This window comes from Medicago sativa, chromosome 3 (assembly GCF_051527215.1).
Source record: "Medicago sativa cultivar Bolivia chromosome 3, Bolivia_mono, whole genome shotgun sequence".
NCBI classification, from domain to species: domain Eukaryota; kingdom Viridiplantae; phylum Streptophyta; class Magnoliopsida; order Fabales; family Fabaceae; genus Medicago; species Medicago sativa.
In genome coordinates this window covers 83,132,040-83,192,987 of record NC_140751.1, presented here as the reverse complement: position 1 = coordinate 83,192,987, position 60,948 = coordinate 83,132,040, and the positions used below count along the sequence as shown (strand labels likewise).

The following is a 60,948-nucleotide window of genomic DNA, read 5'->3' as shown; positions in this document are numbered from 1 at the left end:
GTTATTGTGGATAGTAAAATTGTCTCTCGGACACTTCCACTTAGTTTGGTATGGTATAACATAATGCTTGTTAAATCATCATTATTAAATAGAAGGATTGATTAAACATCTTCCTCTGTTTGTTATTATGAAATTGACTATTAACTTGGGGAGTATAAAGCAGCTTGCCTCGGTCACCTCTTGTAGTAGCTAATGGTCCGGTTATAATCCAAGTTAATAGATGTAATGTACTGAGAAACAGAAAGACAATTTTACCATCTAAATAGTCCCTGTTATATGTACGAAATATGAACATTGAAAGGGAAAAATAATGTCTTTTGATGAACTAGAAATTATATGAGAAATTTGTTCAAAACGTTTGAAACAAATACTAGAAAGAATCTGAATTTCAGATTTCTACTGAATAAGACTGAGCTGACTCAGACTTAAAAGAGACTTGTGTACCATGCAGTCTTGTGCGAAAAGACTGCGCCTTTGATGGTATGTTAAAAATTAAATTCTCCTTCTATTTTGTTAGTTGTGTGATTTTAATATTTGACATATCAAAATTGATCACGAACAAGTGTTTAATTTTAAACTTGAGTAACTTGGACTTAATTCCAACGTTATAATTAGACAATTTTATTTATTGCAGTCAAGATATATGAACCAAAAGTTCATATAAATCAGAATTTAGAGAATATGAATCTCTAAACATAATAAATAATGATATGTGTGAATTTGATGACACATAAATTAGAAATGATAAAATGATGTTTTTATCATATTTATTAATGACTGTGAATTTTGGAAAATAAAATTGATATGCTTGAATGTTCAATTTTTATAACGAAAATTGAAATTTATAGAGTACCCAAGTCTAAGAACAAAAATTCTAATTAAGAAATTTTTGAAGAAAAGACAATCCAACTTGTCTTATTTTTGAACTTGGGATTGTCTGACATAAGTTCGGATCTTGAGCCCAAGAGAGATAAACTCACTAGTAGAGCCTATGAATGTGTATTCATTAGGTATGTTATAAATAACGAAGCATATAGGTTTTAGGACCTAAATGTTAAAGTGATCATAGAATTAAAAGATGCTGATTTCTATGAAGTAAGTACCCCTGTAAATTAAAGAATAGTGGGGGCACTAGTGGGGGTAAACTAAATTCCCTTCTAAAAATTAAGAACTAGTGGGGGCACTATATCTGATCATATTTCAGTAATCAGAATTAGTTATGAAAACATCATACGAGATGTTATAGAACCTCAAGGAGGTAAGAAAGCTAAAATTGCAAAAGAGTATGAACTTGGTTTATACATTGGAAGAAGATCCATTAAGCCTTAAAGAAGCTATATCCTCATTGGAAGCTGAATTATGGCAAGAAGCAATAAACGATGAAATGGATTATCTAGAGTCTAACAAAACATGACACTTGGTTGACTTGTCTCATAGTTGCAAAATCAATCGGTTGTATTTGGATTTTGGAAAAAAGGAACTAAAACCTGATGGAACGGTTGATGAATACAAGGCTCTCCTTGTAATCAAAGGTTTTAGACAAAGAGAAAAATATAGACTTCTTCGACATTCATTCACCAGTCACGAAAATCATATCCATAAGAGTACTAGTCCCTTTAGCCGCCGTTCATAACTCGATAGTACTCAAATGGATGTGAAAGTTGCCTCTTTTTATGGTGAACTAGAAGAAGAAATCTATATGGAACAACCTGAAAAATTTTGTGATTCATGGACAAGAAAACAAGGTCTGTAAGTTAGATAATTATTTGTATGGTCTAAAATAAATTCTTAAGGAATGACATGAAAAATTTGACATTCTAATGCTATCGAATGAGTATAAAGTGAATGAAAGTGACAAATAATATTTGCACGATCATATGTCTCTATGAAGACAACTTGCTCATATTTGGTTTAAAGATTCATGTTATGAATTATGTGAAATCATTGTTTATCAATAACATTGATAAGAAAGACCTAGACAAAGTTGAAGTAATTCTTGGTTTCAAGATTACTAGATCAGAAAAAAGAACTTTTTTGATAAATCTCACAAAGTTGTGAAGATCTTAAGAAAATGTTATTATTTGAGTGTAAACTTGCAAGCATATATTATGATCCAAGTGTAAGAACACTTGAGATGAAGTTAAACAAATAGAATATGCGAGCATCATTGGCAGTCCTTAGGTAAGCCACTGAATGTATTAGACCCGACATTGCTAATGTCGTGAAACTCTTGTGCAAGTTTACTAGTAGACGGATGAGAAGCATTGCCATGCTATAGAAAGAGTCATGAGGTGCCTTAAGAAGATTATGACTCTAAGATTACTTCATGAGGAGTAACCTATTGTACTTAAATGGTACAAGATATAAGAACATCTTCAGATGAGTATTAAAGCGACCAAAGAGTGCACATTGAGCATCACTGTAAGAATTGTTTGTTGAAACAAATGATATTGACTCAGTCCACTATGGAATGAATATGATATGAGAACACTAGAGAAAACTAGTGAAGAAGCAAGTTGATAAGATGCTTGCTAGCTAAGAACCCTTAGTGGGTAAAACCGTTTCCAGAAGTGTTAATTTATTGTGATAGTCTGCAGCTATTACAAAATTGAGAATCGTTACCACAATGGTAAGAGGCGATTATTAAGGCACGAACACATAGAGAAATAGAGAGCTAGCTACTCTCAAAAGGAACGGTTAAAGTAGATCATGTACGTACTGATAAAGAATTAGTCAATCCTTTGACGAAAGGAATTACTAAAAAGAAAGTCCTAAACACATCCAATAGGATGGGACTAATGCCCAAAGGTCACAAGTGATGGTAACCCGACCTACATGACTGGAGATCCCAAGAAATAGGTTCAATGGGTAATAACAAGTCACAAGTGATAGAACATGCTATGATAAAAGTAAGAAAGCATGATTCTTGCAGCGATAGAAGGATGAGATAATAGAAACTCTTAATGAGATCTATACTCTATTTGGAGTGGAGTACATAGCTACAAGAGTACTCTTGATAGACTCACCTATACGAATGTGGAACTAAGGGCCGGTTCCTATGGAATTCGGGGCAGAATACCTAGAGCGTTCGTTAAACCGGGATACACGTGCAAGGCCATAAACGCACGGGCTTTTAGAATACACCTTATGAAAAGGTTTGTGTGTGGGTTCTATGTCTGAGATAGAGTTCAATGCTGTAAGCAACTCTTGTTAATCAGAATTTTACTCGCTATGCAGAGGTTCAAGTTGTAGGCGACACCTTTGTTTACTAGCAAATCTTATGGAGACGTTTTTGACGTTATTTCTGAAACCATTTTTTAAATTCAAGTGGGGGATTGTTGGAACATGTGTGGAAATTGAGTAAAAAAAGACTAAACACAAATTCTCATGTGGGGTAGAACTAGTGTTGTGTGAATTGAAAAAAAAAATGGAAGTCCCACATCGGATGGAACACACACATTAGTAGTGTTTATATAGTGGGGGTGTACCTCTAATTAATGGGGGTACATAAGCACTAGAGAAAAATATATATTGATATATATTTTATTATTTGGAAATGATAAATTAAATAATTGATTTAATCATTATTAGAAAGTGCTTTCTTAGTCCCCAAGTTTTGCTAAAATATTTTGGTACATAATATAATATATATTTTTGTACTAAATTTAATATATTTTAGTACTCAATTAAGATATTTTTGTACTAGATCTAATATGTGAATTACTTAATCGCAAAGTAATATGTTACTTGTTCCCAAAGTTTCTCACTTATTAGTTGTGAATTTTCTCTATAAATAGAGAGCTCACACAGTGCATTCCACACACCAAAGAGTTTCATTGAGTTGTCGGGAACTCTTTCTCTCTTCTCCCTTTTTTGACTTGTGTTGACGAGTCTTTCATCTCTTCTCCCTCCTTCGACTTGTTTAACAAGTCCTTCTCCTTTTTCTACTCCTTTCTGTCCCTTCGGAATTAAGAGTGTTCTTAAGACCATAGTCCCTTTTCGGTTTAATGTCCCTTCGGAATTAAGAATGGTCTTAAGTTCATCGGTAATATACGTCCCTTCGGAATAAAGAGTACTTTTAAGATCATAGTCCCTATTTGGAATAAACAATGTCCCGTCGGAATCAAGAATGATCTTAACGGTATATAAAAAAAATTATTCAATAATTTTATTTGAGGAGAAATGGTGGTAACACCATATTTGAGTGGTCATAGTACCATATTGATAGTTTAGAGAACTTAAAGGTTAGAATGGTGGAAACACCATATTTGAGTGGTCTTAGCACCATAATAGAATGGTAATAATATCATATTAAAGTGGTTTCAGTATTAAAGAGTGGTCTTAGTACCATATTTGACGGTGTAATTCTTGAACGATTTTCTACAATGCAGTAGTTAATCGAACAGTTGTAGCTGGGCTTGTTTTATCCTGGAGGCGGCGTGGTTGATAGTCTACCTTGCACAATTTTGGGTAGTGCCACGAAACGTCTTAAAGAGAGCGACCTGGTCGTGACTCAACCTAGTAACAACTTCGGTAGAAAATAGAATTTGGAAATCCAAATACAATAATTTGGAAATCCAAAAACAACATAAACTAATTTTACATTGTCAATCAATAAAAATAAAATATTTTATAGTTATCTTACATCAAACGGTTATAAGACATGCTCATGCATACATGACATGTTCCCATTAAACGACGGAACATCAAATTATTTTACATTCGGTGTCTAATCATTTATACTCTCTTTAACAAAGTAATCTAGTGGCTGAAGTTCACACGTTTACTGTGAAGAAATGGGGTGTCTAGGGTTCGAACCCGATCCTCGGCATATATTATGTATTTGTGATTACCAACTTATCTAACCACACGAGGAGAAAAAAAATCATTTATACTCTCTTTATAAATAGAGTAATACCTCAAATTCGTCCTTGAATTTTCACCAATCAGCCAAATTCGTCCCTGAATTTTGCGAAATATCTATTTAGTCCCTGAATTTTACAGACGTCCATCAAAATGGTCCCTCCGTCCAAAAGCTCCGTTAGTGGTGATGATGTGTCTTCTTGCATGTTGTGTTGTCCTGTACACGTGTCAACAAGGCATCCCATGTACAGGGACTAATTTGATGGAAATGGTAAAAATTCGAGATTTAACTTTTCAGTGTCTTTTTTTCTGTGTTTCCAATTATACCCCTCTATGATAAGGATCGATTTGATACTTATTGTGATAATTTAAGGACTGATTTGATGGATAGTGTTATATTTTAAGGTCTGATTTGATTGATTTTATTTCAGGGAATGAGTACAAGGAAATATGGCATGAGAGGACCAGTGATTTCAAATGACAGGCATAAACAAACACCATTGAGGGGTCCTGCTCCACAAAATCTAACTGCTCTTGGAGTTATTAGAGTTCCAAATCCAAATTACGGGCCATCCACTTCTACACAACCCCAATACATGGAGTTTATCCCAACTTCAGGATTTCCAAAGCAGTGATGCTTGTTTAAATTATGTTTTTGGACTAGGTTCATTAATGCTTTTTGGACTTGTTTAATTTATGCTTTTTTGGATATGTAATTACTTAAGAACATCAAATGACTTGATGACTATGTAATGTTATTTATTTGGCTATGTAATGACTTATGAACATCAAATGTATGACTTATGATGGTATGCAAATGTCTGTCTTTTCACAATCAAAGTGTCTGTCTTTTACTTTTTACTTTGTTCAGCAAATGTATGCACCAAGGATCACAGTGATTTATGTTGTGAAAATTCAAGGACTTATTTGATGGTATTTTAACTAATTTGGGGATCGATATGATGGATAGACATACAATAGAAGGACCAATTTGATTGAATTTTTTTGACAGAATGGTTGGATTCATTCATTGACAACCTCCTTTCATTACAACAATACAACATTACACAGACTTGGCACAATACAATAACATTTTAAACAACTCAATCAAACAAATTACTCCTATCAATATCTTTTTTTTGAAGAAACTAAAATAATATATATTCACACCAAACACAACGCCTCTTTAGCACAAGGCGTGCCAAAGAAGCGCAAAACGGAAACAATATCTGTTACAAAGCAACGGTTCAAAAAACAAAAGCAGGCATTAGTCGATACCCAAACATAACAACGGGTCCGACCGCCACTGCTGACAAACAAAAGCGGCGTTATTAGCACGCAGCCACCAATAAGAATGAAACTTAACCTTTTCCACTAGCTCCTCAATAGGACTAATTACATTGTTAGAGATTCTATTATTACGCTCTTTCCAAATGATCCAAACACATAAAAGCCAAATGAGCTGAAGGAAAGAGCGTTGAGTCTTGGTGCCACCTAAATAATTTGTAAAGTGAATAAAATGAGCATCAATATCTCGGTGGTCGACTCCTGAGAAGCCAAGCCAGGACCGCACCTACTGCCAAATATCACCAAAAAAATCACAATGAATAAATATGTGATTTGCAGTTTCAATATGACCACACCTTCCAACGCAAGAGATGTCTGTGACAGGAAGGATGCCCCGATCACAAAGGTTAATTTTGGTTGGCAATCTGTCTCGGAGTAATCGCCATGCTAGAATTGACACCTTCGACGGCACTTGAGGATGTCAAACCAAACTCTGAGCATCATCCCGCAACTGATATTCGTGAGATGTAATGATTGCATACCCCGATCGCACCGAATAGCCACCAACAGGATCAGGGTGCCACTGCCAGCTATCTGAGACAAAAGGCTGCAGAAAAATATTAGTAATAATAGCCCTACACTCCGCTAGCATCTCTTCCTCCCACACCCAAAACAGCTGCCTCCACTGCCAAACTTCACCATCCACCTCCAAACCTAGAGAGAACATAGAAGCAACTGCTCTTGGAGTTATTAGAGTTCCAAATCCAAATTACGGGCCATCCACTTCTACACAACCCCAATACATGGAGTTTATCCCAACTTCAGGATTTCCAAAGCAGTGATGCTTGTTTAAATTATGTTTTTGGACTAGTTTCATTAATGCTTTTTGGACTTGTTTAATTTATGCTTTTTTGGATATGTAATTACTTAAGAACATCAAATGACTTGATGGCTATGTAATGTTATTTTTTTGGCTATGTAATGACTTATGAACATCAAATGTATGACTTATGATGGTATGCAAATGTCTGTCTTTTTACAATCAAAGTGACTGTCTTTTACTTTTTACTTTATGTTGTGAAAATTCAAGGACTTATTTGATGGTATTTTAACTAATTTAGGGATCGATATGATGGATAAACATACAATAGAAGGACCAATTTGATCGAAATTTTTTGACAGTAGGGTTGGATTCATTCATTGACAACCTCTTTTCATTATAACAATACAACATTACACAGACTTTGCACAATACAATAACATTTTAAACAACTCAATCAAACAAATTACTCCTATCAATATCTTAATCAACCTAAGCTCACTTCCTACACAATCAACTTTATCCATCAACCTTGCTCTCTAAACCTCTTCTCTAACACTATCCTTTGGCTTCTCCATCAACCTTGCATTTCTTCCATGGCCAGCACCATTGTTTTTAAAATAACCTAGTTCTTCAGCTTCATCAACCCACACAAAAAATTTACAATTTTCACCATCATCCTATACAATCAAAAGACAAAATCAGTACTTTTACACAAACCATTCACACATCACATAACCATTGTTAAACAAACCTTTGGCAGAGGGCAAACATAGAAATGTCTTCTAGGGTTATTGACAGTGTTGGCTTTTCTTACAACACAAATTCTAGGACACCAACATTGAAGCTCTCTCACATCATCATTGTGCACAGAGCTTGAAGATGAAGACCGACTGTTGTAGCTGTTTTTGTCCATACACCCACCACCCATCATTTCTGAACACCAAATCTTCAACAATGACCACTGATTTTTGAATTTCGAATTGAATCAAAAAAATTAGGGTTTTAAGTTTTTTGAATTGGGGAAGAACTTTGGCATCAATTCATGTAAGAAATTTTGGGGATTTTGAACTCTAGGTGACAAATTATAACATTAGGGTTCCAAATTTATATATTTGGGGAAGAAAGAGCCGTTAATGAGAAAAAGGAGAAAGAGTCGTTGGAAATTTTGCAATTTTTTGAAAATCAATCAATTTGGTCCTTGTCAATTTTCTGAAAATCAATCAATTTGGTCCTCGGCAATTTTCTGAAAATTAATCAATTTGGTCCTTGGCAATTTTCTAAAAATCAATCAATTTAGTCACTACTTGCGTGGCATCTGACGTGGTAAGCCTTGTAAGAGGTTAACGGTAGATGTCACATCCGTTAAGAGGTCAACTTAACGGAGGGACTGATTTGATTAACATTTTATAAATTCGGGAACTAAATAGATATTTCGCAAAATTCAAGGACGAATTTGGTTGATTGGTGAAAATTCAAGGACGAATCCGAGCTCTTAAAAATAAAAATAAAACATTTATACTCTAAAACTAAAATTTTATAGCAACATACATTAGGTCATTTGTGAAATCGAATAGTTGCAGAGAAGAGAAAAATGGGAAGCAGACTAGGAAGAAGAGTAGTGTACTTCGCAAACCTACCAATCAAGCTTCTCCTGCCTACAACCTTCACCGACATACATGAAATCGCTCTCAAAACCATTCCATCAGCTTCCAAGATTGAAATCAAGCGTGTTCTGGAATCCCTCTACGGATTCGATGTCGAAAAGGTTCGAACATTGAACATGGACGGAAAGAAGAAGAAACGTGGCGGAATCGTGATTGCAAAACCTGATTACAAAAAGGCTTTTGTAACGTTAAAAACCCCGCTTTTGATTAACCCGAATCTTTTTCCGATTCGAGAGATTGAAGAGGATAAGAAGAGTTTGAATAAACAGGCTATGGCGGCTAGTATTGTTGAGGAAGCGCCGGGGAAGAGTCATTGGCTTGATGAGAATAAGAACACTCGTGGGTTTAAGCCGCAAAATGGGTATTACAGGGGAGGGTTTGATCGTTCTGGTTCGAATCTGTTTGCGAGTTCTGGTTCGAATCAGGGACGGTTTGACCGTTCTGGTTCGAACCGGGGAAGGTTTGAACGCCCTGGTTCGAACCGGGCTGATGGTTCTGCTGCAAAGTTTCCCTGGAGTAACATGAGGACTGGTAGGAGTAATGCTACTAGGTAGTTTTGTGGCTTTTAGCTTGTTTTGTTGATTAGTGTTGACAGTGCTGTTTCTGATGAAATAATGTTTTTTTGAGATGTTATCTAACTATGTTGTTGTTGTTAGAATGTAGCAGGTATTACCTGTTACTAAATTGAAAAAAACATGTTGCTGAATTGCGAAACAATGCATTGCTGTTATGATATGATGTTGATGAAATAATTTTTTTTGAAATATGATGTTGATCTAACTATGATGTTGTTAGAAAGTAGCAGGTTATACAGGTGTTTTTTGAGATGTTACATTTGAGATCTAACTATGATGTTGCTGATTGTAGTAGTTTGGTTTTGTTTCGATATGATACAATGTATGTTTGCATCTCTATGAATGATTCATATAATAAGTTATGATTTTGCAATTGAAAACAAATGTCTCTTACCAATATTAGAGAGAGAGTTGGGGTAGCACCCATTGTAGAAAGATGGTAGAAACTGGGCTTAGGTGGTTTAGGCAAGTAGAGAGAAGACATGCAATTTTTGTAGTAAGGAGAGTCAATCACATGGGCTAATGGAGAGTAGTCAAATCACTAGAGGGAGAGCTAGACTTAGAAAAACTGTTAAGAAGGATCTAGTGTTGCAATGAGTTGGATAGGGATATGATATATGATAGAACATTATGACGGCGTTTGATCCATGTAACCGGCCCACTTAGTGGGATAAAGCATGGTTGTTGTTGTTGTTGTCTCTTCCAACATTTTATTTAGTGAGATGCCATTTCCAACTATCACCTTATTAACTGGTAAGTGCTGATTTTGTTTTTACCTTCTGTATGTTGATTGAAATAGCAAGTTTAATAAATTTTCATGTTAATTTATGTATTAGACCAAAGCCGGATGAACATAGCCTATGGGTGGGATTTAGTATGGGAAAGGAGAGTTGTTTCCCACCATGGGAAAGTTAATGTTAGCCATTGGATTTAGTAAAGAACATGGTCTTATTATAGACTCTCAACACTAGATTTTTTGTCACCATCTCCTCACTCTCTCTTTCCTTCATACCAACTAACCCACCACCAACAAAGCAGCAACACCACCGTCCAAACTCTCCTTCTCTTGTCTAAACTTTCTATTGTTAATTTAATTTGCTTAAATTAAAATAAAAACATGATTTCCAATCCTTGTCACAGCAAAATCAAATCCAAATTCAACTAAAACCATGTTACGGCAACCATCTCATTAATTTTGTTCTTCCTGATTGACGGATGAAATACCAAACCTTTTTCTTCAATTCTTAATTACTTAATCAACTTCTTATTCTTCACTCACTCTCTTTGTAACAAAATCCCAATTCTATATTTTACCACTCCTGACCTAATTTTCCTATTATTTCATCTTTAATTTGATTTTATTCTTCTCACTTGAATCTCACAATAAAAGAGGGTAAAAACAAGGTAATTTGATTTTTTTTTTATGGGAATTGAAGAAATTGAATGTGTGAGAAATTTGGAGTGATGAGTTTGAAAGGATTTTGAGGAATATGTTTTATGTGATCATGAATGTTGTATGTTGTTGTTGGTTCTTAATTGAAAACGTATCAGTATTCTTCTCTTCAAGGGATCTCCAAGGCTGGTTCTACTCAAGAAATCACATGATTTTCTAGAAATATTTGAGTTTTTTGAGATCTGATTTTCGTTTGATTTAAATTTTAATTTCTGGAAATTATTATTGTTGAAAGATTGGATATGAATATGATATTGAAGAAGAGAGATATTGGTGGAAAATGGTGACAAAAAATATAGTATTGAGAGTGTATAATAAGACCATGTTCTTTACTAGATCCAATGACTAACATTAACTTTCCCATGGTGGGAAACAACCCTCCTTTCCCATACTAAATCCCACGTAGCCTATGATATACAAACTTATATTAGTGTGATTACTGATTAGTGTCCTAATTTTATCACAAGTATCTTTTTCCTTCTCTGTGTATGGACTTGTGTAGTGATTAGTGAATAGTGATGTGTGGTGTAATGTAACACTCTGCTGACTTGGGAATTGGCATCTCAATATGGTTCATTTACTTAGGCTGTGTTTGGTAACACAAATAAGCTAGCTTATAGCTTATTGGACAAGCTTATAAGCTTGTTTTGATAGAATGAGATGTGTTTGGTAAAATGCTTTTTTCATTAGCTTTTTTGCTTGGACACTTAACTCCGTAAGGTATTTCTTATGCCAAATCTTTGCTTGGACAATTAACTCCGTAAGGTTATACAAAATCTTTGTATGAAAGAGGAAGGTTCTAGGTTGTAATGAAATTTGAAATCCTTCATGTTCATTGTTGTTATTATGTTCGTATTGAGTAAAACTTTATTTGATTAAAACTGCAGACATCTCTCGAGCTTGATAGTTTGTCCAAACAGAAGTGTGTTGAATCAGCCTTTTTAATAAATGTGTATGACTCCTAGAGTTGGGTCAATGCTTAGTCATAGACTTGTAGCAGAAATAGCTGATTTTCCTAAACTGAAACCTGAAGTTAGTGTTCTATGATGATAATACTGCTGAGGATATGTTCGGAGCTTAGGGTACTAATCTTACTCTATGGATAGTTTGAATCGAACCAACAATAAAGAACAAATTACAGTGACAGTGTTTAGCGACCAGTGATGGGGAATACTGTGATAGTTCACTGCTGGTAATTTTAATTAGTTTTTTCTAGGTCTGCTTAACTAATCTTACTTCATTTTTTCATAAATCATATCACAGGAAACAGATGCTTTTCTGAAGTATGACAAATTGTACTTCATTTCAATTTATAATTTCAAGCCAAGAGACACTTTACTATCTTTCTGTCTGTCTTTAGTAACTTACGTATATACTCAAGTTGGTATGCAATTATTCCATCTCAGTTGAATCTGATTCCATAAGCTGACAGTAAAAGTTATTCTAGAGAATCTTATCAGAGGAGTTATTGTAATTTCAAGAGAAACCGCCGAGAGAGAAAATGGGACGTTCCAGATGGTAAAGAAGCACTCTTATTAAATTGACTTCAGAGATATATGGTTGTTAGGATTGCTTTTCTGTGGAAAAACTAAGCTACATTAAACACCAACTTCAGATATCACATTCAATTATATACACTGAGTAAGCAACCAGCACAATTTAGATATTTCAAATTCCTATCACTTGCCTTCTCATTCAAATCTCCAAGTGACGAGCCATGGATCTTACTTCCGGTACATGGAGCGCCCATTGGAAACCTTTCAACTAACTGATGCACCAATAGCAGGTCATCTAAACCATGCTTTTCGTAACTCATAAATGCACCTATAGCTTCCGTAAAGATGTCGTGTTGCAAAAAACATTGATTGAGCTCCCCCGTTAGACCTAAATGGAAAATTATACAAGTGGAACATCAAGAGATATAGTAGTGTCCATACATAGTATTAAGCATGAATGCATGCCCCGATAAAAAAATCCTCCTAAAAAGATTCTCTTCAACTTAAATCATAATGCATTTAAGTAAGCTATCCATAGAGAGAAGAAAAGAACGCAAGATTGTCAGATGTTTGCTGAAAGAACAATAGGTAATGGAATAGAACGTTGGAATTTCTGAAAATGGATTCGTTGGATTGACATTACGATTCCGATTCTTTTTGTTTATGATTTCTATTTATTCTAATTTTAAAATAAGCTGTGTGTAAATTTAAATTAGAAACAATACCTCCTCGTCGTAATGAATGGAATATGGATTGTACAACAAGAGAACAACCTCACAAATATAGCATACGGAAAACATGGAGGTGACTGGAAGAAGATATAGAATGATACTGAGTTTTCTACCCCCATGTATCTGACATTTAATTCATTAGAGTAAAGATCCATATCACTTCAAAAAGTTGAGCCTACTCCATCACAAAAGACAGTACATCTACATTTCTGGCTTCTCTTGAGGAGCCTAAGCTTACGAGTTTGGCAGATGCAGGCAAGAAACCACCTATTGAAATCCTACCTCCGGGGATGATGTCACTTAATGCCCCCATTTCCATTTCGAAAAAACCAGCTTCTACTGCTCAGAATTCCCAGCCACAACCAGGCAAGCCATTGGCACCGGAAACACCTCCTACAACCACAGCAGCGCCAGACAGTTCTACGCAGCAGCCTGAATCTGCACCTGCACCTGCACCAGTTAGTGATCCACCTCCATCAGACTCCACACCAACTCCTGAGGCCACTCCACCTGAATCAAATTCGGGCGAAACCTCTGTAGATAATGGAGGTCCTAGCCCAGTGTCAGTAAGTGAAGAAAATCCAAATGTTAATGGGGAAACTGTTCAGGCAGAGCCTACAAGTGATCCAGCCCCTCCTGAGTCCCCGTCACCGGTAGCAGAGGTTTTAGAGACCAATACTCCAAATCCAACAACAGTACCTGCAAGTGGTGACCCTATCCTATGATTGGAATACCTCCCGCACTGTTGAAGTAAATGATTTTATTTACAATTCAAGATTTGTTTACGTTTGTAAAGAAATTATTTTAGATATAAAGGAAATCTATTATATTAGTTTGTAACAAATGTAAACTCTCGTGGTACAATTGTACCTAGCAGATGTCTTTCCCTTTTCCTCCCTCAATTTTCCAAGCTGAAGTGTTGTCTCATTGTTGTGATTGTGAGATATCGGGACACATGAGTGCTGTTTTTTTCACTTACTATGATTTCCAGTTGTTTTAAATTTGTACCAGCTAAAGGCCAGCCTTTTCTTTGTAATGAGTTTGTAGATAGCATATATTAAACAAATCAGCTGCAATCGTTTGTCGTTTTTGATTCGTATATTATAACCCTTTTTGGCCATTCATGGCTGGATATAAGACCCGGTTGCTTTATTTAAGAATTTAAGTGATATTCGGTTGTGTCCTTTCTTTCGTCTTGGCTAATGGCTGCTTCTGCATTTGTTTAAAACAAACAGGATTGCAACGAATGTGCCTGTCAAAGATCTATCATAGGCATGGACGGGAAAAACTTTCGACAACCTTCACACAGAATTTTTTTTAACAGAACATCCGCTTTCTCTATGCATGAGTTTGAATATACACATACATGAAAAGCAATTTTGTTGCCGTATAGAAGTATACTTTATGACAATTGTGTTTCCAAAAGTTTTTTAAAAACGCAGAAGGTGAAAAGTTGCGCCTATTTTGAGCACTGAAACCATTGATGACTATGAATGAAATGCAAAACCAATTTTGGACAGCAAAAACAAAACACAAGAAGGCTTGATAATAATGAAAATTTGATAATCAGAACAAAATTATAAATACCAGACTCCTAAGTATATGTCATTTTCCCGTCAATTTTGGATGGGAGAAAATAATTCCCTCCAAATTTCCAAAATAGCAAAGAGATTTTATTTAAACTCTCTCTCCTTCCTTTCATTTCCCAAACTAAACATTATTACATACATAGAAAGGAAGATGCCTGGTCCAGTAACCACAAGCAATACCATCTACTTACTACTAAGCATGGCACATTGACACTATTTAGTTGAAACTTCTACTCTTGACCCAGGGCAAGATCGTGCCAAGCATCCTTATTAACTTGCTGTGCCTCCTGATCTGATCAACAACAAAGCACATGGTGTTAAAAAGTCAACAAGAAAACCAGAAACAATCCTCCAAGATAAGACCCGTCTCATGAACAATAATCAATCCACTATTATAAGCTATGTAGCACTGTCATATAAGTTTGAAGGCGTGTGTGGCGTCTGACATGTATTAGTATCCAACACCGATATGACATGACACTGACAGATATAATTAAATTTAATCACTTGATTTTTTCTTAAATTATTACCGGTATGGTGTTTGCATGTCATTGGCAACAACGTGTAGTGGTTCATAAATTATAAAAGTTGAGTTGTATGTCCAAATACAGATTTTCTCAAGTAACTCAACTAAATTGCAACTTCTCTCAATTAATATTAAAATCTTAATCAACAACTGTAGAGTTGGTAATCTTTGTGTCAACCAAATCAATGAGTGTGTGTTAATATAACAAACAACCTTTCCATAAACTAAGCATTCCTCAAAATATTATCCACACCACAAATATAATTTGATTTAGTAAATGAATCAAGAACATACTCGAGTCCTCGGTATCATCTGTCCGGACAACCAGTGTCGGAGGCAGTGGAAGATCTGTAAAAACAAAACAGCAATCAGAATCAAGTTAAAGAAATATCACCAATTTCGTCCCCACGTCCATAAGGTAAACCATCATCGGTACTTTATGTTATATTTGTTCTTTTTCAATTCAATTCAGGAAGAAAAAATAAAAAATACCATCTTGAGGGAGAGTATCTCTCATCCAATCCTCATCAACGATATCAATTAGAATTCCCAGACTCAGTTCTGCCATTTGCCACTAAACAGTATTTCCTTTTCGCTGTTAAATAACACAACACAACACAACAAAACGGTAAGAATTTAATTTTTGGGAGTAGGGTTAGCGATTTGATATGATACTTAGCGATGGAAGCGAAAGAATCGATTTGAATTGAAATGATCTGAGATTAAGAACAGTGTAATTGAATTGAAATTCACTATGTTTCTCACACATGTTTTCAAAATCGGACCGGACCGTCCGGTCGGTTCAACTGGTTCATCCGGGAACTGGTCCAAGCACCGGTCCGGAAATGCATACAGAACCGTTAGCGAGTCGAACCGGTGAAAAATGTAACAGCCCGATTTTTCGCTAGATTTATTTTATTATTTATTTATGGGTGTTATATGTGCTCTTATGTGATTATTTGCATCTGTGTGTATTTTGGTCGGGAATTGTAGAATTCGGTGTTAGGAGGGTATTTTGGTCATTTTGAGAGTAGGGGTAATTTTGTAATTTTTGCTGAGGATTAATTTAGTGCTTAGTGAGAGCTGTTATTTTACTAAGTTACTAAAGAGAGTGTAGTAATTATTTTATTACCGGTAGTTGACCGTTGTTATTACCTTTTTACCGTTAAGTGAGTAGTAACGTTTTGGGTTAGAATAGAAATGGGTTAGGCCCATTAAGGCATTGTGAGTTGAGCCCAATTAGGTGAGACCTATATAAACTCTAGTTGGTAGAGAAAATAGGGTTTTACCAACATTTTCATTTTCATTAGAGAGAAGAGGTAGAGAGAGAGAAAGAACAAGAGAAGAAAAGGGTTTGAAGAAGGAAAGCTAGAGAGAGTTAGAGGGAGGTAGAGATTCAAGCTTTTGGGAGCTAAAGTGAAGCCTTGGCTTAGAATTGTGAAGAATTGAGGTAAGAGGGTTAGATTTCATTCATAATCTCTTTTTCTTCTTAAACCCATAAGTGCTTATTTGTGAAAAGTGATTAATTGTGAATTTAATTGGTGAAATTCGTGCTTAGGTTTTGATGTAATGTTTGGGTATGTGAATTTAATGATAATTAAGTTGTTGATGATGAAATTACATGCTCAAGATGTGTATATATGTATACTTTGTTGATTTTGCTCAATTTGATGAAAAATGATGTTGTGGTTGTTGAATGATGGTGAGATCATGATTATATGATGTAGTTGTTGTTGTGTTATGATGTTCTCATCAATTTATGCTTTGGGTGTTGATGAAAGTATTGTTGAGATTGAATTGTGATGATTTTGCAACTTTTGTGAAAATGGGTTGATAATGAAGAAGTTTGATTTTGATGATGTTGAATGAGTTAAGGAAGTTGTTAGAATGAATTAGGATGATATGATTTTCTGTTTTAATCATTTGGTTTTAGAGAGAAATCATTTTGGGAAGCAAAACGGGTTTTTGAGTAAAAGTTGTTTTTAAGAGCTTTTGCAAAATAAGTCATTTTGGGATGAGTTTGATTAAGTTGTTTTAATGTTGAAATGTCAAGTTTTCAAGTGTGGTTTGTATGGTCTAAGTGTTAGGAATGCATTGGCGAAAACGGAACTGAAATCGGATTTGAAAACAAGATTTTATGTGCGAAAACGTAAAAATGCATTTTGCTGTACTGGTGGGATGACACGACCGTGTGTCTGGATGACACGACCGTGTCAGAGTCTCCTGTAAGGGATAACACGACTGTGTGTCCTGATGACGCGACCGTGTCAATTATGCAGAATCTCAAAACCTCGTTTTTTCGTGTTTTTGTGTACTTTTAAGCATGTCAATGGATTCCAAACACCTAACCTTATTCAATCAATTTATAATTAAGCTTCTAGGAGTATCATAGCTTGGATCTAACTTGGTTTTGCTTTGAAAATGGTATTCTTTTGGAAAAGTGATAAAGAGAGACAAACTTTGTTATTTCTTGATTTCGTCGTGTTTAGCCGGTGAAACGTAATTGTATGCTCTACTGCACTTATATGTGGCCTAGAGGTATACTTAGTTGAGGCATTGGATCTTGTTTACTTGGTTTTGGTTCAATAGCTCAATTGTTTTGAAAATGGGATAACGATAGACGAACTTAGTTGAAAATGGTTCTTTTAAACCAATTACCTTATAAATCTTTTATGAATGGTTTGATATGATTATATGAGGATATGCGAATGGTTTTATATGATTAATTGAGGATATGTGAGTGATTGTTGATGGTTGAATATGATGTATATCATGAAAGTGTCGCATTGTTCCATTTCACTTGATTTATGGAAGTTCATGGGATGTTGATATAATTATGTAAAGTTGATTGATGATGTATATATGTGACAATTATATGTTGATTGAATGGTGAATGTTGTTGATGATTGTATATATGTTAAGTGGTGGTGAATTGTTGTCGATTGCATATATACTAAATGTTGGTGATAATTATTTGATGAATGAATGGTGGTGAACATGTTTATGTTATGTTGTTTGTTGAACATGTTAAATGTTGGTTGTTGGTGGTGAATCCATACATGCTAATTTTGATGGTGATATTGTTGGAGAATGCATGTATGCAAAATGATGGTGATGGTGTGGTGAATTGTTTGTGTGAACATATGCACTGTGTCGAGTCATATGTTCATGCATTCATGACTGATGGTGGCGGATTTTATATCCAATTGAGGTGAATTGTAAGAGGAGGTGTACTCTTACATACGATGTTTTTGTTGCATCGAATGTGACGACCTTGAGGTGATCTGGTACCGCATGCATCTAGAAGAGTCTAGAACATTGCATGCATTTGAATAATTGATGAGTTGTGTCATAATTGAATATGTGACTTGGTGAATTTGTGCATTGGTGGATTTTGATGAATGTTGTGATTGTGTGGATTAGTGTATATGTACATTGTGAATTTTGTTGATGATTGTGAATAATCGAACTATGCTCTAATTGCATGTTTTACTTGCTTGTGCTTATACACTTGATGAATCTATTTGATGATAATTACTTTGGTAATAATGATGAGGTGAGATTTGTACATGTATATACGTATCTGATGTGGTGATTTTTTTGATAATGATGATTGCTTGCTTATAACTTGAAATGATGGATTGTACTTGTTGAATTAAGCATGCTAGATGAGTAATGAGGTGAGTAATGTTTTCATTGATTGATCTTGATAAATGATGAGCTTTTGTTGATGACTCGATTAAGTATGTCTGTTATGCTATGATAATAATGTGATAGCTTGAAGTGCAAGTGATGGGGAATAATAATCATGTGATGCTAGTATTCTAGGAGGGATGGGTATGTATATATGTTATGCATGAATCCTTGAATGCCTATGTTTATTATTTGTTGATTATGATTGATGTAAAGCTTACCCCCAGTGGTTTCGACCGCCTACCTGTCTGTATGGATGGGTAGACGTTGTGCAGGATTAGTCGCTTTGGTGAATTGCTCGGTGGTTGCTTGGATAGTGGGAGCTATCTCCACTATCGTGTCTGTAGAGTCTAGGGCTCTGATTAGGTTGTGTCAGTGTCCTTAGTTTTGTTGGATTATTTTATTTTGAGGTGTATTCATTGTTGAGATTTGGAGAATTTTATGTTGATGTTATTTGACCATGGCATATGTATTGATGGAGATGTATGATTTGTATCCGCTGCGACTGTTGAGATATTCTTATATATGCATGTAGTTTGGATTTTGTTGAGACGTAGCGTCTATTTCTTGAATATTTGTTATATTCGCGTGTTTTATCGCTTTAATAGAAATAGGGCGTTACAAAAAACCCATAAAAATCAGTGAAAACCGGAAAAAATTATTAAACCGGTCCCGGTTCTACCCAACCGGCCGGTCTATCTTGCTCTCTTTAAAATGTTAAACTACCAAAAGTCCAATTTTTTCTTTTTTTTTTATTCTAGTTTGCAACATTGAAACTTGTGATCCTCAAATTAATTTCCTATTAAATGGTTATAGTTCACGTTTACTTTGTGTGCATAGTTTTAAAACTCGGATCGGTCGTCGACTCGGTAAGGTTACTGAATCAATAGTTCATTGGTTGAGTCATTGGGTCAATGGTTGAACCGCATGACTGAATCGGATTAAACCGATTGACTCGGTCCTTGTAAAAAAGTGTATACTATCAAACCATATGACTCGATCTCTAAAAAATTCAAAAAAAAAAAAATCAAGACACATAAATACACATAATTTTACAAACTCATTTTTCAAATTAAACTACATTATTAACATTTTAAAAAAATATCTACATTTAATCAGATTAAACTAAATGACTCATCTCAAAAATATTGAAAAATCATTCATAACAGTTTTATTTTTTATTTTTTACAGCAAACACTAATTAAAAGTATACTTTTAGCATGGAAAAAGCAAAATATAAAAATTAATTTAAAAAATATATAAAAGACATTGAATTAATTTCTTGAGATTTACTTTTCTCACCTTACTGCCTTCTCGCGCGCCCTGCAAAATTTCCAAAAATACCCCCGGTCCGGATTATATAATCCGGACCCGATTGTTAGTGATTTTCGGAATATGAAATCCGAACCAGATGTTGTGTGCTTTTTTGTGTCTTTCTTTGATGTCAAGGGTCTCTGTTGACCATTATATGAACCCCACACAAGCTACAATGCAATTGCAGGGTTCATATGAACGGTCAACAATAACCATGACACCACCGACACCTCTAAAAAACTAGAAACATTTGAAGAAAATGGAAGAAAAGATGTGAAGTGAAGAATGAATGTATTTATTGAAGATGGAAGCCTATTTATAGCCTAAAACAAGTCCTAGGTCATTAATACAGTCAATGAAAACGTGTTAGTGGTTGTAACCGTCCAAACTCACATTAATGGCTCTCTTTCAACAGAATCCAAGCTGTCTTTCAGAAGAATCTAATGCTAAATCTTTCCAGATTTTACATTCCGGAATGTCCTTAGCCCTACAAGAAGTGCCAACTTTTCTCTCGTTCACCATTATCGCATTATTCCGAAAAATATATTTCGGAAAACAGATGTGCTTTCCGGATTATATATTCCGGAATGCGTCAGTCATGGCCGGTGGTCTGCACCACACGTTTTTGTCGGTGGTCAAGTCAAAAAAACGCGTTTTACCACGTTTTTTGACTGCATTTATGGCCTCCAACCGTTTTTGACCCACCCCTCCCTATAAATAGCCTTCCAAACCCCACCATTTCTCAAACCATCCTCTCCCACCCTCTCTTCCTCTTTTTCCTTCTACAACCATGGTTTTCCATCGTTGGCCTTTCATAGATAAGGGCCTCGTTGAAAACTTTCAGGGTTTGTATGAACGGTCAATGAGGATGGAACAGCGCTGCAACTAAGTGTGGTTCATCTGAGGGTCATGTGGGTCAGTGTGGTTCTTAGCTTCGTCTGTCTGGGCGTAAGTTTGAGCACCCCCACCTCCCTCAGAGGCATTGTTTTCTTCTTCCCGCCCTCCTATTCCCTCCTCCTCCGGTTTTCCTCCAATAGCCAAACTACTGGTATGTCCTATCACATACCAGTGGTTAGGCTCTTAGGAGATTAGAAATAGATTTAGGATCTTATGTAATAAGCTTAAAAAGCTTGAAAATTATTGTAATGTATTGTTCATATATTAATAAAATGACTTCTTTTTATTCTTATGTCTTTTTATTTCTGTTTTTTATTTTATTCGCAATTTATTTTACGAATTGTAGAGCTTAAAATTGCAAAAGTTCTGCTAAAACACTATTCCGGATTTTAAAATCCGAAAACATTTGAAAATTCTAACAATTAAATCCGGAATACGAAATCCGGACCAGGGGTAAAATTGGAAAAAAAATAGGGCGCGCGAGGAAAGGCATAGGGCGGGAAAAGTAATACTCTAATTTCTTTTCATTGTTTTTGTGCGGAAGCAACATTTTATCATTTGGGCTTATTGAGAGGCCCATTATACTAAGTTCATCTTTGCTCCATTTACACTTGCCCATTTACCCCTGTTCAGTGCATAGATGAGTGATACGTGGCAAAAATAAATTCAAGGGCTGGGATTAAATGGTTTAAAATAGGTGTTCTTTGATACAACAACACATGTTCCATCTTCCCTGCTTAATATCATGTATGTGTAATTACCAATTAAGATCTGAAACCACCAACAACGATATGAAATTCAGTATAATCTTCTCTCTCAACATGTTGTTTCCACTGAATCCACCTTTTGACGCAAAGGATCAAGTAACAAAAACTCTTTCGTTGTAACAATTGCTTTTATAAACTCCAAATTCACTACCATGGCTTTCTCTCTCGTTATTAACACAATAAATAAATAATTAATTAAGAAACATGAAATCCTAATTCACAAATTAGATTGAAATTGTAAACCCTAAAATTGAATTACAGAGGATATTGGAGGAATGAGAGAAGACATGACCGAGAATTCTGAGGTCTCTAGCAGGAATGGCGGGATGGCGGATGATGGTGTTTTTCCACTCGACGAGTTCAGACTCACCGAACCGGTCGAACCCCATCCATAATCTAGCACCACTGGTTTTTTCTTCGATTTAGGGACTAGGCGATCCTCAGACGGTGAACCGGTGATTTCAAGCGTCGGCGGCGGAGAGCGAGGAAGTGGTGAGGGAAGTTTGTTGGAGCGGCGGCGAAAGGAGAGAAGGCTTTTGGTCATACTGGTCCTTTTACCCATGGTTTCATTCAGAAATCAATTATGAATAGAGAACGAAAGAGTAATGGTGTTGTTGGTGTTCTGATTCTTCGTCACTGTTTCAGGGAGGATGCAGAAGTAGATGATTAAAAATGAGATGTACCTTTAACCATTTAATCCCAGCCCTTAAATTTATTTTTGCCACGTGTCACTCATCTATGCACTGAACAGGGGTAAATGGAGCAAAGATGAACTCCATTATACCACTAGTCCACTACTAAACTAGTAAATACCAACAACAAACCCTAATAGTGGCAAGGCAGCACTAACAGCAGCCGCAAAGCTATTCACATTCATTCTTTTTCTATTCCCATTTTTTTAACCACTCATACATCTTTGTTGAGATTTGTCTTTTCTCTTCCATCTTCATAGTTGAATGATGTGTTGCTCTTGCACTCTCTCTCTCTCTCTCTCTCTCTCTCTCTCTCTCTCTCTCTCTCTCACTATGATGCAACTGCAGCTCTTTTAACTTAACTCAGATTTTTAAACAAAACACTGATCTGTAGTTTTCTTTGTTTTTTGTGCAAAAAAACGGTTCGATTTAAGAACCACTGAGTCACCGATTTGACCGAAAATCATCTGATTCTTACCGGTTTGCCGCGGTTCAACTGCATACTCGATCCAACTTCCTGATCGAACCGGTCATGTCACCAGTTCCCGGTTGGACCGGTCCGACCGGCCGTTCTGGTCCGAGTTTTAAAACTATGCCCCAAAGCTTCAAAATGATAAACAAAAAAAAAATTCCATATGAATAATAAACAACCATAAAAAATATCAAGAAAAGAGAAACAGTTTGACACATAGAACATGGGCCAAAAAATGCACCAAAAAATATGGTCCAGAAAAATATATAATATCGAAAAATGATTTTTTTTTTAAATGTAATATCGAAATATGAATGAGTGTATATGTAAAATATTTTTGTTCATAAAATATATGTAAAATGTTTTTCCACTACAATTTATATGAATAAATCCTTCAATTTATTCCCCTAAAAAATACTTAAATTTATTATTTTAGATTATGATTTAAATTATATATTTTTTTAAGGAATGATTTAACTTATATGGATTGTCACTTCAAAATCTATCAATTATATATATATACATATATATATATATATATATATATATATATATATATATGAGAAGGGATCAAATTACACCGACGTAATGTTACACCAATGTTACACAGCTCAATATCGTTTTACTCTATACATATTTTTAAAAATTGACCGTTGGATTATAAGTTTATATCATATAGATCATTCATGTAAATTTTTATAAAAATCTAAAATCATTTGATACGTTATTGACATACACAAAGATTAACGGTGTTCTATAAAAATTCATAAACTGTTAATCTCGTTGTACTAAGGTTTCAAACCAACATTATCAAATCAACCTAAATGAGTTTGTATTCTACCAATTTATATAAATGAATGTTATTTTTTGCCAATAAAAGAAACAATAGAGATATTTTATGAACTAACATAATAAATTGTCATAATTTTTTTTAAGATGAAGTGTAATTGAATGCATGTGTAAAACATTTTCTTTTTTTAAGAAATGTGTAAAACAAATTTTAAAAGGATATAAGAGTAAGTTCAAAGAGACGGGTGAATGCATTGTATTTGGCGCTTCGTGGCGCCCGTATATATAGTCCATGCACTTCGAAATATCTCCATCTTTTCGTCTTCGCTCTAACTGTTTCTCTCGATCTCGAATTTTGAGAGATTCAGATCTGACCCAGATTCGCGTTATTCACGTTCGCAGAGAACGAAGAACAAAAAAAAAAAAAAACAAAAATGGTGACTGTATCACCTCTAGCCAAATACAAACTCGTTTTCTTAGGTGATCAATCCGTTGGTAAAACCAGCATCATCACTCGCTTCATGTATGATAAATTCGACACTACCTATCAGGTTATTCCCCTTTTTCATTTCTAATTTATTGTTATTCGAAGATTTCGTCGATCGATTTTCAGTTTCATTTTTTCAATTTCTATATTACAATTTTAATTTTGTTTATTCTTGTTGATCTCGTATTTCATTATATGTTACATGACATGATATTTGTGTGATTTTGCGAGGATCGGCGTAAGATAGAATAGAAGAGTAATATTGCTGTTTTGATCATGTTGCTTTGCCTATTAAGTGAATGTTTTATTGTGTATTAAGAACAAGGATGGAAAATTTGCGTTATTAATTGCTGATTAATTATTTTCCTGTTGCGTATAGGAAACAAGCTTAATTAGCTTTGCAATGATTTCACAGACGTGTTTGAAATACGTGATTAGGACTTGATTAGGAATTAGGAGGACCAGCGGATATTTTATTCTGCATTGTCTTTGGAGTATTTATGAACAGAGGGAATAGATCTAAATTCAAGGTGTAAGCGAAATTGTTTCGATTAGGAATTAAACTAGTTGATTGTAAATTCCTTCTTGCTTTACTCGTGCATTGATCATATCTTCTTGTTTACGTTAAAGAAGTGCTAGAGTAGGAAGAAGAGCTTTTATTAGCAATTGTAGGAATTATTTTCAAGGGGTCATATTTATGACATTTTTGCCATTTTTGTCGACGAAGCACAAACAAGATACGAGTATTGGATAAGTATCGTAACTGATGCGGCGATACGTTAAGGATACTTAATTTGTAATGCTCTTTGTTTATGTCTATTACCAACTTATCATGCAAGGTTACTTAAAATAGAAATACATCTCCTTTGTCATGTTGTTTCGGTTTCAAGTTTTGCATTTTCTTTTCCCCCTTTCCTACTGTTAGGATCTTGACAAATTTTGTAATCGTCTACATTTCAGGCGACAATTGGTATTGACTTTTTGTCGAAAACAATGTACCTTGAAGATCGAACAGTTCGTTTGCAGCTCTGGTATGCAGTATTCTAAAAGTTGTAGTAGATTTCACACAGTGGCGTAGATGCTATTTTACCCATTTTTTGCATATTTTGAATGTAGTCTATTTTAACTCCACAGGGATACTGCAGGGCAAGAAAGATTTAGAAGTCTCATTCCAAGTTATATAAGAGATTCTTCAGTCGCGGTTATTGTGTATGATGTTGCCAGTAAGTATTAACTTTTTTTGTTCTTAAGAGATTCTCCGGTTGCGGTTATTGTATATGATGTTGCCAGTCAGTATTAACTTTTTTTGTTCTTCTAAGAAAACAATACAATAGCATGGTTGTTTTTTTAAGTCTGTATAGATTTTCTTGTGACATAATTATTCCAAATTATTTGCTAACGTTAAAGATTTTATAGCATGTGAATGCCATGTCCTATCAGAAGAGAGTTTGACCATCCAGCATATGGTTTTTAGTTATGGATATCCAAGTTGAGAGAAAAACAAAGAATAGTCGAGTTAACATATCTAAACTGAGAATGCAGAAAATTTCTTTATAACTATAGTGCGCTCCAAGAGTCAACTTTGTTAATTCTGGATAAGCTTACTGAACATATCCAAGAGACAATGTCATTGTGTTCTTCTTTTTGTGTGGATAATATAGTCCTAGTTGGAGACTGGAGAAGAAAGTAATGGAAGTTTGTGATGGAGTCAGTATTGGAAACACAAGACTTCTGCCAAAGTTAAAATAAGTTCTTGAAGTACAAGTTTAGCAAGAGGCACGAGTTTAGCTTTAGAGGTGAAAATTGGAGAAAATAAAATACTGCAAGTCTTACATTAAAAGTACTTCGGCTCATGTTGAAAATGTGATTATGATCTTTGTAATTATTACATTTAACATATAGAATTGAGAGAGATCTGATGAGGAAACCATGTCTCTCTCTATTCTCTATTCCGACAGCTCCATCAAACTAAATGACCGATATATAGGAGATGCCAACTATAGGATCCAAGTAGGGTGGACAAAATAGAGGAATAATTTGAGCTAGATCCCTGTGATATAAACTACCACTTAAGCTTAAACGAAGATTTTACGGCATAGCCATAAACTTACAAATTACAATGTTGTATGGGACTGAATATTGAGTTGTAAAGAGCCAAAAAGAAAGATGTCTCGGTGTCATAGTGATAAGAATGTTACAACGATAAGTGGTTTACACAAGATAAGATAGGAACAAAAATACATTTCTTGGAAGATAGCACGTGTGGAGAAGAATTAAAAGCACCGATTGACTAAATGGAGTATAGTCCAACATAAGGGCGAGTTAAGAAAAATTATAGGCCAAACTAATGAGAGATTTAGAGATAAACAAACCTATCTTAACACTTGATCCATGACAGAAATTATGATATCATACGATCTAGGTACTCCCCAGCTATTGGAAGCCTGCTTTGCTGTTATTTCTGTTGTGTAAAATTGTTTTACACTTTACACTTTACTATTATTATTTTAGATTAATTATTATACTTTCTTTAAGGTTGATGTTTGTCTTACTGTTATGATCTTTGTTTATAAGAAAAGCACTGAATAATTGAAAACGTCGGCTCCCTGTTCTCTACCTCTTTGTGTGTGTTTTCTATTTACACTATGCTCTGTTTGCATATCGAATTGTATGTGCTCAGTTAATTTTTTTTTTTTCAATCTATGAGGCATAAATCAAATTATAACCATTAAATTTCTTAGCAAGCTGTTCTGATGCAGACCGGCAATCATTTCTTAACACTAACAAGTGGGTTGAGGAGGTACGTGCAGAACGAGGCAGTGATGTTATTATCGTTTTGGTTGGAAACAAAACTGATCTTGTTGAAAAAAGGTGAGCAGGGAGTCAACCAGTCAGGACATTGAGCATTTTCCTTGATAGTTACCTATCAACTGGTTTGCTGACTTGACATTTTTTTTTTCAGATACTTTTATTTGTACATTAGACACAGTTTTTATTTAATGTTTCCATACTATGTTTGCTATAATTCTTGTTTCGTTTTCAAAAAAATTGGCAAGAAAATATTTGTTAGTTTATGTTCTGTTTGAATATTATAATGGTAGGATAGAGTCTCTACTTTTATTGCCTAACAACTGAATTGGTTAAGTAATAATTTCGTTAAAAGTGTTCGATTACGATTGTTTTGCTAATAAATAGATTAAGTAATACTAAAAATTCGTACAGGTTTACCAAAATTGCCATACTTTGAAGTTGTTATTTCAAAACCATATTTAGAGGTAAATTCATAGGTCCATGATGATATTGTTGGATATAATGTTTCCAGTTAGCTTTGCATGTGATGTTTGTGATTCAACTATTGTGATATCACTATCTAAATCTTTGCTAAAGAATAATGTTTGTTAATACAAAAAGAAGTTTGTGAGTTTGTAAGAGTAGCTGATTGTCAGGAAATTATATACTATATTTTTTTTCATTCACTTTTTTCTCATCATATTTTGTTTTTTTCCTCATATGGCACATATCCATACAATTCTTCTTATAGCAAATGACAATGTTTTTATGTTGCACCTATAATGACATTATGATGCTTTAATAGGCAAGTCTCTATAGAGGAAGGAGATGCCAAGTCGCGTGAGAGCGGGATCATGTTTATAGAAACCAGTGCAAAAGCAGGATTTAATATCAAGGTGAAATTTGATTAATTCTCCGAGTCACCCCATATGTTCATGTATGATGTATAATGTATTATGCCTTTGAATTCTGAAGTCTGTCTTCTAAGCATATATCAATCTGAGAAACCTTGAATGATTCTCAGCTGCATTTTCATTAAATCTAAAAGTATGCCATCCATGGATTTCAAACTTGTTGTCAACTTTCTTTCTCTTTGATATGTCTGTCTCATTCTATATGTTTTGCTCTCGCGTCACTTTATCGTGTTCATGTTAACCCGAGTGATTAAAATGTTGCAGCCTTTATTTCGCAAGATTGCTTCAGCCTTGCCCGGGATGGAAAGTCTTTCAACAAAGCAAGAAGACATGGTTGATGTAAATTTAAAATCTACCGTGAATTCATCCAGGACAGAGCAGCAAGGTGAAGGTTGTTCGTGCTAAACAGTGCTATTCACAACAAGGCATGAGTCTGTTCACTTGACACAATTATTGGCTTGGCAACTAAAATGGAAATATGCACCTAGGCCAAACCTAAACGTACTTTTGTACCTATGCTCTTCAGTTTAGTTTGGTAGGACTTAGATCTTAGCAGTAATGAATTTGATAATTAGTTATTTTATTTTCTTATACAGTTAGTCCCTTTATGTAAGATTGCAGATAATAAACTGATATAAACATTTACATTGTTTACCAGTTGATAATAAAGCTTCAAACTGGAGCTTAGTCGGAAGCATTTTATCGACCAAGCGTTGTCATGCTTTACTGCATAAACTGTGTTTGCATTGAGATTTGAGATTATGTCCGATTTTATTATGCGGAATATTTGGTTTTACATAATGAGTTCCATGGTTTCATCTCACGAGCTTCCGTAATCAAATGTAAAGCATGGCAAAAATATGATCAAACTGCATCCCCACAACGTTTATTCCTTCCTGCACCTGGAGTCAAATTGAAGGTCTTTTTTTTGGGTATGTTTCCATTCAATGGTCCTAGTTTGACTCTGCTAAATCATTAGATTGCCGGATAATTTAAAATTCATTCAGTTCATATTAAGTTTTTCTTAAGATTACGTTCTTCTTTAAGAAAATTGAGTGTGCTAAATTTTATAAAGAAATGAGTTTCATTAACCAAAATACTTTATAAATAAAATATTTAGCAAATTGATTAGGTGGATTGTGATACACGAAACAAGTGTTTTGGATTTGGTGAATAAATGATAATTAATACTTTATTAGTATTCTGAAAAATTGAAATAAGAAACACTTTTTACAAAATTAAATAAAATAACACTATTAGACAGAGAGTAAATAACCGAGGGAGCTTTAGGATAAAGGTAATCTACATTTTTGTGCCAAATAGCTCTATCTTCAACGTCACAAGGAGCTCTATTACAATTCAAAAGATACGTTAAAATTAAAAACCATAGAAACTTAGAAGTGTACACTTAAACAGGAGGCCAGTGAAGATTGAGCCTTTAACTAAGAACAAACACATCAGCCTTCTGCCTGACCCTCAATGTCAGATATATCAATACCAATGTTCCCAGACTTGACCTGCAGGGTAATTGATCTATTTAGTGAATTGGCCATAAACAACAAATTTCCATCTTCAATAAAATTAAAAAATAGACACCAGAAAAACATGCCAAGAGTTGGTCAGTTCCTTGGGAAAATGACTATGTGCATTATTTTCCACTGCGTGGAATCCACTCAGACTCTTAACTCCACAGTTCACGAGATATGCAATGCACAACCACACCTTACCCTTTATATTATGAAATGCAAGTTTCAAAACGACAAAACCATATGTATAAATTCACAACACCAACCATTTATCAAGCTTTCTATTGTCTACATAAACATAATAAAAATAGTTTGATGTATTAGGATTTCTATTTATTGAAGCACTTCAGTTGTCTGCTATATCATGAATATAGTATGAAATAAGAACATATATACTAATCAACAATTTGTTATAATCATGAAAAAAGTAATACTGGTTATAATAGAGTATTAGAGTAAATACTTTACCAGGAAAAAATGGAATATGCGCACAAAATAATAGCCAAAGTTTTGGTATTGAAGGACAAGTTTATTGCATGAACTTAATCATTATGCACAAAATTATCATTGAATTATTCTATCATATAATATAGTTGTATTTTTTTGCTATTGCTGTTTAGTTTTCTTGCAAATTTTCTTCTAATATGAATAATGTAGTTAGGGCAGCACACAGGTTAAGTTAATGTGACCCATTTATGAAATAATAAAGATTTTGTGTTATCTCCTGTTAATGTAAAATCTTTTGGCTCATGCATCCAATCAAATCTCATCATATAGTAAATTCATATAGACAAATAACTAAGATAAAATGTATAAGGTTGTGTGGATAGCAATGATTTTATGTCAAGCTTTTAATGTTTGATCTGCTGTAACTTACAATATTGAAAACAGAAGAGCAACTTTTCTGGAATCGAATGAGGTAGAGCGCTTATATCTTCTCCATTTGTTACTCGGCAAATCATGTAACTTTTCAGTGACTGGCTTATCTGCTAATACATAAAATAAGAAAGTTAAAAATATATCTGAATCACAAACCTATTGTGTTTCTGAACACACAATTATGAGCACTAGTCCAGGTTAAAGAAGAGAGCAATTGATAGTTTAATCATGACAAAATGAATTCTAGATAAAAGATAAAGAATATCAGAATATAGCAATGCTTTAATTCTTTAAATGACTGAGCAGGAGGTCAGCTATTCCTCATTACATTAGACTATAGGAAGATAGATCTATTTATGATCCTAATGCAATAAACGTATACTTATTTTGTCAATCCAGTTGTTTGTATTGGGTGTGGTCAATATTTCTTTCATCTCTAAACTATTCTGATTGCTTACAGAAAATCATTATATCCCGACTATCTAGTTGATTCCAGTAAAGAAAACTACATAGGCTTATCTGAAATAAATATATTAAGATACCCAAGAACAGCAGAATACCTCTTGGGCTGCCAAGGTTCACTAGACTCTGCATAAGTTTTGCCCCTGCTTTTAGACTTGATTCTCTCCACAGTACGCTCTGCAATGTTGTAAAATATTAGCCCTCATATAAGGATAAAGATACACACATATGCATGAGGATAGTATGTTATCTGCAGCCAACGAAATCTATATCATGTGCATGATATCTTTAAAAACAACAGTGCAGTTGATGACTTTATGAAACTTACCTTTGGTGAGTTCCCAGTTTTAAAACTTTCGACTCCGTCATCATAGGATTCAGGTGAAACTGAGTTTCCATTCACATTAGGTATATCAACTATGCACTGGGCATAAATATCTTTTCTATTCATTTGAAAATCAATGCTGTTTTGGCAATTTATATGAGCGTCTAAGCACACTCCACTTTTAGCTTGATTAGGAACCTCTACAACGCTTAGGAAAGCTAGCGGTGAAACACTACTTGCATTTTCACCTTCCTCTGGTACCATTGAAATACTATAAACATCTTGAGCCTGTAAAAAATGAAAGAGAACCAGTTGCTGCAAAACATATTTTGAGCTGTTTCCAAAGAATTAATATGGCATAAAACGGTTGAAGCATTTAAAATAAGAAAGGCAGTTCAAATAAAAACCACTGAAAAAACATTTGAGTTTTTACTTTTTCAGAGGAAAATATTTGACTTTATTTATGTCTCTTTTGTCTTTCTTAACAGTTTCAAGAAAAAGGAGTTTCAATGGTTCATATTTCAAGATGTCATTTAGCTAACCCAAAACAAAATGGAAATTCAGGTCCTAACAGTTTTTTTTCTCATAAGTTGAATGTAACATGATTGCGTACAAAGACTTTTCATCCTCGCCCCTCAATCTTATGGTTGTAACCATCGGTAACATAAACTCATCACCAATCATTATCATTCAGCCACACATGATATGCAACACATTAGATTAACAATTTGAAGAATAAAAAGGAAGCAAAAGGTAGTGGCTATATCGACGCTATAGCATAGCAATTTTAACAAACCACTATTGTTCTGCAATACACGCTTTAATACAAAGTGTTCTAAAATAACAGCTGTAGCAGCACTATAGCACTGTAGCATAACAGAATTTGACAACTATTTTCAGCGATCAACAATTGACAACACCGATGGAGAGAAGAACTAACCTGTGAACCACACAATCCTCCTGGAAGTGAAGTTTCTTCAACCAGAATTGGCGGTATATCTGAAGTAAAAAAATAACACAAAAAACAAAGAAATCAGTTCAAAAAGCTGTAAATGTTAAAATAGTTTCCACAAGCGGCAACATTAAGCGATCTAACTTAATCCAATTAACTAAATTAAATTAAATTAAATTACCTAGAGTAAGCTTTGCGCTAAGATCATCAACACTTGGTTGTTTATTTAACTTCAAACACACAGGTACGTTTCCATTCGCCTCTTGAAACTCCTGAATTTGATGTTCTTTCTGCAATAATAAAACCGTAAACTCAAAATCAATTTTAAAAAAATAAAAAGAAATAAACTAAATCGCAATCAACAATAACATTTTACATTAAACAATGCAACTCATCAAGCTATTGGAATAAGAACTTTGAACCTAATAGCGTGATCTAAAATAAACCTTCATATTGTAAACTAAAATCAAGTTGAATTTATAACTGTAAACTAATTAATGAAAAAAGATAAAAGAAAATCGTGTGGTTTCAGTTTCACTTCATCACAATTCACACATGACTCTCGTTCGGATTTTTTTTCCAGCTGTTTTTTTGTTTTTATTTTCCTTGAAAGTGAAATTTCTCGGCATTACGCATAAACGTCGATTTCTTCATTAAGAACGTGCGTTGATAAAAGAAAAGAACAATGAACAAGTTGAGATTCGGATTCGGTTGAAAGTAGTGAAGTAAAATGAAAATGTGGCTGAGATTGAAATTGAAATTGAAATTGAAATAGAAGATTAGAGAGTGAGAGAAAGAGAAGAAAGAATGTTACCTGAAAAGAGGAGGAATCGACGGCCATTGTCATGGAGGAGGAGGAATGAACGAATGAGTATTCGGCGGTGGTGGTGGTGGTGGTGGTTATTTATATTTATATTACATTTAAGGAAGAATAAAAATAATAAAAGAAAATGAAAGATAGTGAAAGGAAAGGAAAGGAAATGAAATGTGAGAGAGATGGGAGCGGTGGGATATGAACGTTAGGACATCGGAGAAGAGGTGTTTTGTAGTTTAGTTAATAGTATTACGAACAGTTATACAAAGTAAGCCTAAAACCTACCGTTGCTCCTGTGAATGCGACTTCGACTATCACGACAGACCCTTTCCTTCCATCCGTGACCTTAATTACCTTTCCCTTTCACCTATTTTTTTTTTAATCAAACTAGTTACAAACCCGTGCTTCGCACGGGGGTTAGCTACTTTTTTGACAATATTATATCGGACGGATAGATTGCGAAATGACAGATAATTATAAACCATAACACAATATTTAGAGTACTCCTGCATCACGGGTTAGAAAATGAAATGTTCAAAACGGCTTATCACGAGTAACAAATGAAAACGTCAAGGACTTTTTTATGCCACTAACAACCTGTAAATATGCATGACATATATTAGAAACCAGCTGAACAAACTTATTTATCTCACTTAGCTTATTCAATATATGCAAGGAATTTCTAAAAAAAAGAAAACCTGTGATTAAAAGAATGAAAACCAGTTTGCATTCACTTGTCATAATAAAGCTCATCCTGATGCCATCATTGCATTCATTTTTCTCATTTTAAATTTTAATCCCTCATCTTTTTTTTTTCTTCTAAAGCGGGGAAGTTCAAACTCACCGTAAATATATAAAATTGAATAATTGAATGGTTGGAATTAGAAACATGACCCCGCATTTCTTTTCCAACATGATATAATCAAGTTAGAGAGTACCAGCAAAATAAAATAAGATAGTGCTTTATTGAGCAAACTCTATCTATATTTGGGTGGAGACATTAGATAACCTTTCTTAAAAAGATGTGGATCCTCTACTGGTGTTTTTCTATACCAATGTCTACAATGCCACTCCCACCTGTCCAATCCAGTAGTAGTAACATACGAACATAATTTTTTTGCCATTGTATACGTACACTATATAAAAGTACACTCAACACCATGTTAGTTTGATTAAAAGAGAGAAAAAAAATTGGATTTGAATTAGATGAAGGTTTACAACCTAATCATCAACATTGCTAGTTGAGTCAAGCCTTACAAAAAATAATCTTATATCATCTTAAAACAAATGGTAGGGAATTGTCCATGAATACAAAGATAAAACTATTGGTAGTGACTTGTGTAATTAAGGGAACAATATTTTATGCGCTCATCCTTACCGCCCTTGCAAAAGAAAGAAAAACAGGCAATTGCAGTAAAAAAAAAGGCAGCAGAGGATCTCTTGCCCCTCTGCAATACTAACATCTATGAGCTTAAATTAGTATATGTGCTAAAATAAAAAAAATAAAAAATATGATTGTTATCTGGAAATAAGCTATATATACAGGGACCTGTTACATATTTTTGCTATGAATTGTTAAAATTTGAAATATTATCATCAAGAAGAAGCAACATGAGGCCTCATCTTAAACTTTCTAATAGTTTATAATTACCACATATGAAATAACTCAAATTCCATATCCTGTGAAAAATCTTCCTATATCAAGTGAGTAAGGATCCTGCATTAAAAAGAATAACAGAAGTGAGTAATGTAATAATTCTTTTGCATTTTGTAACATTCTATTTTTCTTAGGTAAATATTGTGTGGAAGATATAGACCTTGAAGTGTGTGAGATTAAGAGTTCAAAGCAAAAAAAAATTATAAGTTTAAAATCGTTGATAGCAGGATGACATTTGACTATCCAAAAAAATTGATGGCAGGATGAGGATCCCACAATGACTCTAGGTGTATGAAAATTAGCCTACCAGTAACTTCTACACAAATAAAACTTTGACGGTATAAACATCCAATTCTTGCACAAAACTAACATTTTTCGTTTTATCAGAAATTCGTAGTCATAGGGCACCTATGATTCAATGGCTGCTTCACTTGATATCCAACAGATGTTCCAACCAAATTTGATGGTAGTTTACCTTACCCGTGCCAACAAAAATCACCTGCAACAATATGGCAGTAGCAGAAATGGACCTTCCATTATGAAAGGAAGCTTTGTCATGTTGCAACCCTGTATAAATCAGACAACATATAACAACTCTGGAGAATCCTTTAAATAGTTTTAACTTCAACGCATTTAACATTAATGCTCTGATCAGATGAAGTCATGAATGCCGGGGTGGATGTAGTTTCAAAAGCTTGAGTATACTTTAGAAGACAAAGTACAAGTTATATTCGGTGATTCAAAAATCAAACAAATGAATTTTACAAACTTCATAGTTAATTACACAATGATGCCAATTTCAACCATTAATTTTCTAATCACCGATTATAACACTGTATTTTATAGCCTAAAGTACGCCCCCAGTTCATAGAAACTAAATTTGAAAAACAGGAGCTAAAAATGTGGTTAATGACAATTGTAATGAGAGCGGAAAGGGTAGATGGATCATTGATGTCATGTCAAGCCGTGCCATGAAAAGAAAGAAAGTATCTCAATGATATGTCAGAACTTGGGATAACAGCACCCTGCAGATTGTGGTGCACATTCGTAGCACTATTCACATCCTGAAATAGGTTATTGAACACCAATTATTAGCGTAAACATAAGTCAGAAAATAAAAGGCACAAATATGAACAAAGTTTACGGACTTCAAACTCAATGAGGCAAACTGTATGCCTCTCCTGCCTTATAATCTTCATTTGCTTAAAACCAGGCTGTCTGCATTACAAAGCCAAGTTCAACAGATTAATCCAATATATGAGACAGCATAGAAAATGCTACATAAACTGAACAAAAGAGCCTGTGTCAAAGGATAAGTTTTACATACACACTGAAAAGATAAAATAGTCAAATTATTGCCATATAAGCTATAAGCTGTTTTTATAAGCTATATTTGAGAGCTTAAAAAAATAAGCTAAGAACAACTTATAAACATGTCTTAAATTGTTTCGATAAGCACAAATAAGCCTAATGTTCTCTTTCTCAGTTATTGTTTTGTACAAAAATGAGTAGATAAGTTGCTTACAAATAGTCTCACAAATGTTAATGTCAGTAATCAACTCAAATATCCTTTAATGAACTTTGTCTCAATTATTCTTTTGTACATAATCAAATACTAATAATCATTTCTATACCTTATTCGTATCCAGAAGGGTAATATAGGCTTAAACTCTGCAAAATTTCATGTCATGCTTGATTTTTCATGAACTTTTTCCTTCTAACAAAATATTGCACAAAACAAAACAACTTAATTTTGCATTTCAGAAATTCAAGTGAATTTAAAGAAAAAGCAATGATACCCTCCGGATGAGCCATTTTCTGCATAGCAGTTGGAGCAATCATGACTGGCATGGAAATTTTGAAGCCAAGGACAGTAGTTGACATGTCTATCTTGCTCACATCGATAAGAATTGGTGGCCTAAACCTGTAATGTTTGTCAACCATATTTTTCAGCACATTAACATTTGTTCTTATTCTTAGAATCATAGGTTGACAAAACATCAAAGGAACATAATAAAGTAACATGATTTGGTAACTTATATGAAATCTTACAAAATTCTGGAAAAGACATTTCTGTTTTCTTGGAGAGACCATTGGTCCTCAGCACCAGATGCATAATAGTCAAACACCATCTTTGGCAATTTCTGCTTTGCTAAATCAATATATTGTAATAATGAGCCATAAGAGGTTGTTAAAGTTCAAATTCATTTGTAGTTTTTTACACAAAAAAGTCAGAACATCTATGTAAAACTTTTGTTCCTATTATTCAATTGAGCAGAAAAACTTACACAGTCCATTCTTTTTTTTTTTTTTTGTATACCGAACCTATGCTAACATACCTATCAGCACTACAACTGAGGATCATGCAACCGCCAATGCTAATTATGATATAAGTCACTGCAGCCGAATGATTACCAGCGCTGCCAATAAGATCAAAATTTGGAGGAAAAGATATGGTTTGTAACTCTAAGCCAATATCAATAACAAAATATCAATAACAACAAATATCACATACATAACTATATATAGTTTGAAATAAAATGATGATTGACATTTCAGCTATTCACATGGTACCATCTCTAAAATCGCAGCATTTGTTTCACAATATATATCAAAGCATCTCACAACCATTTTCCTACCAAGTATAATTATACAGTTTCTCATATATAATACTTTCCTGTAGGCAATTCCAACAACACTACTCCATACCTATACACATCACTCTTGGTAGAAAGATGACCTGAAAATTGAAGGCAGTTAATTAACTAAGTTAATGATTTCTGCTGAGTTTGTAACATAAAATGCAAAAGTAAAGTTTGTTAAAACATGCCAATTAAATTCTGTTTTTTAGTAGCAGCAAAGCCATTTGCTAATAAAGTTAGTTAAAAAAGGTAATTAAGAACCTATTTGAATTGACTTATTTGAGCATATTTAAGAGCTTGTGAAAACAGTTTATGACATCTCTATAAGCTAGCCAGGATAGCTTATGTAAATAACTCAACTTATATGAAAACTATTTGACTTTATTTTATATAAAAACAGCTTATACATAAGCGCTTATGCCATAAATGCTTAAGTTGTTTATCCAAATGGAACCTTTATGGTAAAATGCCAATACCTGCCATGATATACTCAGGAGCAGCATAGCCTTTTGTTCCCATTATGCATGTTGTTGTCACATGTGTTTCTTCTCCTTCAGGACCATCTTCAGCTAATCCAAGGTTTGATAGTTTAGTTGTGTAATCCTGAATTTAGGGAAGAAAAAAAAATTACTTGATGTAGGCTAGCAGCAGATGCTACATTATCATTGATGAAATGAATGAACATACCGAGTCCAGTAATATATTTGGAGTTTGGAAATCCCTATATATTACAAGTTTATCTGCTTCATGAAGGAAAGCTAGTCCCTTAGCTGCACCTAATGCAATTTTCATTCTAGTTGACCATGGTAATGTAGCAGAGGATCCTGCTTGAATCACAACAAAGAAAATAAGAAATCAGACCTTAAAGCATGATTAATATATGTATATAATATAGTATTGGTAAAAATAAAGTAAATGCAACATACTTCTGAACAATTGATTCTCCAAGCCCCCTCTTGTCATGTACTCTTACACCAAAAGCCTCTGCTACTCCTCACAACAGTATCCAATTAGGCAACAATGAAGAACGCATTTTAGTAAAACCTCATTGAAGCAATCCTAAAAGTTCAGATACTATGAAGTTACCAAAGCAGCTGAGAAAATCAGATACTAAATTTTACTCTTCCAATTTATATTTCAATTATCAACTAAATGCACCACATGAGCATTTATAACTTCCAACAGTAGACGACTTTGAAGACTTGTACACCTAGTACAGCTCTCATAGTACCACCCAAAGTAGTTAGGATTGAATTTTTTGGTAGTTCCAACAGTGAAACAATAGGTATGCTGGGACAATTTGGAAAAAAGTCAAATAGTTGAAGAAATCTTAGTGAACGTACGTATATAAATAAATGTAAGATACATAAAACATAGCAAACCTTGTGAGATTTTTTAAGTCCTGAATCTTCTTAACTTGACTCATTAGAGAAGACATCATTTTGTGAAACTTGAAAAGAACCATAAGCTTGAGTGAAATTTTGGCTTGCTGATTGTGAGTTGTTAATGACCTGAAATCTGAATTGAAAATAACAATTATATAAAATAGTAATTGAAATCTGAAATCTTTTATCTCAGTAAAGCTTTGACTTTACTAAGATGAGAACAATTTTTGATACGTTATTTTTAATGGATACAGTGCACATTGTATCTTGAGTACAAATTGCAATAAAAGAAGATCAGAAATATCAAACATAGGAATAAAATAAAATGTAATTTATTAAAGAACCTTGAGATCATATTACCTTTTCAAACAGCAGAACAGAGTCATACCAGTGGTTGGTGTTCCCTCATGGCTTCTTTTCCTTCTTGTTTGATTAGCCTGATCATAAGCAGCACCAGTCTTCTTTGTATTTCCATGATCAGACACAGACTCAGTAGTCTGTGCAGCAGCAGTACCAAATCTAGACATCAAATCCTATTTCAAAACAATGAAAACACTTGGAGTCAATTTAATGGACTTAAGCAACAATAAGACACAATAAAATAACATTTAGGCTAATTACTAACCTGTGAAATCCCAAAACACTCTGCAACAGTTAAGCCTTTTGCCTTATCAACAGGTTCTGATAAGCAGATAACATCCTGAATAATGATATTCAAGACAAAATTCGATTGAAAGAAAAAACATAAATTCCAACCTAAATTAACAAAAATTGATTCAATAAAGCATTTTTAGAGACATGCATGACCTCAGATGAACAAAAGAGAGAGAATAATGATTGTACAAAAAAATAATTAAACCAAAATAACAACCCAGAAAATTAAACCAAAATCTCTCAATCCATCAAAAACAAACACAACATACAGACCAAACAAACACTGAATCAACCAAGGTACATAAATAAAAGAGGCAAAACAACAACAAAAACAACACAAAAACAGACATGCAAGCAGAAAAAGAAAGAAAAAAAACGCGATGATGATGATGATGAACAGAACAGGAACCGAACCTGAGAAATAGAGCAACCGGAGAGAAAGACGAGAAATACCGAAGAGAAAGCAATCGGCGCCGCCGTTTTTTGCGACGGAGGAGAATTCTCCTCCCTTTCCGTTCCCGTCCTCCTTCTTCCTTCTTTCTCCCGTTCCCGTTTCTCTCTCCCTTTTCTTTTCTCTTTTTTTTTTTCTTTTCACATATATATATAGGGGAAGATAGTCATTTACCAATTTACCAAAATACCCCTCCAAGGGCAAAATCGTAAAACGTACGGACATCTATTTTTATATTTAGTTTAGTAGATAAAATCGATATTAATTTTTAAATTTGTTTAATAACTTATGCATGTGATATATGCTACTAATTAGGCATATCAGATGCTTATAATAGTGATCACAAAATGTTTATTGATTACATAAGAATAATTCAATTGGTATAGATAATTAAATATTGTATTATGTATGCATATGTTACGGTTTGACCAACGAATTCATCATTTATTTGTGTTAAAGATAAAATTTTAACCACTGGACTATTTGAAGAAAAAAAAAATCATGCTTATCAATAAAGTTATCATTAATATTTTTGGATCTACAATGATCAGAACAATGACATTCGTAAAACAACAATCGTCAAGAAGATGCAAGTTTTGCATCTATAGATACTCTGAATCTCTGATGCTCAAGTCAATAAAAGCAAAGAGTGAGAGATTAAATAGATTAATAGATTGTGTGTACTTTGCATTTGTGATGAATGAATCATTTAGAGCATCCACATTGGTAGGGTCTTTATCATTTAAGACTCGGTACCTAATAGGTACCACCAATGTGGAATAAAAAATTGGGAGTCTCTTAAGACCCAGAGTCTTACTTAAGACCCCCCATCTTAAGTGGGCCCCACACCACTTTTCAATAAAATAATCATTATTTGAGTTTTTTTTTTTTTTTTGCTTTTCATTAATAAATAGTTATTAGTGGGACTCATTTAGACATTTTGATAGAGGATCTCCATTGAAGTGATTGAGTACCTATTAGGTACTATTATTAATAAATAAAAAAAATGATGTGTCCATGTGGAACCCGTTTAAGACCTCAAATGTAAGGGTCTCCGTTGTGGATACTCTTAAAGCTTTAGTTTGGGGTTGTTGTCTATTAAGCTAGGATCGCTACAGAGGCGAAACGACATGCCATCAATATCGAGCTCCTTTCACTAGCCACCAGAGACATTGAAGAATAGGAGGATTTAAGGTATGTTGACTTGATACTTAATCTAATGTTCGTGTTCGCCCCAATATGTTTACTAGACTTTGTGGGTGTGAACTCAGACTTTTGATAAATCGAAAACATTTTTATTTAAGAAGCGTTATTTAAACAACTATTTTTGTTGATAACTTGTAACACAACCAATACGTTAAAAATAGAAAGTATAATTATTTTATTTAATATGGAAGGAAATGATAAATACTATGTCAAAAAAAAAAAAAAAAACTATGTGATATCTTCTGTTCTGGCCGATAGTAAGAACAAGTCTAAAAAAACTAATTGTGATATAATGATCTATTTCTTTATTACTTTATTTATTAAAACGACATGCCAGAATAAAACAAGATAATTTTATTTTTATATTTGATAAAAGCAAATTATTTTAAGAAGAGACAGACAGGGTGTTTACCTTCCCTGCCAAAATTAATATTATTAAATTTTAGAGCAAAGGAATAAATAACAAAAATTACGATTTAGGACAGAGAACTTTGGAGACTTGTCTTGGTTGACTATAAAAGGAAAGGGTAAAACCGGTAAAATGGAGTGAAATACATACTACATTGTGTTTGTTTTCAGGGAAAGGTTGCGATCTAATGCATGTGAGAAAGTAAGGAGGTTTTGAAGAGAAAAAGATGCATTCGGTGCCACGGACAACGAGACAAAAGTCAGTAAAGAAGAGTAGTCACGGGTTTGTTAACTATTCCAGCTTCAATCTCTGTGTGTCCGTGTATCGATTCTTTTTTGTACCAGACAAACATGGTACTTGTCCTAAGATTAAAAAAATGAATCAAAAATAGTTTTTTCCTTGTTATGTTTTATAAATAAAGAAAATAAATATTATTTTCGTCCCTATATCTAATCATTCATTTGACTTTATTTATAAATAAACCTCTTTTCAAATTACTAGATGCATTTATTATTTTTTTTCCTAAATATATCCTAATTAATACTACTAACTTGTCTTGAAATATGAATAGTAAAATTTAATACACATACAAACAAAAGACAATTTGGTTATATTAACACACAAAACAGACGTATTAATTACACTGACAACTTTTCTTAAGAAATGTGAAAAAAGCAAAGGGGACTTAGATATAGGGACAGAGGGAGTATTAGAAAGCATGACATTGTTTGTTTTGTGAAAATATATTTTATATCTGTTTTTTAAATTTTGTGCTAATATGAAGATAATAATTGTCTCCAACAAGTGTTTTAAGAACACTCTTTAAGGATTTTTAATCAATAAACTATGTTTTGAAAAAGTCTAATACTTCAATTTTTAATGCATTAAATGCATAGGTTTTCGCAGAAACATATCATCTAAAGTCCTTCAAAGAATGTTCTTAGGACACTTATTACCATTTCCCTTTACTTTTATATTGTGAAAGTGCATTCTACATTGGTCTGATTGGCAAGGCCATGAAACGAGTTTATAGCTTATAGCTTACAAACTCGTATGACAAAAAAGATATGTTTGGTAACAACCTTTTCATCACGAGCTTATATGTTATTTTACGAGCTTATAACTTATTTTTTAGATGTTATTTCAAATAGCGTTTGAGCTTGTAGTTTATAGTTTATTATTATTTAACAAAGAACAACACTCCATTAAAAATTCATCCTCTCAAACAAAAAGTCTCACCCTCCAACGCTAACCTTGACCCTCGACCCTCCAGCCTAATCTCCTCATCTCAGCGACTGAAAGATTTTTATCAACATGAATATAAAAAAGCAAATAAAACCTTTAAGATTTAATTTATATGCATTGCTAATATAAAGATATCGTATACCCTTAATCAACCATTCCATCAAATCATAAAAATAAATTGACTTTTATTATAACTTTCAAATGATGAATGTTCGAAAGAAATTGATTTCAATTTGATTAAAATAATCATTGATTAAATTTTACTTATCTTTCGATTGAATTTTTTATTACAATGTTCTTTCGCTAAAAATTGAAGGTTTAAGACAAAAAATTAAAATGATTGTTGAGAATCATGGTTGAGTCCAACACAAAGAATAAAATGAGAGAAATAAGAAAATTTGGAATTGATTACAATGTGTTGAATACAATTTATATTCATTTTATGGTAACTAATATAATGAATTTGCAACTAATTGTAATTAGTTGTAAATTTCAATCAAGTGATTTGACTCAAATGATTAATGAATTTGGTCATATTTTACTTACTTTTGAATCGAACTCCAAATTATTAAGAACTCTTTCTCCTAAAAAAAACAAAGGGTTAACACCCCACAAAAAGTACTAACAAATCTCTAATTATATCCAACAATAATCCATAAAATCTCTTCTTTCTAATAAGAATAATACCATCCTGCCAATGCCTCAAAAATACAATTAAAATTAATTGTTTCAGATCAAAATAAAAAATACTGATAATTCAACTGCTAGAGCTAGACCTCAACTACCGCTCCATCCTAGTGTTTGTTTGTTTGACGTATTAGAGTGCAGATTTGAGGTGATCTAGTAATTGCCCCCATACTGGCATACTGCTATGAAAATGACAAAGCATCTCTGTTGGGTTTTCATGACATTAGATTTTTATTACATGATATTGATAGGAAGGAATAATCAATTTTAGGAAGCCCGATTCAATGCAGGTGGAATTTCTAAACTAATAATTACCGCAACAATACAGACCCCACTCAATTAGTTTTTGGGCTGTGTTAAACGGTGCCTTTGGGCACTGATTAAGATATCTAAAAAAGGAAATATTAAATAAAAAAAGACACTTTTTTAACTTTTGAAGTCTTGATTACACAATTTTTAATGAAAAAGCTTCTACATTTGCTTCCTTAATCAATGCATTAGAAATCTAGTCATGCACATAGCCGTATGGGTTGGATGTTTTCCAACAGCTAGAATTGGGTTCCATTAGAAATCATAACCTTAGTACATTCATATTTTGAAATCACGGTTAGTTTTTTAGACTATTACTCCCTCCGTCCCGGTATATCTGAGTCAGTTTAGTTTTTTACACAGATTAAGAAAAATGTATAAATAAAGGGGAAAATGGAATATATTGTATTGGGAATGATGAAAGTAGTATTAATTAGAGTTATATTGTATTGGGAATGATGAAAATTGTATTGAAAATTGAAATGACTCAGTTATTTTGGGACACTTTTTTTTTAGAAAATGGGTCAATATTCCTGGACGGAGGGAGTATGATATTTGTACAAATGTTCACCGTTGCTTAACAATAATTAATTTTTGTTCTTGTAAAAAAAAATTAATTTTTGTTAACAAATATATGGGCATGCAAAGTGAGTTCTTTCGTCTCAATTGAATTTTTTCTATACCCAAGAGTCAATGATTCATATTTAATTTTTTTAATAAGCGTAAAATATGAGACAATATTACACGCTATAAATTCAAACACCGCTCGAAGTAGCATATAAAAAGACGCTAGAAGCTGAGAAAAAACAATATATAAGTTTGTGAGAAATGAGAAAATAACTATTACCAAACAATCATGCGATATAACCCTCTCAATAAGTTAGCAGTTTGCATTTAAGAAAAAAATGTCTAATGATAAAATTACCATAGCACACCCTGATTCATAATTAATAGAAACATGCACTATATGTCGCTATAATCTGGTAGTTGTGCTGATGAAGCTACTATATATCGCTTTGAAGTTGTGAGAAAACTACTTCAACTGTGATGTAACTACGGCAACGAAGGTTTGAATGCTCGCTGGGCTCTGGCGAGTGTCAATTTAATTGTCTCATTATGGTCGTGATATCTGTGCAGGACTTATTGCAAATATGGCCCCTTTTTTGGAGTCTATGCTTTGATATGTGAATTTATAAAATGAGTGATTCATATTTCATCTGTTGTTCAACATTTGAACGTGATGAAATTATGACTGCCATTATATTGCCATCTAACCAATGCTACTGTTACAACATCTCTATTCAGTATTCCAGATTTCATATATATCTTCACAGTTGCATCTGGACCACATTTGAGGCGGCTGTATTTGCTACATGTATTTTCAATTTTTAATAATTATTAAATAATTATGTAAATTTGTCAAAAGAATTATATTTTTACATAATATTGTAAGTTTTGGTAATGGGACGGACTAGAATCTTCTTTCGTGAATGGAGGGATTTCCTAGTTAGCATACAAATTACAGTCAAAATATTTGACACAACTCAAAATAATAATCAATTCCATGTAATAGCTACAAAATAAAGCTTAAAAATGAATGAAGTTTAATTGTCAATCTGCACGTTTTAACTTATTGCTAAAGGGTTAGACTAACAAGTGCCCTAAGGACACTAGTGAACAAGTCAAAAATATGATTTTTTTTTTATTATTATAAATTTGATGTAGAAAAAGGTTCATTTTTAAAGTTTCAACATGTTGAATTCACTATTTCAGTTATTTTTTAAGTTTTAAGGTGTTGATTCACCATTTCTAAGATAAATTTTCTCTTCTGAACTTTTTAACAAATGTTCTTAAAACACTTGTTAATATTTTCCATTAACAAAACATTGTGCATTTTTCATAGGTGTTTTCTTTACTAAACTACAAGAAACACCTAAAGAAATAAATGCAAGTACGTTTTGTCCTCTATTATATACACTCTTGAGATGAGAATAATAGAGTTTCTAATAAAAATTTAACACTTGGATGAAATTTAAAATATCAATAGATTTTAAATCAAATGTCTAATGACTCTTGGAATATCTGCGACGTTCTATCCTTGAAAAAAAGACTTCATATACTCAGGTTAGATGTCATAAAAAAGAATTTCATGTTAGATGGTAAAAGGTACGATGCGTATTTGTCAATAGAAGATTATTTTAATGACAAATGTTAATTTCAATATCAATACGTTAATCGATATAATCTTAGAGAATGCTTTTTGTTGATCACACATTTCTCAACAAGCTCTGGTAAGACAAAATATAGAAAAAGAACTACCATGATACCATTGCACTGTGTTTCTAACTAATTGAACATTGAGCAGTTAACACCATGAACACATTGTCGGTGAAAATTTTCCAGCATGTATACTGTCGTATCTGTTAGTGAAAAGTATTAAAAACGAAAATAAAAAAGGAAAAAAGTTGCAGTGCTTTCACTATCAACTGTACATGCCAACCACCTAGTATACATTTTCACAACCGTATCCTTTCCAGGAGGTATAACACCTCAAGCAGCTTGAATAGGGAAAATGGTCATAAGAAAATCATCTATCGTCAAACCGATAAAAAGACTAGTCCAAAAGATTCAAGTACCTAAAAGTCGTCAGCCTCTCCACTGTCTAGTTTCTGTTAATGCTCTCGTAAAACAAAATGTAACCATGGTCTGTATTATTGTTGAAGTCTTGTGTCGACCCAAAGAATGTCTGCACTGAAGCTTCATCAACCACCTCGACAGTTTCGTCGTCAAAACATAACCAGTGGTTATGGTTTTTTACAAGGCAGACATAATGTCCGTGGTTGGGCCCACTCCCAACATGGACAACTACTGCAAATAGAGAATACTCGATATCTGCTTCTTCATCTGTATCACTCAACCTGAGTTCAAGGGGAAAGACAACACGGTAAGACAGCTTCTTGTAGCGGCCCAGCTGTTCCATGTACTTAAAACGCTTAAGATGAATGACCAAGACACGTGGGGGTCTCTTTATCTTCATCCTCTTCTGAGCTTCTTGCAAACTAATATCAAAAGAAAGATTGCATTTCGGTTATTAACAGAACATGAAAAGCAAAACAGATGAGTACATGCATTTGTTTACTGATTATATTCATAACCCTTTCAGGTAATCAATGAGAAAAATTGCCAATCAATGGATTGTTAACCTATCAAGATTCATGCTCATCACGTGGTCAAAACCATATACCCAGAAAACATCATATTACTAGTAAACAAACATAAATAGCAATCTATTTTCAATTCAAATAACATGACAAATTGCAAGAATTAATAGATAATATTGAAGCCATTTGGCATCTTTGCTCATCATCATTTAAGAAAACCTCTTACTAAAAGTAATAAAAACCCTTTAAAAAAAAGTAGTAAAATAGGTCAGCTATAAAGACAAGTGAAAAATGCTATATACCTGCAGCACTTGTCACAGAAAAATTTGTCTTCTGCATTCAATGTCTCAGTTGAACTGAAATTTTTCAAACAACTTGTAATTGAACTATTTTGTTCAATATCAAGACTCAAGTCAAAAAACATTTCATCCCTAGCGGTAACAGTTTCACATTGCAAGCACCTTGTCTCATTGGTAAGTATTCCCTGATCAAAGCAATTTAAAACAATGAGATTCCGAAATGAAAATTTAAAAATCTTATTTTTGTGATCATTATGGAGTACAAGTAATAGGCCAATGAGCAATTAACAACTTCACAATTTATTAGTGATAATTTAGTTTTTAAATTACTAATAGCCCACTGCATACTAGATTTAATTGAGCAATTAACAACTTCACAATTTATGGTTACTCCAAGCTTTGCTGCAAGAAAGATGCTTAAATAGAAACATTGTATTGTCAAATCACCTGAAAGTTTTTGTGCACCCAAGTAGCTAAAGGCTCTTTTTTAGTACCATTAGCTAAACCACTCTTTGGTCCATTCGCAATCTTCTCAGAAGGTAGTAATGTACCTTGATCGTCTTTTTCAGCACGGGCATCTCTCTCCAGAATGTCAACAAGTTCATTTAACAAATAGTTCAAGAACTCATGGGCGTCCTACAAAATATGAGAAGATTAACGATGACAGTGTTACTTTTTAATCTTTATACAAATTATTTTTTAAAGAAATACATCAATAAGAGGCATCATACAACAAACTACACATTTGAAAAACAGGAATGACCTTCACCTGTGAAGGTAACTCAGACGAGGAAGGAGAAATCTAGAAGTATAAACTAAGAAAATCCGTTATTCAACCTCACTGAATGTGTTATGGAAACAAAGGTTTTAAAAGATTGCATTTCCTTCTAACAAAAATAAAATAACGTAGATTGCATTTCTGACAGGCATATAATAGTCAAAAAAATCACTTTCTACACATGTTCCAGTTCAGGTAGAGAGATCTTTTCATTAAAAATATTTTCTGCTCAAGGGAATAGATTGCAACCTTCTATTGACCGCCCAGCTAGTGAACCATCATCCTAACCATCAAGTTCAACTATAAGCTAAAAACAGTTTTGCTATCGGGAGTGAATACAATGATATGAGTCGCTTGGGTGAGACCAATGATCTACCAATTGAAATGGTGCAACTTTGCAATCATCTCTAGCTAAGTTTCATAATAAAACTAAATGCAGCTGAGAAGCAACTAAGCAGGGACATTCAGAAAAGATGCATGTATGTATAAACATAGCCAAACACTGTACACATGTACAAAGTAATATTCTATGCATTACTCTTGAAGGAAAGTTGACAGTTTATCGAACAATCAAATCTTTTACTTTTGCGCTCATTCTTGTCAGTTTGAAAATGTACCTGGTGCATATAGCTACGGAAGAGTTCATTCTGTTTTTTCAACCTCTGTACAAATCGTTTGGGAGCAATCACACCTGTCTTCCTCTTCTGGGAACTTATCTATATCAAGAAATAACATGGTAAATTCAAAACCATGAAAGAAATAAACAAGACAAGTGCATTAACTGAAAATCTGAAGCAATATACTGTTCAGAACATTGAAGATATACAACATATAGATACTCAATCATACAACAATCAGATTTAAATTTATAAATCAACCGAAAAGCACCTCTTCCAATTTCTTATACCTCAACCGAAAAGCACAAAAAGGGAGAAATTGATAAATTTATTTAAAAAAAAAATAAAAAATGTCACATACTTCAAAGCAAATTTCAAAAGAGAAATAAATGAATAAACAATGTGTACTCAAGTATATTTGATGATTTAGACAAGCACACAATCACCACCGCCTGCAAATCCATTCTACAAGGGAAACAAAAAAGGAACCAAATACAATAGCTAACAAAAAGGAACATAAATGTTAACTAAGGAAACAGATTTTAGGCCCAACAAGTAACCAGTCATGTCCTGATAAACTTAACCAATAGTAGGGTATGAAATTCCCTTAGTAACAACTTGGAGAGAAAAGGCTTTGACAAACACATGTAGAATGAATAGTGGGTGTTTGCCAAGTTCCAGTGTGGCGTTTTACACTATCAATGTGGGTGTCTAAAGCAGAATAATAAACAATGGCATGGAGATGGTCTAGAGAACTGGATCTAAAGGAATGTATGTTACCTAGCTACAATTTGCAAATGATGCCATTCTAATTTTGGATGGTCACAAAGGCAACTTGATAAACTTTCTGACATTTCTACCGTCTCTTTTTTAATAATATCTGGGGTAAAAATTAGTTGGTCTAAGTATGGTTAAAAAGTTACTAATTTGGTGGATTGGATTCCTTCATCCATGTAACATCAATAACATGTGCCATATTCACAAACAACGTAGCCAGCCGGTATAAATTCTATAATCATAAATCATGAATTAGCCAATCAAATACGAAGAGGCCTCATATGCAAGCAATGTCAGGAATTTTTCTAAATGTAGATTTGTTACCTGTGAAAATAGTTCAGCTAAGCAAGTCAAAAGATTTTCTTCTGCATCTGCTATGTTTTTGTTTTTTCCATAATATTGTAGCAATTGTTCTCGAAATGGAACACAGAAGTATAGAGCCTGTAGAATGAGAAGAAAAAACCACAAATTTAGTTACAAGGTATACAAACACAGTTCTTTAACAAACTCAGTGATCACCGTCTAGATATTCTGAATATGCAAGTGCTGATAAGTGATAACATTGATTCTACTAGCATCCTTTCAAATAGTAAGACTAAAAATTAGTTTTGCTACTCGTTGGCCTGACCTCATAAACAAAGTACATACATTACCCAAATACATATAATAAATAGTAATTCCCCATATTAGTCCCTCATTTTGTAGGTCACTTTTAAATAGGTCCTTGAGATTATGAATATATCAAAAGGTTCCGGACTCTATTAAACTGTCAAGTTAGTCGTTATCTTTAACCACTTACCATCAATTAGGTCCCGTATTTTAACAACTTACTATCAATTTCGTCCTTCATATGCTATCAGAAGATCTAATATGAGTAAATTTGACAAAGTCATAAACCTTTTTGAAACATTCATTTCATAATGGTGGGACCTGTTTGAGAGGCCCTACAAAGAATTTGGTGGTTTACTCTAAAATAAACTTAAGGAAACCAAATGCTAATGCCAAACAAACTCATCCTAATATTCATTGTTTGACGAAACACCTAAATTCAGCAAAACAATAATAACAACTATCTAACACGTTCACATTCAGAAAAGTAATCAAATCAAATCAAATCAATAAAACATAAAAATTAAATTAAGCAAAACAAAAGAAAGTAATTATTTTCTGAATAACAGGATCAAATTCTGAATCTGGAAGAAAAAGAGATGAATTGATTCAAACCTGCAAAACGCTGTTGCAATAACAAGTATTGCCGAAATTCTCGAGGCCAAAGTAATGTTCTCCTTCAGGGAAATTATCGCCGAGAGCCTTCTCGAGTTTAGAACCAGAACCACCCATAAGCGCGTTGAATTGATCACAAAAACTTAGATCTTTCTCCGGTTCAACTCAGTGAATGGAATCGCAGTCCATTATTCGGTTGATTTGTTGTTGAAGAAAGAAAGAAAGAAAACAAGGGTTTGGTTGCAGGAGAAATGGAATGCGCGTAAAATGCAGAAAATTGAGAGGTTTACGGCGTTTCGACAAGAGAGAAAATGTTACCCACACACACGTACGTGTATTTATAAGTGATTGCGGAATCTCCGTTATTTCCCTACTAGATCGCCTTGATGTTCGAAACATAGATCTTGTAAGTAAAACGGTTTCCAATCCAAATTCAACTTCAAAGGTCCTTTTTTACCCCTCACTCTCAAATTAAAGTTTTTTTTTTATTTTATTTTACACGATTATTAAAAAAATATCAATAGTGTTGATTTTAATAGTAAAATATGTTTAATTTATTAAAACAATCTTATTAATTATAATTAGTTAAGTAGTTATTATATGATTGAATGCAAAAAAATAAAAATGTGTTAGTAACAAACAATAATAAATGTTGTATTAGTATTTCTTTTTTTTTGAAGGAAAATGTTGTATTAGTATTGTAAAAATGACAAATAATTTGACAAAAAAATATAGCAAAGAAGACACCTACTGTGAGACGAAGGGAGTATCAAATTTCAATTCGATTTATTTTGGCTAAAATTTGTATTTAATATCTATCGGTGCGCGTAACTCAACTGATTTGAATTTTGAACAAAAGAAAAAGAAGTTGAGTTATGAATTCAAACCTGGACCATTTAACACTTCATTTGAAGTTGTAGATAAATTAATAAAGTGAAAATATTAAAGTAATAATATTTTAAGGTCTTATGAACCCATTTGGGTTGGTTTGGTGGTGTTGATTTGCGACCTTGAAGTGTGTTTCTTTTCAAAGTTTTAGGTTCGATTTTTCATCGGTGCCAATTTGAGTGGCTAGTTTAGCTTCTCCAATATTTTTTTAAGTTCTTACCAATGAAATGTCTTCATTGAAAATCATTTGGAACATGCAACATGAACTTCATAAAAAGAAAAAAACAGGGACTAAAATTGGCAACAAAAAATTTAGAGTGACCAAAGTTTGAAAAAAATGTTTAGATAGACCAAAAAATAAAGTTGGTGTATTTAAGGATCAAAAGAATATTTAACCCACATTTGTAACATATACCACACTTAAATGATTTTAGTAAGTAAATAAATTTAAGCTCCCTTTAAAATGCTTGTTGTTCCTTTGTTTTTATTTTAATATATTGTTGATCTTGCAGTGGGATTGTTCATGTTTAAACCACGTATCACTCTATGTACAAGTGCTTCCGGTGATATTGGTTCTAGAGGTTTACTTCATGATAACAAGGAAAATTGGATAGTTGGATTCTCTTCTAATGAGGGTAGGGAGATGCACTTTTTGATGAGTTATTTGGGGTTTACCATGGTTTGATGTTGGTAATCAGCAACTCTGTTTAACGAGTTATTTGCGAAACAGACTTATAGAAGTCTTCCGTCTTCTTCAAAACTCGGATCACTCTCATATGCATGTATATGTTTCTTTGTTGATGAAGATTTTTAGGTTAAAGGAGCATATTCATAACATTTCTTTCCTAACACATGCTTCGAGATGGCAACCTTTGCGCATATTTCTTGACCAAGTCCGAACGCTCTTTAAGATTATGTGTGACTTTTTAGCAAACTCCTCCGTCGGAGTTGAAGTCAGTGTTGATGCCTGATGCCCAAGACTGAACCCTATTTTTAGGGGTTTTTTTTCTTTTCTTCTTTTCTTTTGTCAATCTACCAAAAAATAACTCTGTATAAGTCAAATATATATATATATATATATATATATATATATATATATATATATATATATATATAATATACGCATGATTCATTTAAATTTGGAAACTAACGAATGAGAGTTGACAAAGACCTATTTTTAGCCATTGAATCATAATTAATGGATTTGAGGGTAATTTAAGTCTATTAAAAATAGACTACACCAAAAAAAATTACGTATTCCTTGATTAGTAGTACATTTTGAACCAACTAAGGAGAGTTAACACATATTTTTAGCAATCGAATTATAATTAATAGATTTAAAAGTAGCTTAAGTATATTAAGATTAGATTACATCAATCGGAGTAAAAAAAATCATATGATCTCATCTCAATATATCATTTCATTTCAACACATGTATAGATTATCAACATATTTAACGAATCCTTTCGTTTTCCTAAAACACTTTACGTTCTAACCATTTAATGCATATCAACTATACCACCCACTCCATTCTCCAATACCATATACTCCCTTTTGTTTCGATGCAATCATCTATAGATACTCTATAAAAATATAGGCTCCTTGCACCTATTTACAACAAATGCAGTGCTTGGTTTTAAAGGTATGTTATCAACCCCAACATATTGTATCACAATTTATTTTATGTATATTGAATAAGTTATTCTAAATAGCTGAATGATACGTTGTTTGCACGAATACAATGCAAGTGAATAGGAATCTTTTTCGTAATCAAGATGATCATTTAGATCTCATTTGATTAAAGTATTGTACCTTTCAAGTTGAGTTTAATCTGAATGAGGTATGATCTTTGTTTGCAATTGTTCGTTTATGAGCATTTAACTTGCTTCTTTCTCTCTTCATTCAAGATTTTTTATTCTTTTTTCCTATTTGCATGTATGAGTTGTAGTATCCTTGCTATACTTTATTTTTTAGGGTAGTGTTAACTTGTGCCCTTAGGGCACATGTTAAGAAACCCAAAAGAAGAAGTATTCCCTAAAATTTTGTGCATTTAATTGACTAAAAAGTTAAAAATTAAATACATTGCACACACTCCAATAAATTATTTCTATATTCGAATAATTAACTTGTGTCTTCGGGGCACAAGTTAACATTTCCATATTTTTTATTATACAATACATTTATATGATTTAGTTCTTCTCTTCATTTAAGTCTATGAATCAATGAGATGGTTTCTTTTCATTCTCTTCGTTCAAGTTTATGAATTATTGAAATACTTTTTTTTTTTGTTCTTTTTTCCTCTTTATTCAAATTTATGAGATGCATTCCTTTTCTTTTCATCGAAGTGTTTTTTTCTTTCAATTTTCATATTTGTGTTGGTGTATTCTAATTATATCCCCTTTTACATCTTAATATGGTATGTTGTATTTTTCTTCTCTTTGTTCAAGTTTTTTAATCAGTGCATTAAATGCTTGATAATTCAGATGATAATTATTTTGTGCATGTCCTATTTGTTTTTGCTTGCATCATGTTGTTTTTGCTTGCATCATGTGTTTTAGTAAATGATACTAATTTTACCATCAAAATCAACACAATTAATCATTTCCTTAATAATCGTGCATAAACCTTAAACGACTATTATTTAGAGACGGAGCGAGAGTATTATAGTACATATTTAGTTGGCTTGAAACTTTTAGTGGAGGCACAAAATTAATGCTACCAATGTTGGATATTGTAATTTCTATCATAAGATTGTAAAGACTTGAATTTAGTTGATGATTCATGACATGTTTGGACATACACAATGCACTTTGTTCGTAGCAGTATGATGTATTTTAAAGTTGGTAAAAATTGGAAACACTTTTGCATTCCTTGACCATTTTTGAATGAGCCGTTATAAAAATCGGTCTTTCTGCTATTGAAAATAATTATGTTTATTTGTCTTATCTATGATGAATGCAATTTGCTTTAAGTTATTGGGTCTTAACCAGTGTCTCGGGGCACTGGTTAAGGAACCAAAAGTAGAAAGAAAAGTCAAGTTTACAATTAAAAAAACACTTTCTTAACTTTCAAAAAGTAGAATACACAATTTTCAAGACAAAATTTCCCTTTATAATTCCTTAACCATTGTCCCGGGAACACCGGTTATCATTTCCCTAAGTTATTTTGGACAAGTCTAAACTATAATTATGTTTGATGGAATGTAATGAGAGAACTTGTTATTTTGAATTTATATATCAACATGGTTTTACTCCCTCCGTTTCAAAATACATGTCCAAGTCAACCACTTCACATATGTCAATGCACAATTTTGACCGTTAATATCTTTAATTATCCAAAGTAAAAAATTATAAAAATTTAATATTTTGAAAATATTTGTCGAGACAAATCAAACAACATCTTACATGCTAATATTTGTATCTATACATTAGTAAAAAAGTATGGTCAAAATAAGTCAAGTGAATAGTGCACATTACAAAAATTGGACAAGTATTTTGAAACGGAGTGACTATTATTTATCGTTTCACAATACTCCTCCACACATGGGTACATACATGATAACACACTACTCTACACATCGCTTTTAAATGTATCTTTCACATACCTAACGTTCAATTCCAATGCAACATTTGATAATTTTTTTTTTTTTTGAAGGAATGCAACATTTGATAAATGTGCATGCTTTAATTGCACACCGCTACGTGCATCATTTTTCAATAGCTCTCTAAATTTTTACATTTATTATCTCTCATTTTAGCTTAAAAATCCAACATTTGATATATATTTAAGCAATCTTTAATAAACACAAACTTTAATGTCACACTGTTACATTTGACCATGAAGTGTCAGTTGTATCTCACAAATTTTTTTAACTTCTTTTTTCTTTGAACTAATTTGAAATTAGTCCTATCTTGATGTTTATAATGAATAAACATATGATTAAGAAGAATGAAATCATAATGAAAACATATAAATATGTTGCATGAATTGAAAGATGTTCTAGTTGTTCAACGATGTGATAAAAATAGAGAGACAATAAAATGTTGAATGGATGTGTGAAAATTAAAGGTGTTCAAAAATCATTGTTGTTGTTATACACTATCCTTCGTATTTCATTGAAAAATTTGGATTTGTATCTCTAATTGGCTCGGTGCATCCAAAACATGTGGCATACGATTTCCTTCAATTTAAAAATTTAGTCGGGTTTCCAAAAAACATCTGAACAACTTTTCAACTCATATGGTTAGCTTGTGTGAGGGTGATTTGGTGTGAAAGAAGTGCTTGAATTTTCGCAATCAAGAAGAATTGTTATAACAACTTTTTGACAAAATTAAGCTACAAACATACTGTTGGCTGAAAGCGAATATAATTAATTTTGCTTTTATCTGTCAGTTGTGATGGTTTAACCCTTTGATTTGCCTGAGAATTTCTTTGTAACGAGGTCTCTTTGTCCTCTTTTCTTGTTATTTTGCTATTTGATCTTGGGTTTGGACTCCTTATGCTGAATTTTCAAGGATTTCATAATCCAGTTTAGTTTCTTAACAATAAATGCTACCATTATATAATATATAATTAGTTGATAATTTTTTGAAAAAATATAATTATGTTTTAACAAAAATCGAATGAAAATGTCACAGTAAGCTAGCCCAAAATCTAAAGGCTAACATGACCAAACCTAATTTTTACATGGATCAGATGGACCAGAGGCAAAATAATTCGATTTCTGCTCTTCCCCCAGCACAAAACGCTCGCGCCTATCTGAAATGCCGAAAATACCCCTGCGTTAGTTAAGTAACGCAAGTGTTAAAATCAATGCATCTTAACATGCGCTGCGCAACTTAACTCACGCTGGAATTAACACTTGCGTGAGTTAACTCACGCTGGAAATTAACACTTGCGTGAGTTAACTCACGCAGCCACGCTGCGTTACTTAAGTAGCGCATGGGTAAATTGATAATTTCAGCTGGGCGCGAGTGTTTTGTGCTGGGTGAAGAGCAGAAATCAAATAATTCAAATACTTTTGAGCTAACTTTTTCAACTTTTTATTTTTTTAAGCTCGGTCCATTAGCCTGACCCATTTTTGACGGCTTTAACCTTACCCTTCTCTTTATGTATCCATCATCTCCGTTTCTCTCTACGCATATTCTTCCCCGGAGACTGCGTTGAATGTCTTACCCTAACCCAACCATAAACATGTCTAATCCGAACCCAGATTCCCATCACACTACCCAGATACTTCATCCACAGCAAAATCCAACTAATACCCCCGACCCTCAAGTTCCGCTTCGGAATCTATCCTTGGTTCAGACAAGCATCGATTCTCTCCGAACCTTCCTGTCCCAATCCATCACCACCAACGCTCCTGTCAGCAATGATCAATTAACCGCCGTCTCCAACCAAATCTTTGCCGTCCTCCACCATACCATAGTCAACGCCGCCGCCCTCGTTCACGGTGCCTCCGTCTTCTCCTCCATCACCTTTGATTCAGTCAACAACAACCCCCTCACCGCCGTGGAAGATTCCGATTGCGAAATTGTGGAGCTCGACGCCATGGAATTGCTAGCTGAACATCTCCATTTCTGCGAGATATGCGGCAAAGGCTTCAAGCGCGACGCGAATCTCCGGATGCACATGAGAGCACACGGGAATCAGTTCAAGACGCCGGAAGCTTTAGCGAAGCCTTTAACCGTGCGTCGTCGTCCAACACGGTTCTCGTGTCCGTTTGAAGGATGTAACAGAAACAAGAAGCATAAGAAATTCAAAGCATTGAAATCGGTGATTTGTGTGAAGACTCATTTCAAGAGGAGTCATTGTCCGAAGATGTATTCGTGTAATCTTTGTCGTAAGAAGAATTATTCGATGCTTTCGGATTTGAAGAGTCATATGAGGCAATGTGGTGAGTCTAAGTGGAAGTGTTCTTGTGGGAGTACTTTTTCTAGGAAGGATAAGTTGTTTGGACATGTTGCTTTGTTTGAGGGTCATATGCCTGCTGTTATGTTGGAAGATGAGGAGAAAGGGAAGCAAGTTGTTGCTGAGGAGAATGAAGATCCTATGGAAATGGCATCGAGTAAAGATGATGAAATTGGTATGGATGAAGAGTTCTTTCATGATTTTGGGTCTATTGATAACTATTGCTTTGATGAAATTTTGGGATTTCGTCGTAGCTAGTTTCATGTTTAATGATTTCTTGTTGGTTTTATTAGCATTTTAACGTTAGATTCAGACATGGAACATGCGTATTTATTCTGTGTTTGTGTATAGTTTACTGTATAATAGGATTTTTAAGGTTCGCTGGATTTTGAGAATCTAATGTTTCATATATGCTATGGCTTTTTAATTATTATTCTTACTTGGTTGTTGAGAATCTAAAGTTTCATATATGCTATCACTTTTTTTCGGTCTATGGTATATCAGAAAGATTATCAGAAAAATTACTAACTATTTAACATGCACATGGTCGATTTTACCATTGGATCAATAAGTTTTTTTTACCATTAAATCAAGAAAAATGCTACATGTCCCGAAAAAATGGTTCACAAGACCTTCACGACATAAATGTGTAACTGCAGCATGACCCACCTTTATTTCTATCAATCCATGTTTTCCACAAATTCTAATATCTAACGGCTGAAGTCAATTCGTGAAATTCTCGGGACGTTTTTGTTCGGGAGAAATAGCACTTCTCTTAAATCAACCTATGCTTTGTTAATACGGGATCATGTTTCGTTCATCTTCTTTCTAGCAGAAAAAATACTTAAAATCAGCTATCTCAACAATTTGAACGATCTATTATTTTGATAAAGAAGAAATTCATGACTTGAACACAAATGGGTTTGAGATTTTGATAGACAGAGTGCGGTTGAAGGAAAGAGGGATACAATCGGAGGCGTTGATGGCTGTTGGTTTTTGGGCTAACAGTGAGAATTACAAAATTAATCAATCTATATCGTTGGATGCATCAAACGACTCATGCTTAAATGACTGTGAATGCGGAATTCCCTTACTGCATCCGTGTAAGGTTAATATTTTTTTGGGAATTTTTGTGCCACAATGCCATTACTATCAATTTTTAACTTGTAATTGTTTCATGTTAGGATGTGATTAATTTGTAATGGTGTTCAAAATGTTAGTAGTGAAACTCGTAAACCCGTTTACATTTTGTTTGGAATCCTTATGGATGTTAAATGTGTTTGAATCTCAATCCCGGAAGTAGCATGTTCAAATACATTTATACACCGACTAGTTCGTAAATCTAAGCAATATGAAACTCCAACACAACCTTTTTTATTTTTATTTTTTTGGTTTAGAGGAACTCCAATACAAATCAAATACCCACCATCACATTTAATGTGAGTCACGCACGAGTCCAATTCCAACATTGGAATCCTTTACTCAATTTTGATATCATATTAAATATATTTGAATCTCATTCCAAAAGTTAACTCAAATGATGAAGGTGTTGAAACACATTTATACATTCAAGGAAACATGATCAATGTGAGATTCCAATACAACTTCAATAAAGGTCTTGAATGTGTTGTGATATAAAGCTCAAAGAGTGAGCTTAATTTGGATGTGCATGCAGCCATAAAATCCAATTTTCATATACAATTTATACATATTAATTACACTACCAATTTTTCTTGTTACAAATAAAAAGTGGCGAAGGATCTTGTAATCATAAACGAAGGGAATGGTATACGAATCATTGTTCTAAATTGAGGATGCAACCACAATTGCGCTCGCAGAATGAAGGATGTTGAAGTACATGTAAGTGCAATGTTTTACTACAATAGAAAGGATTGTACGGTAAACACAATCGCGACCTAGTTTAAAACCATAATATTTGTACTAGATAATAATAACAAAAAGCCATGACAGGTGCCTCCAACTCTTCTTCGATAATCAAGTTCACCTCTAGAGACGGTCTTCGAGGGGGAATTTGACGACAGGGTATGCGTTTGCATTTGCATCACTGCCTCAATCATCAATTGTCACTTTTCACGTGAATCATTAGCTTAATAAGCAATTGAAAGGAGTTTAAATTTTTTTTGGACTTGACTAAGAATATTCATGCTCACGAGTGTAACGACTCTGCCTTATTCAAAATTATACCATGTTTGATTTTTACAAAACCAAGTCAAATGTATTTTTCACGCGGTAAAAATCCTTGTCTCCTTCTCACACGTATGGTTTCTTCTTTCTATATATATGCATCTTTGATCTTTGAAGACTACCGTACAACGAAAACAACAAACACATCTTTGAGCAATTTGAGACACATTCTTCCCGAACAAACTGTAATATATATTTTTTTTTTTTGTAAAACAGTGTTTCTGAAAATGGTGGTTTCTTTAGAAGCCTTGGCAATGGCAGGCACAAGTGGTGTGGAATGTGGCATAGATATTGAAGAATGGGAACGCAATGATTTGGAGCAATATCCACCACCCCATTTACTAGCCCAAGAAGAAGATGACAAAATTAGCATCAATGGAGCTAAAGGGTACACTGAGGGCAACAAAGTATATGGCCTTCCTAGTCCTACTACCATCACTCATTTCCTTCCAAATAACAACACAAAGGAGCATGATGTCACCTTCACCAATCATGGAGAAAAAGGGAATGAAACTCTAGAAATAAGAAGGCTGAAAAAATGCGCTAGTTCAATAAAATTAATGGCAAGAGCACTTGAAATGTTAATATCATTATCATGTGTTTTAAGCACAAGAGATTAGGGTTCTAGTTAGTAGGCTTTTGTCCAGATTAATGTAATTTAACATTTTATCAATGTAAACCAAACACGTTTTCTGCTTCATCAAGGTCAGGTCAGGTAATTGTATTGCGGTTCTTTTCTTTGAGAGGGTATTGTAGTTCTTTTTTATTTTATTTATTTGTTCATTTAATTTTCGAGATGAGGATAATAAAGTAAGAGAGGTCACCAAGTTATGGTCATGGAATTTGGAAAACTGATTTTAAGTTTTGTTTACCACGTCAACCCATTTGAGTTGGTTTAATGTTATTGACATGAATCTTGAAGTGTGCTCCTATCAATGATTCATATTTCCTCCCACTTTAACAGTAAGTGTATATTTGTAAGAAATCACTTTTATTTTGTTTCCAAATTCTAAATTTTGTTTAATGAATGGCTGTTACTAAAATATTTGATAGTGAGATGCTTGCAATTATATCAATATCTTCTTAATGCATTGGTTTATTCCATTGTTTTCAATCCCATTGCACCAATTAAATAAACTAGTTCATTTCCAATGCAAAATTTAACAAATCTTTTCTTGTTCTTCGTTGAGAACAAAATAAATTTGTTTAGACTGGGAAAGGTTTTGCATAAATAAGATTGTGAATATAGATAGGTATATTTTGAGAGATGATTAGACTTGGATTGATGTGGTTTCTAGGTTCATAGCTTACTAGCTCTATGTCAATATTGATATTTGTAGTTTTATATTTATCACTCAACGCAATTTGTAGGAGGTTTTGATGGAGAAACAATTTATGCAGTTGATTTATTTATTTTTTTGTTGCAATTTTGCATCTCTACTTAAGATGTTCATGCTACTATTAGATGTTAGTTTGTAGGAGGTTCACATTGATTCAGAGTATATAGAAAGAGATGGAAATGATCAATGCATTGGATTGGTCATGAAGAGTGAAAGTTATGTTCCCATGGTTGTAAGTTCTTACTCTTTATTTCTGTTTGAATTGAGGTTGTTTATGTTTTCAAATGAGATTTTTGAAGGTATATCAAATGTGATTTGTTTTTA

General features: G+C 33.5%; 8 protein-coding genes and 1 long non-coding RNA gene across 18 annotated transcripts; 4 read left to right on the top strand and 5 right to left on the bottom strand.

The window, feature by feature from the left end:
* Positions 1-8,505: 8,505 nt before the first annotated feature.
* Positions 8,506-9,401, top strand: LOC146941036 (Ribosomal protein L23/L15e family protein). 2 transcript variants are annotated; one of them, XM_085754833.1, is made up of 2 exons: positions 8,506-9,067; positions 9,098-9,401. In XM_085754833.1, the coding sequence occupies exons 1-2, from the start codon at positions 8,565-8,567 to the stop codon at positions 9,189-9,191; spliced, it is 597 nt and encodes a 198-aa protein (XP_085610959.1). In that variant the 5' UTR covers positions 8,506-8,564; the 3' UTR covers positions 9,192-9,401. The 2 variants fall into 2 exon arrangements, with proteins under 2 accessions (XP_085610959.1, XP_085610957.1); XM_085754831.1 differs by having other exon boundaries at positions 8,507-9,401.
* A 5,033-nt stretch (positions 9,402-14,434) lies between these two features.
* Positions 14,435-15,751, bottom strand: LOC146941035 (anaphase-promoting complex subunit 13-like). Its single transcript, XM_085754834.1, has 3 exons — positions 15,500-15,751; positions 15,302-15,355; positions 14,435-14,773 (listed from the first exon to the last, which is right to left on the bottom strand). Exons 1-3 carry the CDS (start codon positions 15,573-15,575, stop codon positions 14,712-14,714), a joined length of 192 nt encoding a protein of 63 aa, XP_085610960.1. The 5' UTR covers positions 15,576-15,751; the 3' UTR covers positions 14,435-14,711.
* On the top strand, positions 15,285-19,252 carry LOC146941034 (uncharacterized). The gene is made up of 2 exons (XR_015032238.1): positions 15,285-15,425; positions 18,965-19,252. It is a non-coding gene; the product is annotated as an uncharacterized LOC146941034 (long non-coding RNA).
* Positions 19,253-23,884: 4,632 nt separating this feature from the next.
* Positions 23,885-28,557, top strand: LOC146941033 (ras-related protein RABH1e-like). Of its 2 annotated transcripts, none has more exons than XM_085754830.1 (6): positions 23,885-24,182; positions 25,079-25,149; positions 25,253-25,341; positions 26,878-26,989; positions 27,714-27,804; positions 28,087-28,557. In XM_085754830.1, the coding sequence occupies exons 1-6, from the start codon at positions 24,066-24,068 to the stop codon at positions 28,225-28,227; spliced, it is 621 nt and encodes a 206-aa protein (XP_085610956.1). In that variant the 5' UTR covers positions 23,885-24,065; the 3' UTR covers positions 28,228-28,557. The 2 variants fall into 2 exon arrangements, with proteins under 2 accessions (XP_085610956.1, XP_085610955.1); XM_085754829.1 differs by having other exon boundaries at positions 23,926-24,182; positions 26,860-26,989.
* A 533-nt stretch (positions 28,558-29,090) lies between these two features.
* On the bottom strand, positions 29,091-33,127 carry LOC146941032 (adenine deaminase). Of its 2 annotated transcripts, none has more exons than XM_085754827.1 (7): positions 32,781-33,127; positions 32,148-32,256; positions 31,955-32,013; positions 31,018-31,302; positions 30,788-30,866; positions 30,226-30,337; positions 29,091-29,339 (listed from the first exon to the last, which is right to left on the bottom strand). In XM_085754827.1, exons 1-7 carry the CDS (start codon positions 32,811-32,813, stop codon positions 29,261-29,263), a joined length of 756 nt encoding a protein of 251 aa, XP_085610953.1. In that variant the 5' UTR covers positions 32,814-33,127; the 3' UTR covers positions 29,091-29,260. The 2 variants fall into 2 exon arrangements, with proteins under 2 accessions (XP_085610953.1, XP_085610954.1); XM_085754828.1 differs by having other exon boundaries at positions 30,226-30,334.
* Positions 33,128-34,274: 1,147 nt separating this feature from the next.
* Positions 34,275-37,903, bottom strand: LOC146941031 (uncharacterized). Of its 7 annotated transcripts, none has more exons than XR_015032233.1 (10): positions 37,767-37,903; positions 37,556-37,682; positions 37,147-37,177; positions 36,490-36,589; positions 36,237-36,361; positions 36,072-36,108; positions 35,586-35,655; positions 35,462-35,501; positions 34,808-35,004; positions 34,275-34,497 (listed from the first exon to the last, which is right to left on the bottom strand). XR_015032233.1 is itself a non-coding variant. In XM_085754825.1 (10 exons), exons 2-9 carry the CDS (start codon positions 37,580-37,582, stop codon positions 34,865-34,867), a joined length of 570 nt encoding a protein of 189 aa, XP_085610951.1. In that variant the 5' UTR covers positions 37,583-37,682; positions 37,767-37,903; the 3' UTR covers positions 34,275-34,497; positions 34,846-34,864. The 7 variants fall into 7 exon arrangements, 2 of the variants coding, with proteins under 2 accessions (XP_085610951.1, XP_085610950.1); XR_015032235.1 differs by having other exon boundaries at positions 36,777-37,177; positions 37,767-37,803; XR_015032236.1 differs by having other exon boundaries at positions 36,490-36,581; positions 36,777-37,177; positions 37,767-37,803.
* Positions 37,904-38,123: 220 nt separating this feature from the next.
* LOC146941030 (uncharacterized) lies at positions 38,124-39,794 on the bottom strand. The gene is made up of 4 exons (XM_085754826.1): positions 39,533-39,794; positions 39,090-39,145; positions 38,825-38,997; positions 38,124-38,597 (listed from the first exon to the last, which is right to left on the bottom strand). The coding sequence occupies exons 1-4, from the start codon at positions 39,792-39,794 to the stop codon at positions 38,492-38,494; spliced, it is 597 nt and encodes a 198-aa protein (XP_085610952.1). The 3' UTR covers positions 38,124-38,491.
* Positions 39,795-45,729: 5,935 nt separating this feature from the next.
* On the bottom strand, positions 45,730-50,582 carry LOC146941029 (ubiquitin carboxyl-terminal hydrolase 4-like). The gene is made up of 6 exons (XM_085754821.1): positions 50,282-50,582; positions 49,382-49,498; positions 48,281-48,379; positions 47,333-47,521; positions 46,889-47,070; positions 45,730-46,484 (listed from the first exon to the last, which is right to left on the bottom strand). Exons 1-6 carry the CDS (start codon positions 50,396-50,398, stop codon positions 46,088-46,090), a joined length of 1,101 nt encoding a protein of 366 aa, XP_085610947.1. The 5' UTR covers positions 50,399-50,582; the 3' UTR covers positions 45,730-46,087.
* A 5,628-nt stretch (positions 50,583-56,210) lies between these two features.
* On the top strand, positions 56,211-57,533 carry LOC146941028 (protein indeterminate-domain 12-like). Its single transcript, XM_085754823.1, has one exon. It carries the CDS (start codon positions 56,336-56,338, stop codon positions 57,335-57,337), a length of 1,002 nt encoding a protein of 333 aa, XP_085610949.1. The 5' UTR covers positions 56,211-56,335; the 3' UTR covers positions 57,338-57,533.
* The last annotated feature ends 3,415 nt before the right edge of the window (positions 57,534-60,948 follow it).

Coding starts and splice junctions, on each gene's coding strand:
- LOC146941036 (XM_085754831.1), top strand. CDS start 8,565: ATGGGAAGCAGACTAGGAAGAAGAGTAGTGTACTTCGCAAACCTACCA.
- LOC146941035 (XM_085754834.1), bottom strand. CDS start 15,575: ATGGCAGAACTGAGTCTGGGAATTCTAATTGATATCGTTGATGAGGAT. Junction 15,356..15,499: donor AGATACTCTCCCTCAAGATG/GTATTTTTTATT, acceptor TTGTTTTTACAG/ATCTTCCACTGCCTCCGACA. Junction 14,774..15,301: donor AGATGATACCGAGGACTCGA/GTATGTTCTTGA, acceptor GTTGTTGATCAG/ATCAGGAGGCACAGCAAGTT.
- LOC146941033 (XM_085754829.1), top strand. CDS start 24,066: ATGGTGACTGTATCACCTCTAGCCAAATACAAACTCGTTTTCTTAGGT. Junction 26,990..27,713: donor ACTGATCTTGTTGAAAAAAG/GTGAGCAGGGAG, acceptor ATGCTTTAATAG/GCAAGTCTCTATAGAGGAAG. Junction 27,805..28,086: donor AAGCAGGATTTAATATCAAG/GTGAAATTTGAT, acceptor AAAATGTTGCAG/CCTTTATTTCGCAAGATTGC.
- LOC146941032 (XM_085754827.1), bottom strand. CDS start 32,813: ATGACAATGGCCGTCGATTCCTCCTCTTTTCAG. Junction 30,867..31,017: donor AAACTGGGAACTCACCAAAG/GTAAGTTTCATA, acceptor ACAACATTGCAG/AGCGTACTGTGGAGAGAATC. Junction 29,340..30,225: donor GCTCTTCTGTTTTCAATATT/GTAAGTTACAGC, acceptor ATTACCCTGCAG/GTCAAGTCTGGGAACATTGG.
- LOC146941031 (XM_085754825.1), bottom strand. CDS start 37,582: ATGCTGCTCCTGAGTATATCATGGCAG. Junction 36,590..37,146: donor ACCAAGAGTGATGTGTATAG/GTATGGAGTAGT, acceptor ATATTGATTTAG/CAAAGCAGAAATTGCCAAAG. Junction 35,656..36,071: donor CCCTTCTGGATACGAATAAG/GTATAGAAATGA, acceptor TTTGTAATGCAG/ACAGCCTGGTTTTAAGCAAA.
- LOC146941030 (XM_085754826.1), bottom strand. CDS start 39,794: ATGTCCGTACGTTTTACGATTTTGCCCTTGGAGGGGTATTTTGGTAAA. Junction 39,146..39,532: donor CCGGTTGCTCTATTTCTCAG/GTTCGGTTCCTG, acceptor TCTGCTTATCAG/AACCTGTTGATAAGGCAAAA. Junction 38,998..39,089: donor AGTGTTTTGGGATTTCACAG/GTTAGTAATTAG, acceptor GTTTTGAAATAG/GATTTGATGTCTAGATTTGG.
- LOC146941029 (XM_085754821.1), bottom strand. CDS start 50,398: ATGGGTGGTTCTGGTTCTAAACTCGAGAAGGCTCTCGGCGATAATTTC. Junction 49,499..50,281: donor ATTGCAACAGCGTTTTGCAG/GTTTGAATCAAT, acceptor CTCATTCTACAG/GCTCTATACTTCTGTGTTCC. Junction 46,485..46,888: donor TTCTGTGACAAGTGCTGCAG/GTATATAGCATT, acceptor TTTTGATATTAG/TTTGCAAGAAGCTCAGAAGA.
- LOC146941028 (XM_085754823.1), top strand. CDS start 56,336: ATGTCTTACCCTAACCCAACCATAAACATGTCTAATCCGAACCCAGAT.